Source organism: Podarcis pityusensis, assembly GCF_964106645.2.
Source record: "Podarcis pityusensis genome assembly, chromosome: 2".
NCBI classification, from domain to species: Eukaryota; Metazoa; Chordata; class Lepidosauria; order Squamata; family Lacertidae; genus Podarcis; species Podarcis pityusensis.
In genome coordinates, this window is record NC_138029.1 from 87996686 (window position 1) to 88066976 (window position 70291).

A 70291-nucleotide genomic window follows, 5' to 3' on the forward strand; every position below is an offset into this window, starting at 1 on the left:
TGAAGATTCTTCTGACTCAAAAATAGTTTGGAACGTCAGCTGTCACACTACTCAAGTCTACCTAATTGGGTTTCCTTCCCTCTGGAATCCTGATTTTGAGGGAGTATTAAGGACCACTGGGTTCTGATCTTAAGACACCTTAATATATGCTAATTGAAGTGGTACAAAGATGGTATAGCTTGCAAGTTTCAGAAAGACCACCGAACTCATATAGTTAATCCAAAGATTAGCTATTGAAGCTACTATATCTAAAAACTGAGGCAGGAGTAAAAGTATAGGTAGCAGTAACAGGACTTAGAAACTAAGGTTTGTCCTAAGCAAGCTTCTTTGCTATTTCCACCAGAGAAAGTCAGTATAATTTTGCTAAATAAAAAAATGGGATGCATGTTTAAAAAGCTTTGATCAGTATTTGTCTTTTCTGTGTGCAGTATTTGTCTTTGATCAGTATTTGTCTTTTCTGTGTGCAAGATCATGTTGTACGCTAAGCATTTGGCCAGTCTTTGAGCTCTCTTCCAGATACAGTTCAATATGTCTGGTTGCTATATATCCTAGATACTAAAACACACACACACACAGAGAGAGAGAGAGAGAGAGAGAGAGAGAGAGAGAAACATTAGGGCTGACTTTACCCTAAAGTAGCATAAAGTGATTACTTCAGGCCACAGGGTCCAGAAGGGGCACCACTTTTCTGCCCCTATGTATCCTCAATAAAATGAACTTTGTGTTGTTTTTATCTCTCGCTTCAAGTGTGCACTGAAAAGCATTTTCCTTGGTTTCTCTTCAGCAACAAACACTCTTCTTATTTCTTCCTAAGCTGGAACATCTTCCAGAAGCCTGGAATCTCTAAGCAGGATTCAGCAGTATGTTTTCAATTATTCTGTGCATATATGTATATATAGTTTTAATATATTTTTCCCTCCTAACATTTAGTTTTTATGGGATCATCACTTACTCTAAAGGCCAAACTAGACATGGCTGAAAATGTACCGTTGTACTTAACATGTGGCAACGTAAGATGCCCTCCCACTGCAAAAAGTAACCTCAAATGAGCACTTTTCATGAGGTCCATTGCAGTCCCTCCCTTTCTGATGTGATCCCCTCCCATCTGCTGTTTGCATTTTTTGAAAGTGAATGTTAAGTGCAACTTCCCAGCTGGCCTTAGGTTTAGGGGAGCTGCATATCTTAAATTTAAATAACTTTTAAAAATTGCTACCGATTTATATTTCTTGTGAATTTCCCTATCCGCTTGAACGTAATAACTTGGTTAAGGGGCCAATCTTTTCCCCAGCTGCTGAACCCTATTCTCCCTTTACTATTGGCATTTTTCCTATGCACTGAGAGCTCTCCGTGATCTATGGGGCACATAAAGGAGGTGCTGGATTCAGGGCCAGATTTAGGTTTGATGAGCTACTGAAGGTAACGGGGCCCTTTATATGTCCAGCAGTCCTTTGTCAACAACAAATTGTTGCTGTTTTTTGTGTTGAATATATGCTATATGATAATTTAATGACCTAATAGGTATCTAAAGCCATTTGCACATAACAAAATATGTATTTTATCAAAGTAATTGTTGAACTGAAATACAATTAAGAAGAAGTATATTAATAGTGAAATAGTTTAAAACTTTTTTGGGGGCCCCCAAGAGAGTGGGGCCCTAAGCTATAGTTTGTTTAGTTTATACGTAAATCCAGCACTGGCTGAATTAGACCTAACATTATATTCCCCTATTTTGCAGAGCTGCGTTTTCTTCTCGGGTCATTTTTCAAAACCTTGCATCAGTTCTCAAAACAGCAGCACATTCAGACTTTAAATGCTGTGCTATTTCAAGCACAACTTGAGGCACAGAGGTTATAATTTGCTTTACACACACACACACACACACACACACACACACACACACACCCCCTCTACTCTATCATGACACTGGTTGCATTTAGTTAAAGCTCTGAAGAAAGCACATATGCATTCCTTGTTTTTTAAAAAGCAGCTGGGTAGTGTCCAATATTGCTAGGGAGAACTTTGGCAGTGCTGAATCCGCCTGGACAGTATTGAATCCTCTTTTTTATTTCACTCTAAATGGCAAGACCTTTGCACAGCCAAAATGTCTTCATAGGTGAAGGCAAGTGCAAAGCAACCTGGAGCAAGAGACTACGATAGCCACCCCCAGCCTGGTACCTTCTAGATGTTCCTGAACTACAACTCCCATCATTCCTGACCATTGGCTGTGCTGGCTTTGGCTGGTGGGAGTTGTAAGGCATTCCAGGCAGGGGGATATTTGCAGAAGAGATGCTGGAAGGAAGCTGAGTGGTTCCTCAAGTCATGTACTGAGCCATTCCTTGCCTCAAAGCAGCTGTTTGACTACAACTTCCACCATCCCTGATCATTGGCCCGGCTGACTGGGGCTGATGGAAACTGGAGTCCAACAAGATCTGGAGGGCTGGAAGTTCCCCCTCCCCGCATTAAAGGAAATGGGAAAACAATATGCAGAGGGCAGGTTTACATCATGGAAAGCCTTGATTATTTGGGACAGAAAGTTACGCAGATGGTGTTGGAAATGAGCAATAAAAAGCCTTGCCTCCCCCTTTAAATGTTCTTAAATGTCTACATGCTGGGCGCTTTCCCTGCGTGACTAAAGCAGGAGAATGATATACCACTCCCAATGCATGGAATAACAGCAAGATTATTCTCTCCGCTTACCTCCAGTTTTGGAAGCCCTCCTAGGGGTTCTTTTCTTCATCTATAACCTATTTACTTTTCTTCTCCAGCCTGCGAGTGTTCTTAGAAATATTAGCGAACATGATTTCCTCACCTTCTCAGCGGGTCTCTCCCTCTCACTGCCGCCACACACATGCACCTGGTAGCAGCACTTGTGGTGGAGCTGAGCTCCCTGCTTAAAAACTGCCATCCTTTGCTGCATCCCTAGATGGGCCAGACTGCAACTTGGTCAGTTTCACTGGTGTAGCTGTGGGCCCTGGCCTTGCAGCAGCAGCTCCATCATCCCATCCAGGAAAGCAGCAGTACAGTTGGTATCGGGGAAGATGGCTCTGCCCCATGACACAGGCCTCTGCTGCACACACTTCTGCTGCATTGCTGTCACAACAAAGCCTAAAATACATTTGGCATGCTGGTCTTGTCAGTAAGTGCCGAAGTCATTGCTACAGATTTTTCCCCCTTTGTTTGCATGCAGAAATAGAGAAAAGGGCACTTGGAATTGCTATGTCTGCTCCTATCACTAATTCTGTGTGCCCCAAGTTACGTTGACCTAGCCTTGAAATTGCTGGTAATCACAGAGGACTGGGATGTAGTAGTTATGAATAAGAAGACTACTCTTCTGTGACTTGGTGTCTCATTTTGAGTCAAAACAGAAGTCATTTAAAACATTTTTAAAGAGCTACAGTTGGGCAGATTTCCCACAGAGGTTTATTTTTCTTCTTCTGTTAACAGTCTCCTAACCAAAACCTCTGGCTGGAGCCTAAAGGGGAGGGTTATTTGATCTAATACACTAACCTTCCAAAAATTATGCTACGTGTATCAAGTCTGGCAAAGCACCTGGATGGATGGGTGGGGATGAAATGGTCAGATATATTGAAAGAGAGTACCATTTCATTTTTCTGATATATACCATATATATCACTCCTTTCATCAGTAAAGTTCTTTTATTTATGAGATTTCTCTCCTACCCTTCATCACAAAAGTTTGAAGGGCTAGTCACAACAATGTAACATGCAGCCTAACAATAACTTACAATTAAAGACATCACCGTATACCTATCAGCTGTATAACCCCCAATACACTCTAAGGAAGGCCTATGTAAAGGAGTGTGAGTCTGACACACTCTGTCCCAAGAACCAGCTGGACCAAAGAGCCACATATTGGTATTTATGCTGCTCTTGGTCATTGGTAACCAAGAACAGCACACAAATGCTGATCAGATTGAAATTTGGAGAAAAGGGATGCAGAAAGAGTCTGGAGTCTAAAGGGAAGGGACGAACTGGGAAATGTGCCTCTTCAAATGCATGTCCTCCAAATGGCTTCTAAATAAAGTGTGTGTGAGGCTCGCTTCAGCAGATAAAGTTTCTAGCATGGGCACCCCCAGATCGACATTCTCAAAGCAGTGTTAGAAAAAGAGATATGAAAGCTAGGAGCTAAATGACACCTTAAACCTAGGTTATGGGCGCAACAATGGAATGTCTAGACGTGCTATTTTGATAACAAGAATACAAGGCTGAAAAAGAATGAACTGCAGCTAAAATATTATGTTCAGTTTTCACATGGTCTAGTTCTACCCCTGCCCACCCCTCTAATATTCTTAAGAGGGTCTCTTCTCCAGTCTTCAGAGAGTAGCTGGAAGTAAGGTAAAGGTAAAGGGACCTCTGACCGTTAGGTCCAGTCATGGCCGACTCTGGGGTTGCGGCACTCATCTCGCTTTATTGGCCAAGGGAGTCGGCATACAGCTTCCGGGTCACAGCGCCACCTGCATCCCTGTAGCTGGAAGTAGGGAGGCAGAAAAAGGTCCTCCTCTCCTTCCACTCTGCAGTTTTAATCTGAAATCTTAGGTGCAGTACTGCACCCGGAGCTCAGAAACTGCTCACGCTAATGAAATTCCCTTTCACAAAATGCGGCTAAAACAATGGGAATTTTGAACACTGTCTCAAAGGACAGCACTGCTCTTGCCCCTGGTCCACTGGATTATGAGCAGATAGCTTCATTATAAACCAAACTTCTCCTATGTATTATAAACTAAACTATCTCATGTATATATTTTCCCCCTAAGAATGATGCACACTCACACACTGGGTCCTTTGAATTGTGATGGGGCCTGTCCCTTCTCTATTCAAAGAGCTGAGAAGACAGAAATTTGCATTGGAGGGAACATTTCTTCTGAGATTCCTATCTCTCACACAATATAAACACCAATGATCCCCCCCCCCAATCGCCTGGTTTCACTTGCTAAATCTAGAATCCAAGGACTGATTTTTACCTCCCATAGACTGCAACTTCCTGGTGGCAGGGCAGTATTGCAGTTTGATTATTTTATCACTCCAGAAAGTTGCTGAGTACATACTGCTGCAAACTCAAGCTTTACCCATAAAAAAATGAAGTTGCAGATGGGCAACTTCCAATACAAGTCACTGGTTTTCTTGTTCAAAGACAGCTTAAAGTTGGGGGGTTTCAGCAAAACTGGCAGTGTTTAAATTGGAGGAAAGTACATCTGTTTTACTCAATTGCAAATCTGGGGGAAGCACAGCCAGCACTCATACCCTAACACTGTTTATTGGTATAATAAAAGACAGCTCAGTCTCAATTTCCATTACTCTAAAAACATATTCTTGCTATTAAGTCAAGATACTAATATGTTATAAGCACCATTGTAGAAATTTAAACATTTTGTCATGCTTTCATTTCATTTAGCTGAAGTTTGGGGTGATTTCCTACAAACTTTGAACTCTCTCAGGCTTCATAGAAATCGTAGGCATTTTTATATTGCTGTGAGGTTTTCTGTGGGGGTCTGGCAGCCTGTAGGCTGCTTGCCTGTGTTCCATGTAATTCCTGGATCCAAAAAGGATTCAATTGCTGGAATAGCCAGGCCATTTCCTGGTGAGGTAATGGCTGAAGTATGGGTCATTAAGGTAACAAAGGAAGTGGCTCTGTGCCAGAAGTAAAATGGATGGGGGCAGGGCTTCCCTCAACCATCCGTTAATGAAAAAGACAAAGACCAGAGGTGTGTGAGCTAGCAGAGCCATTGCTGATTTCTGCTGGGATCCAAGGCTATGGGAGAAGCAAGACCTTCTTGGGGTGTTAATGCTGTGAGCCCCTTTAATGCTGTGAGCACCATATGTCCTAGGTACACAGGTGGCGCTGTGGGTTAAACCACAGAGGCTAGGACTTGCCGATCAGAAGGTTGGTGGTTCGAATCCCCGCGACGGGGTGAGCTCCCATTGCTCGGTCCTTGCTCCTGCCAACCTAGCAGTTCGAAAGCACGTCAAAGTGCAAGTAGATAAATAGATACCTTCAGCGAGAAGGTAAATGGTGTTTCCGTGCGCTGCTCTGGTTCGCCAGAAGCGGCTTAGTCATGCTGGCCACGTGACCCGGAAGCTGTATCCTGGCTCCCTCGGCCAATAAAGCGAGATGAGCGCCGCAACCCTAGAGTCGGTCATGACTGGACCTAATGGTCAGGGGTCCCTTTACCTTTACCTTTACCTTTACCATATGTCCTAAAGTCACCACCTTCTCTGCTAACCCTAATTCTGATGAAGCCAAACCCTGAATAAGCGCCTGGAACCCTGATAATCTCACACTGCTTAGAGAATTGGGATGGCATGCAACAATATAATTGTCTGATGCTATCCAGAAACTAATAAAAAATTCTTGAGCAGGAGTGGCTTTTTAACATAATTAAAATCTCCATGATGTGGACATCTTGATTTTTAAAATCTGCAGTGTTACATTTTAAAATGTAAATGGCAAATAAAACCTTCACTTGCCAGCAGTTCTATTAAGATGGTTTCTGTGCTATAAAATAGAAGTATGTTTCAAGCAGATGTGAGCACCTCATGCAGGGAGGAATTCTACAGCCTGTAATTTGGCTTCATCCCACCCTAGCCTTGCTTTGAAAATAAAGCATCTGCTTTTTATTTTTAATTGCACTACCAAAAAAGCTAAAAGAGGTAGAAATGATTGATTTCCCGAAATCTATTTTGGAAATGACCAACCTGTCATTGAATAACCCTAAGCATCCAGCCTGTGTCAGACACTTTCCAGGGATATTTTCCGAAGCATGATTCAGAAGGCTTTTCGCTAAACAGCGTGTAGCTTTAAATTTCTATTCCTAAACAGATGTGTCAGCAGTTCTACAATATCGCTGGCCTTGAGTCAGCATGCTGAATCTAAACTTACTGTTCCTTCCCCCTTCAAAAAAAAAAAAAAAATAGTTTAAAGTTGGCAAGTGGTTGGTTGCCAGTTTCATCCTCCTCCTGGTCATTTACCAAAAGAGAAATATATACAACCAAAACAACTTTATAGGTATACATTATTTCTGTTATACTCCTAGAATAAGGTATGTTTTGTTAAGATAGTTTCCTCCCCATTCACAGGGCTTACCCACATTTACCTTTTGCCCAGATCTTTCCAGGCAGAGGTCTGTGCTTTAACGCTCTGTGTCAAAGTGGTGGTTTGGGGGGGGGGGGGAGGGTTGCTCTGCGATTTCCCCACAAAAACCTGCTCTTTACAGCTGAATCAGAGCAAACAACAATTCAGGTTTTCTGCAGATTGCCATTTGCTTCAACTGAGCTTTAAAGAACGGGTTTTCGGAGGGAGGGGAAAAAACCACTCTTGGACATGGAGCTTTCAAGCTTCGATTGTCCCTGGAAAGTGCAGAGGAAAGCTATGTGTAGATAAGCCCTCAGTGGCAATCTTTGCTTACATTACAAATATCAAGTGCACCTTACATGTACTCAGAAGCATTGTGACCTCAGACTCATTTCACACAGAACAGAATGTGCTTCATTTTGCAAGTGAAAGGCATTCTGCAGATGTTCAAAGATTGCTTGCCTTTAGGTTTCTCCCCTCCCTGCCCACTTTTAAAAATGTACAATCTCCATTATCCAAGCAGGAAAGGATACTTAAAAGGCACTAACATTGCCTTAAAAAAACGTGATTCAGCCAAGAGCAATGATTTCAGTAGTTCTCAACTGAACGTGTGTAGGATCTTTTTCTTAAAAAAGGAAAATCCATAACAGCAAATAGACCTATTTCTCTGTAATCATATGGTTCTGAAAAAATCTGAAACTGGCAGAACAAGAGGAAAGTTGGCAACACTGAACATACTGCAGAAAAAAATATTGCTTGCATTTATGGCAAATCCCACTGTATTCCTAAAGCTGCTGGGATTTATGCTCATGGCTACCTGGAATTGTTTTGATTCTGAATCTCTTTTATGGTAGATACTGTTGTCTCCATCTCATGACCCTTTATGGACTCAATAATGCACATGTGGAGTCCTGTTTTATAGGTTTCTAAGCTTTGAACACCCAAAAGGATTGTAAGGTGAAGCTCCTGTAAACACAAGACACATAGACTTGCTCTCCCCATTGAACTGGATGTGAAAGCACATGTATTTTCCACTTTAAAGTACTGCATAACAGACCCCTTCAAATGGGCAGGGGGGGGGGAATTATTCCCAGGCCTATTGTGATAGGGCTCAATCAATCCAGTTCAAATTACTGATTGAAATGCCAAGCATTGCTTTGAAAGATGAGGTGTCATTCCTTCATTCCCATAAGCACTTACCGGGCATTGCACAGATAATAAAACTTTTAACTGTATCAATACGATTCTCCCGGGGGTAACCGCAGACAACATTCCTGTAAACTGCATTGTTGCTTGGATTTCAGCAGATGGCACTCTTATAAAAATGCAAATTTTTTGAAAGGCAATTTGTTTAGTCAGGCGAAAAGGTCTGACATCTAGGTGTGAAATCAAAATACTGTCAGAAAAAAAGTTCTTTCTGGCAGCACTAAAAAGGGGGGAAATAATATGCATGCAGCCTGCTCACCTCTGAAACAGCTCTGGTATTCTACTGCATTCACACATCGGTAAGCCAGCCTCTGGGTTGCTGAGACATGAATGTGTGGGCTCTAAGAGAGGATCTTACTGGTCTCTCTCTCTCTCTCTCTCTCTCTCTCTCTCTCTCTCTCTCCCATGCTAAGCTAAGCTTGGGAGAAGCAAAGGAGCTGCAAGGTCCTCAGAGCAGTCCACACATTCATGTGGTCTGCATAAGCCATAGTTTGGCTGACTGTGATGTGTGAACCAGGCCACTGTGATCATGAGCAGGAAAAGCAAAATATTTTGTTTGAATGAATACTAGAGGAAGTTAAAAGGGATGCAGGTAGCGCTGTGGTCTAAACCACTAAGCCTCTTGGGCTTGCTGATCAGAAGGTCAGTGGTTCGAATCCCCGTAGCGGGGTGAGCTCCCATTGCTCGGTCCCAGCTCCTGCCAACCTAGCAGTTGGAAAGCACACCAAAATGTGCAAGTAGATAAATAGGTACCGCTCCGGTGGGAAGGTAAACGGCGTTTCTGTGCACTGCTCTGGTTTTGGTGTTCCGTTGCAGCAGAAGCAGCTTAGTCATGCTGGCCACATGGCCTGGAAAAACTATCTGCGGACAAACGCCGGCTCCCTCAGCCTGTAAAGCGAGATGAGCGCTGCAACCCCAGAGTCGTCTGTGACTGGACTTAACTGTTAGGGGTCCTTTACCTTTACCTTTTTAGAGGAAGCTACTGGTGGACCTTCTTAATTAGCAGTATGCCAGATGCCATGTAAGAACATGCTGAATTTCAAGCAAGTGCTGTCGCTGCTGTTGGGGTACAGCATAGCACAAAATGGCGGGGGGGGGGGGGGACAGGGCCACAACATGGTCTGGGCATGCCCTCCCCCCACCATGCAAATAAAGCACCTAAATCAGCCATGGCCACATCTGATCACAGCTAGACACTCTTTCCAGCTCTCCTCTGTTCATAATGGATGGAAGGGTAGGTTCCATCCCCGGCATCTAATGAAATGCGGGTATGTTTAAGAGGTGTGTGTTCAGTGTTGGAGAGGCTCAGCCACTGTAAACAGGATCTGAGCAGCGAGAGCAATCAGTCTCATATGCAATGTGGATCTTTAAGGAATGCTTACAGCACTTACACCTGCTCTTGATGGACCGAAAAGAGCTAGCTTCAGTTTCTAATACAGATATAAGGCTCATTTGAGAGTCTTCAGAAGTCATCATTTAGTCTACTTCACTGGATGGCAATGAGGATGAAAGGAAATTATATATTGGACAAATATATAACATTATGCTTTCTGTGACAGGAGTACTCCATGCTTTTAAGATCTTCAGAGAAGCAGTTCTGGGGAGTGAGGCAGTAGTGCTACGCAGGGCCGTTTTAACAGTGGGCACAAAACTTTGGAACTTCCTCCTGGGGGAAATGCAATTCTACCCACTCTGCTCATATTTTTAATGCTACAGGGAGGAATGAGGTTCTTTGAATAAGAAGGTAGCACCTTCCCTGTCTGTTGTACTGGTTTCTTTCTTTCTGCTGTTTTGTTGTCATGGGCGTAGCCCCCTTAAATCAAGTAAAAAATACTTAACTGAGATCTGCCTCCCCACCCCGCCAAAATAAATCCTGGCTACGCTCATGTTTGTTGGTGGTTCTTTTTACTGCAAGTAAAAAAAGTTTTTATCATCTGTTTGCTTGTTTTGACAGATTGTTTTTTTTTAAATTAATCCATATTTTTTTAAGTGCATTTGATTTTAATGACATCAGGCCATGTGTACATCCTTTCAGTGGGAAAGGTGGGGCATCAAGGTATGAATATTCAAATCCGCAAGTGAACACAAGTGATTAAACAACTGCTATACAACCTACTGAGGTCACTGAAAGAAAAGTGGGTGTAAATGTAATAAATACAATACCAATGAAGCCCTTGCACACAGACCCCACGAAAGCCACCTTTACCCAAAAATAGATCTGTGTTTGCAGCATTATGGAGAGGACATTTCATGGCTTTCACGTTCATTTCTTTTAGAAATGTTTTTTTTGGGGGGGGGGCTTTCCTGAGGCTACCAAGGTCATAGTACAAAGATTGAAGGCAAACAGTCTGGTTCTTCTGTCTGGTTTACATAACCTGCTTTGATTTTTCTCATCACAAACAGCCAGCTGAATCATTGTTTTTGCTCTTGCAGAATTCCTCTGTCCCCATACAATGCCATAGATGCTTTAGACCTGGCCAAGGATATCAGAAAGGATATTGCTTCACCCACTCTCTTCCACAAGCGGTGGAAAAATTGGTGCAGACTTTATTTCAGAGGAGAAAACACACTGGAGGCTTATGGCTCTGTTAAAATCTCTTTTCTCACTGTTATAAAGATACTGTGGGTAGGAACACAGAAGCGAGAGCACATAGGCAGGCAGTGCCATATTCACAGGAATGAAGTCATATTCATAGCAAGCACTTTGAAATCAGTGGGTTTGTTTGTTGCCATGATGAACAAACCCATTCTTTCAGTGAGTCTGCTTGGGAGTATGACTTAGAGCCACAAAGGAAGAGCAGCAACTCTAAGGCTTCAGTGCACACTTACATGTAAGAAAGTCCCATTAGATTCAGTGGGAGTTACATCTGGGTAAACAGCAAAGGACTGGAAAGTGCAAAGGAAAACATTTTCCTCCAAAAAACTCTTAAGCTCTTCATGCACCTAAGCAGCATGAATTTCCCCTTCTACCCTACAGGTGGAGGTAAGTTGGTCACCATGGTGAGCTGTCTGCCAATAAATAGCGTGCTGAAAAGTGGGATAGATTAATGAATGATCAATGTGTAAACACCACACAAGCAAAACAGGATGAGACCAGGATGAATTTAATTGTCGTATAACAAGCAAATCAGAGAAAATGCTCAGTAACAAGTTTATTCTTCTTATTTATTAAATTTCTATACTGCCCTTCATCTGAAGATCACAGGGTGGTTTACAATATAAAAACACAAAAATACACACCATACCCTCACAGTTTAAAATGCCATAGATCAGTGTTTCTCAAACTTAGATATCCAGCTGTTTGGGGCCTAAAATCCCCATCATCCCTGACCACTGGTCCTGCTAGCTAGGGATGGTGGGAGTTGTAGTCCAAAAACAGCTGGAGACCCAAGTTTGGGAACCCCTGCATAGATGGTTTAGTCAAAGGCCTGCCATATTGTCTGGAGGAGTTGCAATGCAACGTCTGAAAATAGGCCTATAGAATTAAGCAGGAATCCCCTCTCAGATGAAGCAACGGCAAAGGGTTAGAGACTAAGGGACAAAAGGTTTGATCAAGTATTTGACTAAGGGCCAAAGGGTTTAAGGGCAAAGGCTCTGAGACTTGTCGGATTCCACTTCCCAGCAAGTTGTTGCTCTGCAGACCATGTGTGGGGAACCTGTGGCCCTCCAGGGGTTCTTGAACTCGAACTCCCATCAGCCCCGGGCAACACAGACCAGGGTCATGGAGGGTGGGAGCTGTAGTCCAGCAATGTCTGGAGGGTCACAGGTTCCCCATCTTACTGGATAGTGAAAAGCAGTACAGTGGAACCTCCGCTTTTGACTTCCAAGGCGTTTTTGAAAACGGAAGCATTCACTTCTGGGTTTTCGGTGTTCGGCTTCCAAAACATTCGGCAGCTGAGACGTTCGAAAACCGAGGTTCGACTGCACACTCAAAAGCCACAGATTTGGAGGTAGAATTACAGAGTTGGAGGGGAGCCTGAGGTTCATCTAGTCCAGTGGTGCCCAAACGTTCTTCAAAGAGAGCCACATTTGATGAAGTGAAGGTCCATGAGGGATGACCAAAGGGCCGACCAAAGTTGTTAACCTTTTTTAGGGTTCAGGTTGATGAGGGTTTTTAAGGATTTTACCCCAGGAATTAAACTGACACCCAGTGGGCCAGAGTAGGCCCCCGAAATGGACTTTGGACATGCCTGATCTAGTCCAAATCCCTGCAATGCAGGAATCTCAGCTAAAGCATCCATGACAGGTGGCCATCCAAGCTCTGATTAAAAGCTCCAAGAAAGTCCACCACTTCCCGAGGAACTGTCTAGATCAATTCCCTGTGGGAAGTCCAGATAGAGCATCTCCACCAGACGTCCTCAAGCAGAATCTGAAGAGCCATCAACCAAGGAGCTACTTTATACCATGCTGGACCAAAGACCCATCTACCTCATCATTGTCTGTGGGTCTCCAGGGTTTCAGGCACGAATGTTTCCCAGCGAGACCAGGAGACACCAGGGATCCAACCTGGAACCTTTAACAGGGCGCACAGCTCTACCAAGCAAGCCAAATCCAAGTGCTGGGAACCTTTGGCTCACCAGGTGCTGCTTAACTACAACTTCCATCTTCCATGGCCAAAGTCTGCGCTGCCTGGGGCTGATGGGAGTCGTAGTTCAGCAACATCCAGGGGGCCGAAAGTTCCCCACACCCTCCCCTAATCCACGTCCTACTCTTCTGACCCTTGCCCTGAAGGCTAAATCTCGACGCGTAGGGACGAACGGCTGTGCCTGCTAAATCGCGCCAAGAAGAACTCTTCACATGCTCAGAGGCGGCCCCGCCTTTCTTCACCAGCATAAAAGAACCGCCCCCAACTCAGGCGGGACCTGACACAGGTACGCGGCTTGGGAAAGGAAAGCCGCAGCTCGGCGCGCGCCTGGCGACTCCCCTTTCAGCCGGACGCATCCACGGGGCAGGGAAGGGGAGGGGAGCCGCCTTCCGCACGTCCCGAACGAGCCGCGCAACGAGCTTCCGCTCGCTTTACTCCGCCTGATCCCCTCGGCGAGAAGCGTCAGTAGCCGGGCGGGGAGGGAAAGGAAAGGTGTGGGAGGGCGGCGCGCCTCCCTTCGACGCCCTCGCCCGCTCTCTCTCTCTCTCTCTCTCCTCTCCCCCCCCCGCGCCACCGCGCCGCCTTAGTCCGGCCCTGCCCCTCGCCGAGGTTTCCCTTTGCCCTGAGGGACTGCGCTGTGCTGCTCTCGCTTCGCGCCGGAGAGGCAGAGCCGGCGGCCGGAGGAGCTGGGCGTCGGGAGGCGCCCGCAGCGACGCCGCCAGCGGCAGCGGCAGCACGAAGCCCGGGCCATGAGGAGCCGCCGTGACTCTCTGGCGACTCCGCGCGACTCCCTCGCCGCCGCGGCCCCGGGGGATGCCCTCTAGGCGCGAGGATGAGGCAGAGCAGGGGGCAGCGGATGGTCCTGGCCACTTGCCTGGGCTCTCTGCTCCTCGTCGTCTTCTACTTCCAGAGCAGCTCCAACCCAGGTGAGTTAAACATTCACCCCGCAGGCAAAGGTCCTCGACCCGGCCCCGCTCGCCCGCCCTCCGCCGACGCACCTCGGCGCTTCCCTTCTCAAGGCGTCTTTTCTGCTCCCCTCGCGCTCTCTCAAGTTGGGGCTTTGCTGGGTGTTTGGTCTTCCCAGCAAACTTCGGTAGCTGCTGCTCTTTTAAGGTGACTCTTTCTAAAAGTCATCTTGGCAGCAGCAAACCCAAGAGTGCAAACCTGGCAGCGCCGCTGTAACGGGGTCTACTCGGAAGTAAGTCTCAGTGAAGGCAATGGGACTTATTCCCGAGCATATGTGGAAGTAGGATAGTAGCCGTGTTTATTTTGTTTAACTTTTGAGACCACTTTCTCGACCGCTTCTCCAAGCGGTTGACAGAAGGAAACCTAACTCCGGAATGAAATCATTAACATTTAAAATCCATTTCCATCCAAGGTGCTCACACCAGGATGCCATGAAATAAAAGAAAATTAGCCCAGCTAGCTTGAAAACAAGATTCAAGTTGTAATTTAATATTAATTAGCCTCCAAAGGCCATGATAAACAATTAACATTTTAAGGGCTTTATTTAGGTTAAATGTGTAGGGTTGCCTGCTAACACAGCTTCCTTTCTGGAAATTGTTGTCCTATAGTTGTCTGAGAGAAGCAAGCTGCCCATTAAAAAGAGAGGAGATGACTGAATGTAATGTCAGGGTTTTTTTTTTTAATTAATGAGTCTGTCAGTCAGCTGCTGGTTTGTTTTTAAAATGGTACTCTTAAAGGTGGGTTTAAAACAGCAGCAGGTCAATAAAAAATGGTGCAATTCAGTCTTTATTTCTGTGCATGCCTAGTTGTGTGTTAAGTACCATTGAACTCAATGAGAAAACATAGGATTGGATTTACACAGTAGCTTTGAAAAATAGAGTAGCTGAGCAATGCCCCAAACATTTTCAGTAACTTCAATACATTTAAGCCCACTGATTTCAGTGGAAAATACTTAAGTGTGGGATTCACTTTCATCCTGAGTCAATGAAGAACAGGAGGTCAATACCCGGAGAAGGCCTTTTTATGGTGTGAAGATAGAAAAGAAGCTTCCTTACACTGAGTCAGCCAATTGGTCTATCTAGTTCAGTATTGTCTACACTGACTGGCAGAAGCTCTCAAGGGTTTCAGACAGGAATTTCTCTGAGCCCTACCTGGAGATGCTGAGGAATGAATCTGTGACCTTCTGCTTACAAGGCAAATGTTCTACCACTGAGCCACAGCCTTTCCTCAAGTGGTTTCTAGGTAGGCCTCCCTGGGCAGTGAGTTTGAGAGTGTAGAGGTTGCTGTGGGGTAAGTCTTCATTCCAGGTCCTACTTAACTTCCCTGGATAAACAGAGGATCACAGAGGAATGAAAATGTGCTGACTCCCCTTAACTTAAGTGGGCCTTCAGTGTTTTTTGTTGGAACATACTTCCAAGTAAATTTATGAGCATCACAGCCTTGGAGGATCGGAGTCCTAAGTCCAGATTTCACTGAAAAAAAGATGAATATGAAGCAACTCTAGATCTGTGACATTAGCCGTGCCTTCTTTTTGTGGAAACATTCAGTCAGGTATGTGCTGAATTTTCTGAACCACAGCATGGGTGCATCTTAACGCCCGGTACGTAAAAAAAACTTTAGTAAGCAAATACCAACTTGCTGGAAAATCCTTCTTAAGTGGAATCAAAGAAACAGCCCAGGGCAACTCACTCTGAGATATTACATATTTTCTAGCTAAGATCATGTTCTTCATCAATGCACATTTTTGCAGTGGGTTGTGACACACAGACTATGCTTACTGCAAACAAAACTGTGTTTTAAAGCTGGTCTTGGCATGGGTGCCGGTGTGATGCAGTGCATCTGTAGCAGAGATGGAACTGACCGTGTGTTTCCTCAGGTATCCCACAGAATTCAGTGGTGCTTACTCACAGGTAGCAGGTAAAGGATATCAGAGTGGCTTTGTGCCTGCTGCTTTTGAGCTTCTATCCTAGCAGGGTGTTGCTCCTCCTCACAAAGAGTGGTATCTACTTCATAGCTATTTTCACCAACTTGCTTCCCTTTAGTGCTGAACTACTTCTGGTGGTGGAGAGCAGCACACAGTAACAAAATGGTGCAAGTGAGAAAGCACACATATGTATTCAAGTTGAATGGTTCTAAAATAGAGGTAGTTTCTGAACTCTCTGTGCATATATACATCAGTGGGCTAAAACATGTTTTTATAGAAAGGTTACCAGATGTCCCCATTTCCCGGGGACAGTCCTCGGATTTACAAATCAGTCCCCTGACAAAATCCATCCATTTAGTAGGGAGTTGAAAAGTGTCGCTGGATTCATTGAAAAAAATCTGGTAACCTTATTTTATAGTGACCTGATAATGCTATATCTAGCAGATTATTAGCCATAGCATCAGCCACCTCTTTGGCCAGTGTGGGTAGATTGAATCCTGAAGCTTCCAGCAGGGCTATAGGGAGAGAAAATGCATGGGAAGTCCTTTCAATGTGGAGAGCGGTCCCCATTCCATTCCCCACTGAGAATGAATCTTCTCCATCCCACAATAGCTCATTGGCCATACTGCAATTCATCCCATTGGATGAGGTTTTACCCCTTCAGGAACATGCACACAGCACACTTCTGGAGCTGGGAGTCTGCACACAGAAATGTATTTCACACATGTTTGACCTTGGCTGCATCTGACTTCAGCAGAACAATTTGGAACCAGTGTAAATTCACACCCTGTATTTATGTTCTGAGGCCTGGGACAGAAGTCATCCTTGAGATGGGTGCAGTCCAGGTCACTTTTAGCACATGTTCAGAAGCACTAACCTACTCTACTCTGTCTGTTACATTGCTTTCAATAAGGCTTAAGCACAGCGCATCTTCTGTGTGTGCACTCAGGGCTAAGTCCCATTGAGTTTAATGGAGCTTGTTCCCAGATAAGTGTGTATAAAATTGCAGCCCTATTTTTTTATTTTTTTTAAGGAGGGCTAAAGGCTATATGACTAGAAGCAGGCGTTTCAGTGAATTAGGGTTTAACTTCTTTGACTCCTGCTATATTTAATGAGCTATTTCAAGATGTTCTCTGGCTGTTTTATGAAGGCAGCAATTTCTCTTGTGTAATGAAAGCATAGATCTTTTCTTTTCTGGAAAGTCACGGCCCAAGAATTCAGATGATGGATGATGAGGCTGTCAGCAGCGAATAAACTCTCACAGAGGGCCCACTTGAATTAAAAACTGAGTCAAATTCTGTGGCCAGTGAATTGATAGATTAATCTCCAAATTAATGTTTTCAGTTGAACAGCCAAACAATGCGAAGCCAAGAAGAGTTATAATTTTCTTGCATGTTTCCTGCACCTTTACTAGAAAGTATGTTGCTTATTATTTTCAGAGAAACATGCATGCATAATGCTTATGATTCAACAATATGCCAGGGTCCTGCATGGCACTCACAACCACCGTTAATTTGACCTAAATGTTCACAGATTTGTTTTTTACCATGATGGATGAAAGGTGGCATTTCCATTTATTTTAAATTTATTTGTTTGCATTTATCTTTAACAGTTACTTAAGAAGTTTGTGGAAGGTGATAAATAATGTTGTTGAAGTAAAGAGAGCTCCAATTCATGACATGACTTTGTTTTTTAATGAAAAGATAAAGAATTCTGGAAGCCACTTCCCAGAAGGTTTAAAGATAAACAGAAGTACCCATTTGAGGGAAGGGAAAGCTACTGTGATGAAATAAAATGGTGCAGTTGATGTGGTGCAACTGTGATGAAATAAAATGATGCAGTTGATGAGAGCCAGTGTGGTGTAGTGGTTAAGAGTGGTGGATTTATAATCTTGTGAACCGGGTTCGATTCCTTGCTCCTCCACATGCAGCTGCTGGGTGACCTTGGGCTAGTCACACTTCTCTGAAGTCTCTCAGCCTCACTCACCTCACAGAGTGTTTGTTGTTGGGGAGGAAGGGAAAAGGAGATTGTTAGCTGCTTTGAGACTCCTTAGGGTAGTGATAAAGCGGGATATCAAATCCAAACTTCTTCTTCTTCAGAGTGTATGGAGGAAGTTGAATGAATAGTAAGGGTGTGCAATATATCAATATTTCATCCCAAACTGGTTTGAAGTCCATATTGTGATATTGGTTTTATAATTTTTGACCCAGCAATATATCGTGAATCATGATGTGTGTCTGTGTATGCTATGCAAAAATCACAATGTGGGGGGAAACTATGAAGCCAGCCAATGCTTCTCTTGATTGCTGCAGCCTCTATTAATTCTGCCAGCTCAGCTGTCCCCTGTCTCATGCAGGAGGCAGCGAATCACAAGAGCAGGTGCCAGCAAAATTCATGATGCAGGGAAAACCGTGAAGCCTCTACATAGCTCCATCCTTATTTGAGACATCATGATATATTGGTATATTGTGATGTTTTGCTGATGATATATCACAATGTTGAAAACCAGATATCACCCAGCCGTAATGGTTAGTGGTGAATAACTAAGTTGGTTCATGTTTGCTTCTGAGTCTTTTGGAGGACAGAAGACTTGTCCCGATCCCAGACACAGGTGTAGATCAGCTGTGTTATATTCGTGCCATCAAGGCCCTTGCTTGCTCCAAAACCAGGCTGCAGGGATGTGACAACACTGGGGGAACTACACTTTGGATCCTGACAGTCTGGGTGTGGCAGCGTAGGCCAACTGATCTGTATAAGAGCTTTCTGGGAGAGGCATCTTGCCAGCTAGGCTAACCTTCACCTGCTCCTGATTTTCATGTTCATGTCTTGCAGAACGTTCGTGTGCATTTCTAACCTGAAACTGAGCCTTGCAGCATTTTTGGAGAGGCAGACTTTGGAGTCCCTCTAAGTTTTCCTCCTATGTATGTTCTCTTGCCTCTGACCTTGCTTTCTCTGATCCATGCTGTTGTTGTTGTACCTAACTAGTTATCTGAAATGTCCACACATTTTGAAAGTCGGTGGTTTGCCGCTTGACATATTTTCAGTTAAAATATCAGGAAGTCTTCACCTGGGGGAAAAAAAAGTTTGGTGCTTTTATTTCAGCTAGTTTTTAAAACGACACACTCTTTGTCATTTCAGATAGCAGAAGTTGCTACTTTAGAGCTGAGGAAATTCTTGTCTGCTTTTGGTTTCTTTAATACCACAAAGGGGGGGGGGGGATTAAAGAACAAAGTGAACCTGTCACACATTTCCTGTCAAGCTTCTTGCATTCACTTCCTTTTAAAGTTGTCTCATTTGTTTTTAAAAATATTGTTAAGTTTATTTGGGTAAACCTGATTTGGATAGAAAGGCTGAATGTAGAATTTCCCATTGAGTGTGAACATAATTTATGGGGCATTGCTATTGGGGGGTGGGCAGGCCAGCAAGGTTTTTAGTAGGCCAGTAACTATCATTTACAAGCTTTAAAAAAACTCACTCAGCCGTGTGCAGCATAGAATTGTCCACTAAGTAAGCCAAGTGTGTGTGTGTGTGTGTGTGTGTGTGTGTGTGTGTGTGTGACATTTACTATATATTACTGTATATTAAGAACCTAAGAAGAGCTTGCTGGATCAGACCAGTAGTCCATCCAGGCCAGCATCCTCTTATTATAGTTGCACACCAGATGCACTCTCCCTTCCTGCTGTTTCTAGTAGCTGGTATCCAAAAGCGCACTGCTTGTGGCAGTGAAGGTAGAACATAGCCATCATGGCTAGCAGCCATTGGTAGCCTCGACCTTCACGGATTTGTCTAAGCCCCTTTTAAGGCCATGCATGTTGGTGGCTGCCATTATCTCCTGTGGAAGCAACTTTCATAATTTAACAGTGTGAAGAAGTACTTTATTTTGTCTGTCCTGAATCTACCGATGCTCAGCTTCATTAGCTGTCCCCCACCAGTCCTAGTGTCATGAGAGAATGAGAAAAACTATTCTGTATCCATTTTCCCAATGCTACGCATACACTTACTGTGCTTCTATCATATCACATCTTACTCACCTCTCCTCTAAATTAAAATGCCCCAAATGCTGTAACTTTTCCTCATGGGGGAGTTGCCCCATTCCCTTGATCAGTTAATAAAAGGTAAAAAAAGGTAAAGGACCCCTGACAGTTAAGTCCAGTCGCAGACAACTCTGGGATTGCGGTGCTCATCTCGCTTTACAGGCCAAGGGTGTTTGTCTACAGACAGTTTTTCTGGGTCATGTGGCCAGCATGACTAAGCCGCTTCTGGTGCAACGGAACACTGAAACCAGAGCAGTGCACGGAAACACCGTTTACCTTCCCGCTGGAGCTGTACCTATTTATCTACTTGTACTTTTTTGGGCGTGCAGGAGCTGGGACTGAGCAGCGGGAGCTCACCCCGTCTCGGGGATTTTAACTGCAGACCTTCTGATCGGCAAGCCCAAGAGGCTCAGTGGTTTAGATCACAGTGCCACCCACATCCCTTTGATCAGTTAATAAACAATACACCAATTCCAAGTTGTAGACAAACCATTAGCCACCAGCCAGGGCTATTAACGTATAGAGAAGAAGCTAAGTAGCAATTTCTGTGCACTGGACAGACACAGCTTTTCTGGGAACGTTGCAGGAAACTGCTCCACCCACTAATCTGTTTAGGGCTCTGCCCTGCCTTGATGCAGATGGCTTTAAGCCCAGAATCTCCTGACTAGCAACCTGACTCTTTGATCTGAAGAGTGCCCAATCCTATGGAGTGAGTCTGCTAATGAAATTCTGCAGTCCTGGCTTTTGTTATTTTGCAGTGGGGCAACAACTGAGACATGTGAGGGTCATAACCAAGAGGTAGAGAAGCCCTTCTGGTGTGAGATGCTCTGAGGAAACAATGCGCTTGAGTCTCCTCTCTCTCTGAGCTCAATCCCAGCTGTGCCTGTTTGAAAATGCAAAACATGAAACTGAACTGAGAGGCAGGGCTCTCTCCCTCTCTTTATCAGTTAATTATGTCTACAGCAGTTTTTCCACAGAGTTTCACCCTTCTGATAATTTGTAGGAAGGATGTGGCTCTCTCCTGCGGTATCACTACAGAGGCTGACAGCATCAGTGAGGTGCCATTGAGTGATTGTGGGCAGTTTACACTGTTGCCTTTCAATTCTGATACAAAATGGATAAGATTAAAAAGTGGTTAAAATGTTTGCAAAGCTAGATAAATTCAATAGGCTGCAGAATGATATCCCACCAGCCCCAGAGGTTGGGCGCCATTTCTAAATGTGTTGTTTGTGCATCTGTTTCATGGTGTGCATGGCTGATAATGCTAGCAGATGTTGAGAGTGCAGATTCCTGTCAGTTGCAGCAAGTGTGACCACTCTAGTCCAGCAACCTCCAGAGGTCAGCCCCTGAACTTCTTCAAAATCAGGATATTTGTATATAGGATTCTGTTGCACATGGGCTATTTAGGTCGTGAGTGCATGGATTTCAAGCTTGCAAGATCTACTTTGTTTTTGTTTGCTAGTTTTGTTAGAGAGGCATACCTGCTGGAGCAGGTTCACAGTGGGAGAATAGTAGTTTGGGAAAGAAACCAGATACAAAATGGTGGCTCATGGGGTGGAGCCAGTTACCTAAAACAGCACATGAACCAGATATGGGGATAAACTGAATACTGTATGAAAATTCCAATCTCACAACTTGAGCCTTTTTTCTCTTGTTGTTCATAAACGATTGGACATCAGCAACACTTTCTGATCTACTGCAATTCATCCAGCATTCTGCCTGCAGCTGCCAATGTACCTTGTGCCCAAACCTGGCTTAAGGGTTTTGCCAGTCAAATGCATTCACCCTAGTCACTTGCTCTCTGCACCTAGAACAACTGTGTGGAGAAGGAGGGAGCAAGACCATGCCACATTGGGTCTGGCCCTGATTCTGCAGGTGTTTCTGTACCTCTGGACAACTCTATATCTGCTTAGCTGACCACTGTTTTCCTCAAGAATATGATTGGAAGTACAGCCCCATGGTGAAAGAATGACCTCTGTCCAAATTCATTGTTGTTTGCACTCAGCTGTGCATTTTTATTATCGTGCCCATCTTTTAAATATGTAATTTCCTGTTAAGATAAGGAGTAAGAGGCTAAACAAAGAGAGGTTATTTGGGATAATTACTTATCCACCAGTAGCAACTAACCCTTTGTTATAGTGTGAGGTTTTTTTACAAACACACACACACACACACACACACACACATGTTAAAGTTTCCATTGATCAAGGCCATTGCAAGAGTGTAGAAAATATTCTATGTAAATTAGCCATATTAGTTCTCTGCTTATGATATCCTCAACTTCTGATTGTTGAGAGTCAAATGAGCAATCTAACTTCTTATGACATGTGCATGTGCAAACACACACACACACACACACACACACACACACAGACAGACACACACACATGAGAAAGAGAGAGAGAGAGAGAGAGAGAGAGAGAGAGAGAGAGAGAAAGAGAGGGAGCTTCCCAGGAAGCCATTGCACTGACTGCCGCATACCTGATTCTGAGATGCAGTGGTGGGCAAAGGATTTCTTAACCCTTCTCCAGCGGCTGCACACATTCCAGTGCTTCTTGCTGGAAGGTAAGCCCACCACTAACTTTTCCTCCTGCAGATGTTCTATACAAATACTAACAAGATCCCCTTGCAGAAACGCAGCCCACATATTAATTTTGGTTACTATTCTGATCTTAGTTTCTGCATGGCAGGGAATTCTCAGTGGGTCACTCCCCACAAGTTATAAAACTGCCTCCCATATGAGTTTTGGTTGTTCTCATTTAGGTACCAGGTGAAAAGTTTTTTCTGTTTACTTAGGTCTTTGGAATGTAACCCACCATTTTGCCAGTGCTGCTGTTTTGTATACGGGCACTTCTGGACGACCTGTTTGTTGAGCATTTATCCTGACTTGTTTGCAGGGAGATTAGATGAAGTTGACTGTTTAATGAGTGTTAATTCCGATTTGCTTTGCATAGAGGTTAGATGACGATGAGTCAAAGCAAGTGTCATCCCATATGTTCCCCTGTCTTTTCCTTTCACTTACCCTATTGCAAGAAGTCTGGTCCTTGGGGGAAGTGGGTTTCTTGGGCAAGACCTCTTAATCAACTAGAATTGGGTGAGCCAAGTTTGCCATTAAGAGATTAAAGATTGTGATAGTCTTTAATGTTGTAGTCAATGTTTTGTTTTTTAAAAATATTGCTGTGTTACAGTTGCAAAGCTGCATGCTCTAACACCGGGGGCAGAAAGCAGGTGGGGGTGTGGCTGGCGTGCATCCTGGGGGTATGGCACGTCGCCCACAGAGGGGGTGTGTGTGCATCCCAGGGGTGTGACATGCTGCCTGCGGGGATGTGGCGTGGCTTGTGTCCTGGGGCGTGGCGCCCAGTGCGATGGGGGGGTGCAGTGCATGTCCGGGGTAGCAGCTGCAATGGTACCCCCTCCCCTATGGTGTCGGGGGCGGTGCGCTCCCCCCACCCTCTGTTCCTTCACCAGTGGTTATATAGCTTGCTGCTCTGTGCTCTCATTGGGAGGAAGGATGGGGTTGAAGCACAAGGAGAGAATGAATGAATGAATGAATGCAGGCAGCTGGGAGGACTTGGGTCTTTGGCAACTGGCGGATATATAAGCATATCTGGTTCAACAACAGTGATGGAACAGATTTCACTTTGCCTGTGACAAGTAGGCAGAAGTGCAAAACTCTGAGAGGCCCTCTTTTTCTTTACTTCTTCAAACTCAATTGTTTCAGCTGCAGACCTTTTGTCAGCTTAGCTTCCCATATGCGTGTAATGTGAGAGGCTGTTGCTAGAGAGAGGGGGAAGAGAGAAGGGCTGTGCTGAATGAAGGTCCTCGTGTCAGCAGAAACTGCAACGCTGGATAACACATGTTGGAATTTCATTTCTGCAGAGACCACAGCTTCCTTCAGCGTTGAACAATAGGGGTGCAGTAGAGGCTTAGCGATCGAGCCCATCCCTGTATGCATGTGGCCTGGACCACGACTACTTTGCACGCGGCATGAAGAAAGGGCCATAGCTTAGTGCATGGGTAGGCAAACTAAGGCCCGGGGGCCAGATCCGGCCCAATCACCTTCTAAATCTGGCCCGCAGATGGTCAGGGAGTCAGCGTGTTTTTACATGAGTAGAATGTGTCCTTTTATTTAAAATGCATCTCTGGGTTATTTGTGGGGCATAGGAATTTGTTTATTTTTTTCCAAAATATAGTCCAGCCCCCCACAAGCTCTGATGGACAGTGGACCGGCCCCTTGCTGAAAAAGTGGCAGAGCACATCCGTTGCATGTGCAAGATACCAGATTCAGTCATTCTCCTGCCCACCCCACAAATTACCTTCCATGTTTGTAGAAGGGGTTATGAATAAGAAATGCAGGTAGGGATCCAAAACTTTTTAAAAAATTAAAAATCCCATCTTGCTTTTTTTATCATTAGTTTTTGCTTGATTCTGAGTTTTCGGTTCTGGCAGATTAGAACGGCTTGATGCTGGTGCTTCCTGTCCAGTCTACTGCACCTCCCTTTCCCACCTCCAAGTTCCAAACATTCCCATACATATCCTGCAATCCAAAGGACTTCTCTCTTCCATTTTTTGCTTCCAGTGTTTCCTTAGGTACAACTTGAGCAACGGTTTCTTTAGATGTCCTTCTCTCCCAGCAGTAACAGAGCTTTTCTCCCTTTATGCATCTCAGCTGGCTGCTTCGTTGGTTCTTCTCTTGGCTTCTGTAAGAGAGTGAGTAGCTGAGGGGAAACGTTCTGCAAAAGCCTCTGCTCACGTTGGGGAGGAGAGGGTTACAGATTTCTTAGTGTCTTGGCTTAACTGGGGTGAAGCTGGTCAGTGGACAGAGCTAAAAGTGCTGGCTTTCCAACTTTTTGCTCAGTCCCAAATATGGCCCCTTGTATTTTATTACATTTTTTATTTTTATTTTTAAATTGTTGCTGATCAGCAGCCTTTATTGGAAATGACTTTCTATTTGGAGCTGTTATAGCTGGAGGATTGCTTGGCATGGACGTCCTAGCTGTCTGTCGGCCTTTCTATTTTAGCATTGCAAATATTGAAGCAAGCAAGCGGGTTTGTTTTTCCGTGTGCATTTCTCTCTCCACATGTTCCGTTTGCAGTGGCAGCTAGAACTGTGCTGTCTTGTTGCAGTGTTTGGGGTGGGATTGAAGCTTCTCTAAACCTCACATCCTTCCCTCTTGCAAGACTTCTTTGCACCTCGCAAAGCCTGGAAAGCTGCTCAGCCAGCCGGACTTCGGAAAACACTTGGAGAGGTCCATGAATTAGCTTTGCACATTCACTAGACCCTTGTTTTGACTCTCTGGCCCATGCTATTTGACTCTGAAAAAAGGAGCAGTTGTAAGGAATCTACATTTTACCGCGATTGCACTTATACTCAGGGACTCCCTGACAGGAGCCAGTTTTAGGCACCTGCTAAAAACTCTCTCTCTCTGTCTGTGTGTGTGTGTGTGTGTGTGTGTGTGTGTGTTTGTGTGTGTGTGTTTAGGCAAGCCCTCAAAGACATGTAAAGCTGTAGTTTCATTTTATAATGTGTATTTTAAATTGCTGTTTTTACTTATATTTTGATTTTTTTAAAAAAAATTAAACTTGTTTCGACTTCTGCTAATAATTTGAACGTATATTTTAAATTTTAGGTATACAGATTAAGGGTTTTTAATAACAAAGTAAAAGAATAAGATGCTCCTTAACTCCTGCAACAGCTGACCTACCCTAGCTAGATAAACAGGGCTGGCCCTTAGAATGGCCACTGGCTGACTACAAGATGGTGTGAGGTTGTAGCATCTCTTCCCTCCCCTCCCTCCAAGATGCCACTGGATTCTTCTGTTTTGAGATTGCAGGGATCAGGTGATAAGCATCCTCTTGCAGTTGATTGTTCTAAGTCAGGGTAGCTAATGTGCCACCCTGCAGATGTTGTTGGCTTTCAACTCCCATCATCCTTGACCATTAACCCTTCTGGTAAGGGCTGATGGGAGCTGTAGTTCAATGGCATCTGGAGGGTGTCACAGTGGCCACCCCTGCTCTAAGGCAAAGATGGAGACCCTGTGGCTCTCCAGGTGTTGTTGGGCAACTTCAAGGCCCCTCCTGCTCTCTCTTCTTAGGGTTATTTAACTCAGTTTGGACTGAACAGCCATTTAAGATAGAGCATATCTCCAAACAAAGGACTCTCCTCTGCATAGTAGGGCACATGGCCACCCTGTCTGCATCCTGAAGCTCAAGGAGAATATTCTACATTTCCCCAGCTGAGTACCCCCCTCCTGTTATTTTCCCTTATTTAATTTTTAATTATTGGTATTATTCACAGAAACCTACAAAGAGCATAAATAAAATTCCGTTCTAGAGACTAGCAAGCACAGCAAACAGCAATGCAGTTTGTTAGCAATCCCTCTCATACTTCTTCTCCAAACAATTCAAATTCCCGGGATTCCCTGTGTGGAAGAAGGAACCATGACACTACTTAGTCATTTTAACAAGCAGTCTCATCTCCGCTTCAAATGCAGCGAAGTCTTTGTGATTCACTCAACCCAAAGGGAATGAAGATACGCTGGGAAGATGTGGAAAAGATAGGCCTCTATCTTCATTCTCCCATAATCTGGTTGCTGTACCGTGGGCTGGAATTTATCAGTTCCAGATGTGGAACTGGCAGCCTCTCTAGAAACAAGCCAACCAGGCTTGCTCAGCCCTCTGAGGAACACCAGGCTGTGAGCAATACATTATCAGGGGAAATGTGTTTCTCCCACTTGTGCGTGTGACCTTGGGAGTTCCTTGAATTAATTTGGTGATGTATGAAAGCAGTAACATGAATGAATTGTGCAGTTGTTAGAGGAGAGGCAGGTGGGTCACATTTTACTCTGGAGGACTCAAAGGATTGAATGCCTGAACACAACCTGCATTTGAGGCTGGGATAAGAGAGTAAACGAACATGGAACAGAATTTGAATTATTGTGGAAAGCTCTCAGATCCAAGATAGTCCAAGACTAGATCCTCTGGACAGAGGCCAGCTTTTTGTGCTGAGTCTGTGGAAAAACAGCTTGCTGTACAATTGCATGTGGGTCTCTGGCATTGCCTTTGTGGAAAACCTTCTGCTCTGTTGTATCCAGACCAAAGTTTGTTGCTTTCTCTCCATACCTCCACCTTGCCTCCACTGGCAGCCTTGGTATTTTTGGCACCAACACATCCAAAAGCCATGTCACAAAGGAAGCATACTTACTTAAGCATTTGTGGGTTGAGCATGCTGTGCCGCTCTTTTCCATATGCTGCTGATTCCATCCATGGCCAAGCAGCTCTTCGGGGATTTAATGCAGAAGGCCAGTTTTTGGAGATCACCCTGTAGCTTGGTAAGCAGGAGGGACTCTTTCAATATCACAGATGTTGATACAACCATTAAAAAAACCCCAGAGATGCAAAATAGCTTCTTATTGTGGGCTGGTTCAATGCACCAAGTCCTCTGTCAAGTGCTGGATGAGGAAAGCAAAACATAAACAATAATGAAGTCCTTCTGCATCCACACCTGGTGATAGGGCACCTTGCTGCTCTGGGGACAAAGATGGACTTTGTCTTGATTTGGTTGAGTGGATTCCAGGTGGTTTGCTCTTGCATCTTCTGTTCTGGAATTCTGGCAGGCTTTTGTGACAGGTCTCTGGATTTTTCAGTTCAAGATTTATAGCAGGTTTAAACCTTCAACTCTGATATATCTCCCCTCACTTTCAGGCCATTTGGCTAGAACGATATGTTTGTATCCCATAATGAGAAACAGTGAAAGTGGTTTGCAGGCGCACTGGCAAAAGTGCTGACTTGGCTCTGTACACGTCTTTGGGACTTCCTTTTGGAGGCCAGGTGTGCATGCATCCAGGTAACTAGTACTGATGGCTTGGAAACTGGAGTCTCCTTTAACCAACAGCAACATGTGCTTCTTTCTCAGTGAGGTAGTAAACCTGTTTTCAGGCTAAATCACTTCATACTGCAGGTGGGGACTTGTACGCATTTGAGTGCTCTCCATAAAGTAATAATAATAATATCCTGCATGTACTATTATTCAGTGATCTATGATTAGACTTAAGGCTATCTCATGTTGGTTCAAGCTCTACAGAGCCAGGAAATGGGAAGCTAAGGTCAATGCTTTAACAGACATGATCAATGATGTTGTGCAATGTCATAGGTTGTGCTTGCTTACAACTTGGCTCTCCATAAGCCAACACTTTCCCTTTGTCTTTTAAGTCCAAATCCAGGCATGGAGGGAGAAAACACCTTGCGATGTCTTGTATTGCCTTATGAAATGTTTGAGTGTTGCTTGAGGGATCCTCCCGCGAGTTTGACCCATGCGGCTTCGTTGCTTATGTTAGTAGCCATCAGAATGGGTTAAAGAGTGGGAGATGGAGGACTCCCTGAATGCAGCAGGGGCAAGACTCTGGCTCAAACAGAAGTTGAATCAGCTAGTTAGACAAAATGGATGGGAAAACACCATAATTTGAGGGGCAACCCTGCATATTCCCGATCTTGGCACTTTTGCCATCACTACTTCTGACTGACCTCAATGCCCATGAAGTCTAGAACCTTTTCTTTTGAATGTGGGGATGCATTCCATAGTTTACTATCTAACTCAGCCTTAGCTGCACTTAAGCTCATTAAGGGAGCCTGATTCTGTTGGGTCGTCACCAGTTTATATGGAGCCAGCCACAGCAAGCCTTTATTCAAAGCCAGCAGAATTGGTGAAAAGGCATTTCACAGCTGCAGTTCTCCTCCTTCTCCTCCCTTTCCCCCCTCTATATTAAAATAGGGAAAGCTCCCCTACTGAGATGTCTACCTCCACTGAATTTCCAAGCCATTAGAAAATGCATTCTGGCAGCTGGGTTTCCTCAGGTCACAGACACTTTTTGTAGTGAATAATACCAGCTGATTTTAATGTCATTGTTCCTTAACCCAATTGAATCGGATTAAGGTAAGGAAACTGTCTGGCTTAATTAGGATTTACCAGAGGTCAAGTTCAGCGCAAGTGATCAAAGCCCAACTAATCCTGATATATACACATTTTTTTCACTCTTCACAGTGACAATCATTGCCAGTCATTTTATGCTTCCAACCCTTAATTCCATCTTTCAGGTATCCTTTTCCAGCAAAACCACACTAGAGGAGTGCAAATGGAAGCCAAGTTTTCCTTAGTATTGATAATAGGATGTTCCAGAATCCATATTTGGACAATGTCAGTATTAGGCCAACCAAGGGTCTTTGCATGTTGCTGGTGCCATTTAAGGGTCAAATCATAGAGCTAGATGGAAGAGGGTCTTGTAGACTATCTAGTCCAACACCCAACTTCAAACAGAATATCCCCAGAGCTAGAGCAGTCCCAGCAGGTGGCTGCCTAACCTCTACTGAACTACTACCCCAATCAGCACTGACCATTAGCCAAGATTGTGTGGGGCTGATGGGAGTTGGAGTCCAATGGCATCTGGACAGCCACAGGTTCCCCAGCTGTGCTCTACTAGTAGGTCTCTGGTAAGGATTAGCCCATCAACCACCAGCCAGCAATAGCTCAATTAAGCTTTTGGTTTTGCATTCTGCCTAGAACTGCAAAATAAAATAGGTCCAGTCCAGAGCAGGTCACAATATATGGCATATGTTGGCCTGCCATGGTTGGAACAGGATGCAAAACAGTGACAACAGTATTCAGTGGAAAAGCCAGGCTTCCCACCCCCAAACAAATTCTCTTAACTGAAAAGAGACTGTCTGATCTGAGGCATGCAAACCAATCACAGTGAACTCTTATTTTTGCCCTTTTCCTGTGTGTTTGTTTTCCTGAACTCTGAAATAGTTCTGAAATTAGATATTGCAAAAGTTCAAAACTTCAAAGAATCTCTCGGGTGTGCTGTGATCAAGCTGGTGTATAAATGAATAGCTGTGAACACTGCATAATTTCTGGGCAGAAAGCTCACCCATTTTGTGTGCTTGCACACCAAAACTTTTAAAATACAGGATGGATTTATCATTTAATTACTGCAAAGCTTTTTGTGATATGGTTTACATTTTCAAGTCCGGGCTCAAATTTTCTGTTTTCCATGGTTGCTCCAGCTTCTTTCTATAAAAGATAAGATGATGTGTTCTGTCAGACCAGCCTTCCTGAGACAAGCAATGGCAGTTCACCTGCTCAGGGTCCCACTCAGTCTCTGAGGGGTCTTTTATTCTCCCAGCCAACATTAAGCACCCCATATTCGTGATCAGTTTTGATACAGCTGGGAGAACATTTAAGTGACTCCCACTTAGGAGTGTGGCATAATTGTGTGGATCCCACGAACAGGACTCCTAAAAGGGGCAAGGTGGCGATTTCATGGGAAAGAGATGCACACACCAGGTTTTGCTCACCTAGCTGGGCATTGAACTCTTTTCTCAGTTGCACAGAAACCACTCATGGATAATCAGCTGCCTGAAGTTGAGGGAATATCAGAAGATCATAGTAGAAGGGCTGGAGCAAAGAGAAGTGACACCACCACCATCGTCGTCGTCAGTAAATAAATGCATGCTGTAACAAATCTAAATGCCATCAGTGAATCCAGATGTACAACAGGTTACTTTTATTCATTGGGTTTTCTAAGGTAAGGAGAAATCCGAATAAATTTTTTTACAAAAAAGGATGGGCTATCAGGTTGATGACAACATTGTGTGGATGCTGCAAAAAGAAGAAGAAGAAGAAGAAGAAGAAGAAGAAGAAGAAGAAGAAGAAGAAGTGTGTGTATAAGCAGCTCAAATTGCACAATAAATGTCTGTCTGCGAACAGCCTGAATTTCTAACACAAATCCCCAAACAAATGCATTTATGATTCTCAAAATGTGGAGGATTTCCTTACTGGCATCTGGACACTGGGAAAAAAAGAAAAAGCTGGATGTTTTCTTGCTGTTTCAGCTGTAGTCAAGCTCAGGTGCAAAGTTGCTAATGGCCACAGGGTCTCACACTTTGCCCCCCCCCCCAAAAAAAATTCGATTTGAACCTTTGCACAGGTGCAGATACCACAAAGAGCAAAAAGTGGGCAGTGTTGAGTCTTTTGCCAGGCACAAGCTAAGCTGGCACTCCAGGTATTTAGAATTTTTTTCGGGCAAAATTTTCATTTACCTTTTGTTTAGCAGGAAACGGACTCTCTATTTGAGGAAAAGGTGAAATGGCATATGCATTGATTACTGTCAGAAGTATAAAAGAAAAGCACTAAGTTCATTGCACATAATGGGAGTTTTATCTGATGACATGTGCTATTGCATCTTGCCCAAAGCAAACAAATTTGGAAATGGCAGACTTGAAGTTTTTATTTCCTTCTAAATGTTACTTTTAACACATCTGGAATTGGTTTAATTGCTTTTCTTCAATCACAAATATTTGCATATAGCTGTATGTTATTTTAAAATAGAATAAAATGTGAGTTTCAGAAAGTGGCCAAGACTGAAATTCAGAGGCAAGGAAATTAAAAGCTAAGGACAGTTATTTGATGCTCTAATGAGCTTCATCCAGACTGTTTCCTGTCCCTGAGAGCAGTGGAAAAGAAGAGTTTTCAACTTAGCAGTCACATTAAAAAAATAAAAAAATTGGAACCCAGCTCTTTGAGATGACTTAGCTGTGGTTGTTGGCATTTATTTTTCTTCTGTCTCGATGCCTGTTAAATTTGTTAACAGTGAATGCGTCTCCTGGTAGGAGCACATCATATAGCTGACTACAGTCTCCAAAAATTATGCTGCCAGGAATAACTAACAGTACGTCAGAATTGGCCCTGGGACAGAAAACGTTTTTTGCTTTATGAAAGGAGTTCTCTGGAGGGATCCATATGAAAAAAAAATTGAAATAGGAGTGCAGAATTCATTTTCAGGAACCCAGTCTCCTGCTTCTGGATCTTGCATACAAAAACCATATGGATTTTGAATTCTGACAGTGTTCTCCACCCCCGCTTTAAATGGCTTTTTCTTAAATACATATATTATTCTTTGGAGTAGGGAGGGTGCCTATATTGACCATAGGCATTGCTCCACAGAGTAAAAGAAAAGAGAGAGAGATGTATGATTATTGTGCCCTACATCTCCATGAGACGCGGGTGGCGCTGTGGGTAAAACCTCAGTGCCTAGGACTTGCTGATCATATGGTCGGCGGTTTGAATCCCCACGACGGGGTGAGCTCCCGTCGTTCGGTCCCAGCTCCTGCCCACCTAGCAGTTCAAAAGCACCCCTAAGTGCAAGTAGATAAATAGGTACCGCTTTATAGTGGGAAGGTAAATGGCGTTTCCGTGTGCGGCACTGGTGCTGGCTCGCCAGTTTCAGCTTCGTCACGCTGGCCACGTGACCCGGAAGTGTCTTCGGATGGCGCCGGCTCCCGGCCTCTTGAGCGAGATGAGCGCGCAACCCTAGAGTCGGTCACGACTGGCCCGTACGGGCAGGGGTACCTTTTTACATCTCCATAGTTCACAAGAAGTTAGTTTCACAAAACTATGGAATTTACTTCCACCAGAGGTAGTAGTGATGGCCACCAATTTGGGTGGTTTAAAAGTGAATTTAGAAGGGGGGAAAAGGAAGATAAGGCTATTTATCAATGGTTACTAGCCACAATGGCTTTGTTCCACCTCCATCAGAGGCTGCACTACATTGGCACCCACTGTGGTTATAATAATTTCCTTTAGGTGCTACTTCCCCACCCCTCTTTCTGCTCTCTTTCAACTGGACTTGCTGCTTTCTTTTTGCCCCCCCCCCCAAAGAAATAATTTTAAATGAATTGAGGGAAGAGAGTTCTAACTTTTTACTGCTGTTTGCTGGATGGCTGCATATGAACCAGTGACTCATCAAACCTTTCCAAGTATGTGTGTGTGTTGGCCACAAACTTGCTTTCCTTATCGGCAGGGGATGAGGTGGGTGAGCAAGCAGCTCTCATTACTTTCTAGCAGTCCACATGCTCTCTCATGGAGGAGCCGCAGCCTGTTTTATTTTGGGGTGTGGGGTGAAGAGAGGGAAAGGAAGGACCCATGCAAACTCTGTCTTTAATGGAGTGTGTATGGAACTGTTTCCCGCTGACAACAGTAAGTTGGAAATGTCTGTACAGGGAAAGGGGAATTTGCTATTCCATGCAAACTATATAGCCCATTGCCCCATGTGCCATGGTCACCTCCAGACTGTGCCACCATTTTCCAAGAGAGATTCAGTTGCGTACTGGCAGTCAGTTAGAGTATGTTAAAGTGTTCTTCAATACAAATCTGCTTTGAGAAAAATGAAAACTTCTGAACTTCTTTTGTGGTAAGGAAAGTGACGAGGGGATGTGCTAAAAAATGTGGGACGGCAGTCAGTTGATGTGAAATCTTATAACCTCTGTGCAATCAAATTGGGACAAATGCTTGATAAAGAGCAAGCACAGTATAGCCTCCACACAAGCTTTGGGCTAGCAAATCAGGATTGAATGCTCAGCGGATGGGATGTCTGGAGGAACTCCCAGTTGCCCCCAAATGCAGTTTTGCTGTTTCTTCAGTTGAGGGAGTGCATGTGTGAAAGAGGGAGGAGGGAGAGGGAAAAAAAACTGTTTACATGGATTTTGAGAAAGACCTTATATACACTAAATTTTATTGCAGTTCAAAATTCCATGTTGTTTGTTCAGAAGACTTCCACAGCCCCTTTATCAGTCTGTCTACGCTTTCAGTAGTGAATCCTGAATTGGAAGTGAATTTTGTATTTACACAACAGAGGGTTTATCACATGCCAACAAAAACAACGAAACAAAAAATCCTCTGTCTACAGGCACAAAGGAATATTTAATTATATTTTGTTATCTTTTGTCTCCCTACAGTTCATTGTGTGTGTGTGTAGAGGGAGGGGTTGTGCTCTGTTTTGTCTTCCAAAAAACAGGCAGTTCTGTCTTCCTGCTGTACAGTGGTACCTCGGTTTAAGTACTTAATTCGTTCCGGAGGTCCATTCTTAACCAGAAACTGTTCTTAAACTGAAGCACCAGTTTAGCTAATGGGGCCTCCAGCCGCCACACCGCCAGAGCACGATTTCTGTTCTCATCCTGAAGCAAAGTTGTTAACCTGAGGTATTATTTCTGGGTTAGCGGAGTCTGTAACCTGAAGCGTCTGTAACCCAAGGTGCCACTGTACTGAGTCTGTAGAGTTGGCACAAACCAATATGGACGGCTTGTGCCATGGACAGCCAAACTACAGAACTGTTTGGAACCTAGTATCCAGTGGGCTTGAGATTAATCTTTACAGTGGACAAAGGCATGATTGGGGGAGGCTGTTCGAATTAGGTGTAGGTGACCCTGCTTTGCAGTGGTCTGGTCTGACATGGATAGTTATTTACAGAGGGACCTCCTTCATGTGCCTCCTCTATGAGAAGTCTTTAGGGTGTCCTTTTCTGACGTGGCTCCCTGCTTGTGGAATGCTCTCTCCAGGGAAGCTTGCCTGGCGCCTTCATTTCATATTTTTAGGCGCCAGGTGAATACATTCCTCTTTTCCTAGGCTTTTGGCTAATAAAACAATCAATGGCCTCTTAAACTGTAGGGGGTATTGTTTTTGTTTGTTGCTATAGCATGTGTTTTTATGTTGTAAATCACCCTGTGATCCTTTGATGAAGGGTGGTATAGAAATTAGATTTGTTTTAAAATAATGGTAGATAGGAAGTTATCTTAACACCAAGTTGGACCATTGGTCTGTTTAGCTCAACACAGTCTCTACACAGACTGGCAGCAGCTCTGCAGAATCTCTTTCCTGGAACTCTACTGCAAACCCTTTGCACCATTTCATCCCTCATTTCACATCTGGCACTGCCCTCGCTGAGAGCTGGAACCACCTAGAGTGTGCTGAAAGCTGAAAAATGTAAATGCCAGGCTGAAAGGGAAGGGTGTGGAATGGCATTACCCGTAAAGGATTCCATTCGCCTACCTTTTTTGTAGAGGGCTCAGCTGGAGCTGGGGAATTTTGCTCCTCTTCAAGCTAGCACCACACATAAAAGGATCCCCAGAGGTTTATTGTGCAGCTGTTGCAAGACAGGCATTAGTTACAGGTACCCCAAATAAGCAAGAGAAAGTGATGCCCCCAAACAGCAAACAATTTGCAGGGGGGGGGGAATTCGTCACTATTCTGGGTTTTTTGTTTTACAAAAAGCCATTTGTCTCAAAAGCGGGAGAAGTGTCAGTGTGATTTCCAAGCCAGGCCTGGCAGGAGTTTTGTCTGAAGCTGTGCTGGAGCTCACCTTGTCGTTTTTGCATGCTGCTTCTGGAAAGGCAGTTGTGCAAAGGTGGGAAGATCTTGGAAGGTTTCAGGTCAAGAAGCTCTTCTGGTGGAAGAAGACTCGAGAACAGTTTGAATGCTGGGAGTTTACTGGCACGGCCTAGTTTACAGTTGGCAGATGAAACCAGGATCTGATATAGTGGCATCTTTCACTTCAGAAACCCTGGATGGCATTTGAGTCTCTTCTCCCCAAATGATGGATTCCTGGTGTTTTTATATTTTATTAGTTGCTCCTTTTTGGAGGAGAAGACCTGGATATAAATGTTTAATATAAATAATAAGAAGAAACCTTGTTGATGGCAGCCCAGCTCTCTAGGTGACTTCATCCAGCAGTTTCCATGCAGATATGAAATAGAATGGGGACTAGATAGGATCCTGTGATGAGGGGTTGAACACCAGTTCCCCATAGCCATCTTCTGGAATTTGCCCTTAGAGTAGGTACAGAGTCATGGCAACTCAGTGTGCCATCAGTCCCAGCTGCCTGTCCAGAAGGATTTCATGCTCAGTGACGATGAATAGCATTGAGTGGTCCTTCACTTAGCTTTTGAGGCACTTGTCAAAATCAGGCCTTAGCTCAGATTGAAATTAACCCAGATATGAGACGATATGGTATAATATTGTCCTAGATCTCTGGTGGCCCATTCAGACGACCAGATTTTCACCTGACATTCTAGATAGTGGACAGTTTTATTTGTGAACTATTCACCCACAACTTACTGAATTGTTTCTGAGACAGGAAAACCAGCTGGCTGCTGCATAATTTCATTCAACCTGTCCTGGGCTTATTTGTGAAGTACCTGGTTGAAACAGCCACTCTGAGACGAGGACTGGGCAGTATTGTGTGGGTGAGCCTGGGGAGACAGGAATGAAAGGGTGCTTATAATTGATATTACATCATGGAAGTATCTATCCTTTGTTTTAAAAAAGTAATAAAAAGGGGAAGTTTGCAGCTGTTGGGAGCCCTAACAACTGAGGGGTATTAGGGAAAGCATGCAGGGAGATGCAGAAAGAGAACCACAGTTGTTTCACTTCATTATTTCCTGGAGATATCTGGTTTCTCTGGTAACTGAAACTTAACAGCAGCACATCCTCCTGCAACACTTTTCTTCTAAGTCAGGAAAGCAGTCCTTTAACATGCCTGTCCCTGTTCCGAACTGCAACACAGCCAGTCAGTGTTCTCCCCATTTTTACTCCTGAGCCAATATGCAGACTGCCACAATCTCCATAGTTCACTCAGCTGAAACCTGGCTGCTCTGCCCATTTCGGGCTCTTCTCTAGGGATGCTGGAGAGCTGTGAGGGGAGCATAAATTGCCAGTGTTCACTTACTCATTGTGTTTCAGTAACAGAAATCAACCCAGCACATAAAATTGGTGTTTGCTGCCACTGTTGTTTTCAGTCCACAAAACAACATGTACTGGATTACATTGTGTGCTCTCCCCCCCCCCCCCCCCAAAATTGCACGATGTTTTCCTTGCTCTGAAATGAACATGGTGGAATAATGTAAGGACAATATAATGACATCATTTATGAAATTTTGCCACATTGGACAGTGAGACACATGATGTAGTTTTGGGTGGAAGATGAACTGCAGTGGGGCAGCTCACAGCATATAAACTTTCAGTTTCATAACAATGGGACTCTGTGTGTGTGATATATATATAGAGAGAGGGGGGGGGGAGGGAGATACGCAGTACCGGATTTAGGGCAATGTGGACAATTCCCCTGCACAGGGTACTGAGCCGTGGGGGCACGATGAAGAAGCAGCAGCAGCAGCAGCAGCAGCGGCTGTACCAAAAGGAATTATTGTGGGAATAAGAAATTTTTAGGAGCGGGTGCCAAATTTAGTCATCGCTCAGGGCACCATATTAGCAAAGTCCGACCCTGATATATATATGCAAATTTAGAAATGATTTCTGTAAGTCAAGTAGAAATACAACACATCTCATTATGGTGGGGCAGTCACCAGGGAACCTGTGTGCTTGCTCAGTCTGCTGACCAGGTGCTGCTAACAGTTGACAGGCAGCTTCGGAGCTCCTGCTCTTACTTTTTATGGTTCTTTAGCTTTAACCAGACTTGGACTGGACAGCCAATCAAACACAGGACTGTCACATGTAGTGTAGGTCACATGACTGCCCTGATCACAAACATGTCACGGCCTAGAGATTTCCCTGCCACAGTTCTTCAGCCAGCTAGGGGACATTACTAGATCTTGGGTCTTTCCTTTCTTTTACCCCCTCATCGCCACTCCTACTTGCCCACTTTCATTTCTTCCCAAACTTCCCTGGCAGCAAGAAGGTCTGATTAGGCCCTATAACACTTCAGGAGCAGTATCCCAGGTTTCCAGTTCTGTGGGAAATGGTTTCCTGGGGGCTTAAGCCACACAGTGCTGCTTCCAGGCCCAATGAACATCAGCTTGGGGTGTGTGTGAGAGCTGGCTTCATGCCCATTCAGCCAGAAACCTGAAATCCCCAAATCTCTTGGGGATGTTTCAGATGGTTTTGTTTTCTTTACCCTAGTTTTAAGACTCTTCTTTCCCTCTCAGTGACACTAGAAAATGTCATTCTGGCCTATTACTCCACTGCCACCCTTTGCCAGCTCCCCTCAAGAAACCTCCTGAGGCAGCTGTGCCAGACACAGGACTTTGCCAGTCAACAGCCTCCTGTTACGTTGCACAGGCAACGTGTTATGTCTGTATGCGTGCTTGGTAGGTTGTCCAAGCCGCTCGGAACAGACTCCTGCCTGTTGTGTGCTGCTTTGTCAGACCACAAGCATGCAGGTCTCACTTGGCAAAGGAAACCACCTTAGTCAGGAGACGGAGATGCATCTAGAGGAAGGGAACCCTAGTGCTTAGGAATAAAGGTGCTATTCAAGGGCAATGTAGCTCAGGGCCTGGCTGGCACAGGAGTGGCTGGATTGCCTCCATTCAGAAAAAGATTTCTTGGAACAGCTTGGTTTGGGGAAGGGGGTCGAAGGGTGGAGCCAGGGTGGACCCAGTCATCAGTTTTACAGGGGTGCATCAATTGTAGATTTGGGAGTAAAAAGCTTGTCACATTGCATTCCACATCTGGGCAGTGTAGCACACAACCAAAGGCACGAAGAGCGTGTTGGCCAAAGTTGGTGGACAGACTTCGCCTGTACAGACCCAGCTGGTCTTTATGATCATTGGAGGAGGCCCTCCATGGTTAGTGGATTGCCACCTAGGGACAATACTGAAGTGGGCCTTTTCTGCATATATGTGACATCAGGCATGGGGGCCGTAGCTTGTGTAAAATCAGCCTTGTGGGCTAAATTCTAACCCTTGCTGGGTCTATTTAGGCCCTTGGTTGAAGTTCCCCACTACTGCTTTTAGGAAAGGGATAGGCAACTTGAGTGTGACAGTTTTACAGAATTGTTTCATGAATTTTGCATGCACCCACCTTCATTTTCTGTCTAACAGCACAATCTAACCATGTCTACTCAGAAGTAAGTCCTGTTGAATTCAGTAGTAAACAACATTAGGATTGTAGCCTAAATTGCTTCCTTCCACCAAACAATATTTATTTTTGGAGAAGTTTATCTTTAAATGAGAAAACCATGAAGTCAGTTTATGGCATAATATGTGGACTAAGGAATGGTGACAGTGAGAAAGTGTCGTGAAGGCTGGCTCCTCCTTCCTTGCATCTCCTGAGAGAGCCTTTAAGACAAAGAGAGATGTTCAAGCTAATACTCTTTTTTTTTAAGCTTTGTCTTTCTACTTCATTTCCCATACTCTCTGTGGCGTGCATCACATAAGGCATGTTGGTCTAGTATAGCTCCTACAGAGGCAACAGTTGGGTGAGGGGAGGGCAAGGAGATGGGTCTGTTGACCAGAATATTGGTTTTCTGAGCTTCCTTTTATTGTGAGAAAAAAGATGATGTTTGGGAGCACCATAGTTCGGGGAAGCAACTCTTCAACCAATGTGACAAGAAAATGCCCCATGTGGAAAAGAAGTCTAGACCTTAGGTCCTTCTCTGCTCTTTGTTAACAGTATTACATATGGCCCTATTACTGAGAGCAGGATAAAAGTTGTATGCATGTTAGCATTACAGATGAAAATACTCTTAATTTTGGACTGCCCCAGAGAGCAGTGGGCGATATATGTTTATTATGGCCTGGAAAAAGGACAACAACAACAACCAGTTTCAGTTTTGACAGATGTCTCTTAGATCTGCAGGAATCCAGTAGAGAAAGGCATGCTGCTCTTGTGCGTTTCCCATTTTCCCCATTTGTGGTCATTGTCGAACATTTAAAATGTTAGCTTTAACCAAGGAGGAAAGGTAAACAGGATCTAAATACAATTACCCCCTTCAAATCAATACTCTTCCATAAAGCAACAAGAACTAACTTTTTTTTTTTTAAAAAAAGAAGATCTTCTGGATCACTTTTTAGAATTTCTACTTCCAGGAAGGCCAGTGGCTGTAATTGTTGCCCAAAGCTATAATTTCTGGCTTTAAGACAGCTCTTTCATTTCCCCCTCTTTTTATATCTTGGGCAGATGCAACAGGAAGTGAAGGGGGTGGCTGAATTTAGTAACTGACGGGGCAGTAGCATACTCTACGGCCTACAGATGCAAGTACACTCCCCTTCTGTGTCTTTTCCAAGGACATGATCCAGTCGTGGCTAAGGACCTTTAAATCTCACAATTGATTTCAATGGGAGAGCAAACGTTCCTGCCGTCTTGTGTTGTGCCCTGGATTCCCAGTGTGTCATACAGCCCAGCCAGTGGTTTGCGTCCAAAGTTGTGAGCTTTGCATTTTGGGATCTGTTCTTAATCATTGCTGTACAGGGAAACCCTGTTGGCTGCAGCCTGCATGATGTCACCGTCGGCTGCCTAGAAATCTGGAGCGCTGTCCCTTCGGTTCCCAGCCAGTTGGATTCGTCATTTGGTGCGTGTCTGATCAGTACGCAGATCCAACGCTAAGAGGGAACTACAGCAAAGACATAACGTGTTTCTGAATCCTCTTCTAGAGGATATAATTCTAAATGTCTCCCAGTCAATTAATGGTACCCTTCAGGAGCGCAGCCTCATTCTGATTAATAGTAAGGTTGTAGGTAGTGAATATTTCTCTCATTACAGAGACTGTGTTCAAATAGGTCCACAGCAATGGACGGTTCTTGGGATTACTCAGCACTCATGATTAGATGCTTAAATGAGCATTTCCCTCTTTGAGTGTTTGTGGCTGCGTTCCAGACAGTAGTTCTTTATGGCATGTTCACGTCCTTTTGCCAAACCACAGGTTCAGGCATGTTAGAGCCACATTGTTCAGTGCCCTTGGCCCTTTTCCCTTTGTCTCCTCCTACATGCCTACTTTAGAAGGAAGATGAACGACAGCAGTTTCCACCTCACAAATTGGGGGTTAGTGGGCAGAAATGGGAGTCCAGCCAATGCCCTACTCTGAAGCTGTGAGGAAACCTGACACATTTGCGCATCAGGTTCCAGATGTGCAAGGCTGTGTGTGTGCTTTTCCAGTTCTTGACATGCTAAATTGGTTTTGGGGCAAAATGCAGCGTTCCGGGAAATGTGGTGTTTGTTGTTGTTGTTGTTTTAAGAAAATTAGGTTTTTGCTCTTGAAGCTGTGAATACAGATTTGGGTGATGCCTGGCAAAATCTCGGGAGTGTAGGAAGAGGTCAGGGGTTTGAATAGGAAATCCAGATGTTGGGAGCCTCAGTGTCGTACATAACTTGTCATCCTTTCTGACCACAAGTAGGAAAAGGTTAAGTAAAGCAATTTGCAATTAAATCAATGAATAGAGGCCTTGGTATACAGTCTCTTCCCCCCGCCCCTTGAATCTTGGGTTGCCTTAGTAAATTTTTTTGAATTGCTTGTTTTATCAAAGATCACAAGTAGCCCAATGGACAGGGGTACTTTTTTGTATAAAGAGCTGAGGCTCATCCAGCTGATAGCTTCTATCTGTTAGGTGCTTGTGTAGTAAACTGGAAGTAGGACAAAATGGAAGCCTTTGAATGGAAAAAGTACTCTACACACAACAGGTTAAAAATACAGCTCATGTCTCATACTTTTTCCTGTAATTGCTTCTTCCTTCTCTGTGAAGACACTGTTAGAAACTGACTCTTGCCTTTGTACAGTGGAAACTAGGTATGTTCCAGACAGACAGACACTCATCTCCCTTCAATTCAGTTTTAAATCCAGTAAATATTAAGTGGACTAGAGACACCTTTGTGGGACTCTATCACACACATGTGGCCTGCCCAGCTCAGTCAGTTCAAAGCTTCCAGAGAGGAACAGGAACACTTCAGTTCCTAGAAGGTTGTGAACCAGGGCTATGTGCAATTTCTATGTGCTAATTTTGTTGATGTCTTAGGGATTGTTAATGGTTTTTATTATGATTGTATTGGGGAGGGGTGTACACACATGTCATATATATATATATATATATATATGCATTGCCTCACTGCGGGTTGTGCATAAAACACACACACACACACACACACACACACACACACACACACACTGTACAGTCAATCCATGGTGAAGGAATATATTTATTAGGACCAACTAAAATGTCACAAAATGGGGGGTAGTCTTTTCAGTTCTCCATAGCTTGTTGTTAAAGTAGGGTGTGGGGTAGAAAACAACTGGCTGGCACTGAAGCTATGGTGCCTGCATATAGTCACAGTTTTATGATGGAATATGGGAGGGAGCAGTAAGCTTGCATAGATTGGGCTGTACTAGATTCTAGGAAGGTTTCAAGTCGCATCTTGGGCTGCCTCAAGAGTTGCTGACTCCAAGCAGCTTACAATGGTTCACACAGACCCCAGTTTTTGAAATAAAAAAAAATCCCCATCTGTCTCCATCCTTGGGTGAAGCACACAGGTTCCTTACTAAGTAGCATCCAAAATCAAGCTGGAACTGGGAAGTTTCAACAGAGCTGGAGACTAATTTTAAGAGATATACATGGAGGGAAAGTCAATACAAACTAAATTGGGTACTGTTGCCTACTAAATATTGCAGCCCTCAAAAAATGGTCCATTCTTTGATTTGTAGACAAAGGTCCATTCTTTGATTTGGCACCAAATTTCAGAAATGATTTTAGGTTTTAGGGGGTACAGATTGATCCAGGAAAAGCAAAGAGTTTGAAAGCCAACTTTTGAAACTGCAGGGATGCACTTGCCATAATTTCCAATGGAAATGCCAAAGGGCACCATTGGGATCGTTTCCAGGTCAGCATTGGATAAATATCTGATTTCTGATCGTCAAAAGCAGCAGGGCTGTTCTCTAAGCTGTATGTTCTCAAAAGGTTCCGAGGAACATTCACTCTTTATCCTCTGCCCACTCAATTAGTATAATAAACCAAACAGGGTTAGCTTCAGATTGATTTCCTTTCTGTTTCTGAAAAAGAGTGATGGGAACCAGCTGGCAAGTCATTACAGGGCCCTGGCTTTAAAGCTATTATTGCCATCAAACTGCTGGAGAATAATAGCATCACTGTTTAGTAGAATATTACTTCCAATTTGGAGTGGTATTTTCCCTTTCCTCAGCCCTACAGGCAAGATTGATGGCAGTGGTGGTGAACTCCACGAAGTCATTCTTCATACATGGAAAGGCCTTAATGCAGTTGGATCAATCAGCTTTATTAAGTATCAGTTAATTATGTTGCTGCACTTCCTAATGCATGTTGGGTATTTGGAACAGAGGAGATTCTGTCCAGGGCCAATTTGCAGATTGCAGAGATGATGGCATTTCACACATTAGATTCATTTTGTAATGCTCATGTTAGCACACTCCTAGAAATTTAAAGAATTAATCAGGGATGTTGTAGAGGTGGATTTCCTGCTCTGACAGAACTATAGATGACCTTTGTGGTTCCTTATAACCTGGGAATTAGGACCTGAACAACACCTGGAGGTCTATCTCTGCCCTAAGAGTTTGAATTTTGAACTGGTTTGGAGACTCTTCCAAAAATACACATCAGTATATTCTGTTACATAGAGCTCTTTATTAGATCAGAGTTTGACATCTGGAAGAAGATGACTTAAACAGAACAGGATTGAGGGGCTTTCAGGGGCTGGCTATATTTGGCTGTATCACACTCACTCCTGGAGCTACTCAGCTATGTCTCTGCTAAACCTTTCAAGGGCCTTTGCATACGAAGGATGTCACATACAGCACCTGATGCATCGTAAAGTCAGGTGGTTTCATTCCAAGACATTGCAATATCAGAAAGGCTTTTGTGATGGGGAATCCTGCTGTGCTGATGGCTGTAATCCCGACTTCTAGTGGTGACTAAGAATCAGATCTTGCCCTTCAGGAGCAACTATAGGTCAGTGGTAGATCACATGCTCTGCATGCAGAAGTTCCCACTTCAACCTTCTCACTTTAAGAGTGAAATGAAATTGTGCTGAATTTCCCAGCCTCGAAACTGTGTGTCATTTCTCCTATTTGTGTGTGTGTGGTGGTGTGCATCTGAATCAGCCACCATTTGGAGGGTGGTGGCTTATCTTTAGAAGCAGGGCTGTAGCGGATCTTCTCTTCCCCTCCTCCTTTTGCTGCTACTTGCAGTGGCATTGGCAAAGGGAGAATTCTTCCTTCACAGTTGGACTGCTGCCCTGATGTAGCTGAGCCATTTGTGGCTCCCTTGGGGCCATTTTTATAAGTGATTCTTAAATCATGTTTTTAGGTTTTTCCACATTCTGCAAATTGAAAATGCTACACTGAGCAGAGTGGACATTCACTTTTTACAACAGCTGCCTCCTGTTTTCTCTACCGCACTAACATTCAGAAAATAATATTTCTGACTGTAAGGTGTTCTCCAGTTCCAGCTAAAACTGTTCCCTGTTATGAATAGAAAATATGATTCAGTTCACATTTAAAGGTGAACCTACCTATTTGGCAGTTTCTGAAACAATGCACAAACTGAAGCAGCCATTCTTCAAATTTTGCGCTTCCTTGAATTTTGCATTGCACTTCTCCAGCCAAGTAACATGCACCAGAATGCAGGCTCTGGGATAAAGTGTGCATAAGATGCATATATTAGTGAAAATGCATTTTACTAGGGAAAAAACACTTTGCAGAAAGGTGTCTATTAAAAGAAATTAGCACTCAAATTCTGATGAATTTTCACGAGGGCTTTTTAAAATAATACTAATTGCAAGCTGATGTGTAAATGTGGGAAACTGAGCTTAAGGTTGGAAAACTGAGAAATCAAAATTAACAGGTCCCCCCATCCCTAGTTCTAACTGAGATAGGCTGCAGTAGTTTAATATTGGGAATAGCTGAGTATAAAGCAAACAGGAGTATTATGGATTAAGGCACTTACTGATGTACAAGTGTTTGTGAAATATGCCATCACTTCTGACCCAAGCCATGAAATTTGAAAAGCATACAGACAAAAGAGATGGCGTAATCTTTTATTTTAACACCACAACCGCCAGGTCTTGTGGAATGAAGAAGCTTGGCTGCTGCCCATTTCCAGGCGAGAGCTTCAACGTTCTTTCACCAATAAGTTAGCAGCTACTTTTTTTCTAAAAGAATAAAGATTACATAGCCTTCTCTTCCCCTTTTGCCAAGCAGACCAAGTGTTCTGCTGAGTATTGCAGACATACATGAATGGTTCCTGCATATATATGGTTGCTGTCTCCTGAAAGGCAATGTTTTGGTCCTTGGTTGAAGCCCAGCCTAGTGGTGCCAGGAGGGGTCTGGAACATCATGCAATCCTTTTTATTCTCCACCCACACAAGCAAAAGCCATGATCAGAGTTCAGGGGCATATTGCAGCCAGCCAAAAGCACTCTAGGTGGGTGCAAAGCAGGGGTGGTAAGGAGCATGGTTGGGTTATGTGGCCTGGGTAGGGTCCCAAGAGCCAGACAGAGAGGCTTGGAGAGCAGCATTTGACCTCAGACCTGAGGTGCTCTACCCCCGGAGCACAGCTATTCCATTACTCAGCAAATCCCCTCCCTTTTTTGACTTTCCAGATAAACTGACCTGATCCACACCTCCTGGACTGATGTGAAGATTAGGACGCAGTTATTCATTAGATTTCACACTTCTCAGAATTCTGCAGGAGAGCTCTTGGCATTAAAACCCACACCAAACAGCCTTTAAAATACATCTAGAGAAGCTTACATTGAGACAGAATAAGCATCTCAGTATAAACAAAATAAAAAAATTCCTTCCAGTAGCACCTTCGAGACCAACTAAGTTTGTTATTGGTATGAGCTTTCGTGTGCATTCACACTTCTTCAGATACACCTGAAGTGCATGCACACAAAAGCTCATACCAATAACCAACTTAGTTGGTCTCTAAGGTGCTACTGGAAGGAATTTTTTTTATTTTGTTTTGACTACAGCAGACCAACACAGCGACCTACCTGTAACTACATCTCAGTATAGATTTTGTGATAAGATAAGGTCAGGATTCACCTAGTGAGCCTGTCAGCCAAAGCCGTCCACAAGGACTTCTGCTTGTGTGAGGGAGCTCTCCACTCTCTCTCTCCCCCCTGTGTCCCTCCTTGAAATTAGCTTGGGAATCTGAGAAGCCCCAGAACAGTGTGCAGAGGGAGGAGAGCGGCATCATAGCTATTGGCTATTCCACTGGAGGTGGTGGTGAGGAACAGCAAATGAGCCTGTACTGCCCACCGTGCTGCTTCCATTTCTCTTATCTGCCATATACCGTATTTTTTTCTCTATAAGACTCACTTTTTCCCTCCTAAAAAGTAAGGGGAAATGTGTGTGTGTCTTATGGAGCGAATGCAGGCTGCGCAGCTATCCCAGAAGCCAGAACAGTGAGAGGGATTGCTGCTTTCACTGCGCGGTGATCCCTCTTGCTGTTCTGGCTTTTGGGTTCAGAATATTTTTTTTCTTGTTTTCCTCCTCCAAAAACTCTGTGCGTCTTATGGCCTGGTGCGTCTTATAGAGCGAAAAATATGGCATATGGGTGCATTCTGCACTTACGTGAAGATAGATAGATAGATAGATGATAGAGTGGCTTGATAACTGGGTCACAGAGCCAAGCAATTTCCTATTCAGGTCACTGTATTGTCCATAACTACAGTGCTTGAGTGGGGCCTGCCATGGCTACTAGCACAATCAGTAAATATCCTGCTCTGATGGTTCCCTTGACAGCTCATACGCACACTCTCCGAAACAAGATATCTCGAATCCCAACTTTTCCTGTACTTGGCGGGCTACGAACATTTATCCCATTCCCACTCTTCATGTTTAGTTTCCCCAAAACTGGCTGTTGAGATTCTCTTTATAGTGGAAGCCCTGCGCCACATACCACCCTGCTGCACTCTGCATGAAGAATTATGTAACTGCCCTCAGGCTACTTGCCCCTTTCTTTAAGTGTGCTCTTTAAGTGTGTTTTCATAAGGCAAGCTTTCATCTCTGCTTTATGATCAGCGCAGAGCAGGCAGAGCTAAATTGTGGCCCTATGGATGCTGCTGAGTGACAGTTTCCATGCCCTCAGCATTGCCTATGCTGGTTTTGGCTGATGGGAGCTGATCTCCCAACAACCTCTGCAGGGCCAAAGGTTAGCCACCTGGTGGAGAGATTTAGAGACTTCTGACAACTCGATAAATAACTGCGCCAAAGGGTCATTTATACATCCATGTGCAATGTGTATCTGACAACCGAGGATCGCACTCCTTGCATCTGACAAAATGACCCCAAGTCCACAAAAGCTTATGCCGTAATGAAAAACTGTTAGCGTTTAAGGCATCACAATACTCTCTATTGTTTTAGGAAGGAAAAAAGTCTTAACTGCGCCTAGTTGCCTTTTAGTTTTCAGGTGTTGCAAAGATGCTAAAATGAGGTTCCAATATGGTTTTTGTCTTCAATTAGGCCAGCCGAAATAGTGTGCAAACTCTTGAGTTCTCAAGAACTCTTCATCAAGCCACGTGGGGAACAAATTAAGCAGTAAGCCTCCTAGGCTGATTTTATAATACAGTTCCATGGATCTGTTGTGTATGCTCCAGTGCTCCCCGCCTCTCTTCCCAACACAAATGCTCTTGTACACATTGTAAATATCATCTTGGCTAGAGGAGATCAGCACTGCTAGCCTCCTGTTGCCTTCTATTGAGAAATCCCTTGATCAAGCCCACACAGCAGGAAGGGGGCATATTCCCTTGACCACACAGAGCAGATTGCTACCAGTACTTAGTGAAGGAAAGCCTAAAACACATAGTTGTCTTAACACCACGAGAGGTGTATAGGCAGTTTGAAAACTAGTTTTTGAGTTACACATATCTACAGTTCTCATTTGCCATGAGGTATCTGTATGAAAGCTGGTTAGTTAGCAAGTTTCTAACATGTTAGGTGTTGTCAAGCCAGGGCTGAGTCCAATTCAATGCCAGTTCTTCCTCCCCCCCCTTTTTTTTGTATGTGGTTTGGTGCACATTTTGTTGTGCATTGACTTGGAGCAAAGGCTGCACTTGCTGAGACCGACATTGGAAATTCCCTTTGTGCTTTGAGTTCTGTCTCTTCCCAAGCAAGAGAACTTGGTCTAACGGTACCAAAATCCAGTCAGTTTGGATTAGGTTTGAACATTTACAATCTAGGACAGGGCAGAGAGAAGACTGAAATGCAGATTAACACTTGGTTCCCCATATCTAGCAAAGCTCTCGTGACAAGCTCTTCCTATCACCCCCGTAACGGTACCTTTGTGGGCATGGGTTGTGGTTACTTGCAACATTGCACTTCTTCAGTAACCTGCAGCTTTCTCCCGACTTTTTGCATCAGCTCACAGATCACTTGCCCTTTAGCAACTGCCAACCTTGCATATCGGCACTGCATTTGCCCAAACTGAGTAACTTCCCCTTCTGTCACGTGACAAGCATGTGGTAGGGCTGGTGATATTTCTCTGGATGATTAAATTCTCCCCCTCCCCTGCTGATTTCCACAACCACTGCAAGCTATCAGGTTATTCACCGTGTAAGAATGTGACCAGCCTTACCTTCTCTCCCCTCCCCCCACTTCCCTTAGTATGCTGAGCTGATTTCCCAAGTACTGTACAAAGCAGTATAAGAACATGCATTTATACTTGTTTTCTCAAGCCAGGGACAATGGCATTTAGATTAGTGGTCTGTTACTTATGATTTACAGCCTGGAGTTCAAAAGCTTGCTCCCCTTCCCCTAGCATGCTCATCCTGATTCTTCATATTCATGCTTCTACCACAAAAGATCTAGATTTGCTATTTTGAACATGGCGCCTTGAAACCCACCTACTGTGGCACCTACAGCAGGAGCAGCAGCGCTACAAAGAGATGTTTGGGCCAGTCAGTTCTGTTCTGTGCTGATTTGTTGTTATCCCAGCAGTAATGAGAATACAGAGCATAGGCCTGGGGTTGGGCATCGTCCTATAAGCCGTGGATGGCTTTGGGGCAAATTCATGAAGGATAAGGCTATCATTGGCAGCTACCAATAATGAAGGGCATGCTTTGATTCCACAGACAGAGGCAGTAATGCTTCTGAGTAGCAGCTGCTGAAAATCACAAGTGGGGAGACTGCTATTGCACTCAGGTGCTTCTTGCAAACTTCCGGCAGGTTGACCCTGTGAGAACAGGACGCTGGATTAGATGGGCCACTGGGCTGATCTGGCAAGTTCTTCCTGTGTTCTTACATTGAGCCTACTACAATAACAAATATTTTCAAGTTCTTATTATGGGGAGCAAAACTAATGAGCACGCCCTTCTTACTTTTTCCCAGAATCCTGGCCCCCTGCCTCAATAGGGTTCTTAGTCATTGCCATGAATGAATGTTTAAAATCTGCCTTGACAGGTTTCTCCTTTTTAATTGGTAAGCCACTGGCAGTGGCGCAGGCTCAGAACCTCACACATGAGCAGCTCAGCCGAGTGTGGCAGCTTGGCATGCGTTTGATCAGGCCTCATCCCAGCGCCACAATGGCTTCCCCTTGCTGCAGGCCGAGGGTTCACTGGGTTGAGCAAGCCAGTGACTGTTACTGACAGCCACCGCTTCTTGGGTAATTGCCTGGAGAGTCAAGCCCAGCGGGAAGTGGTTTATCTTTGTGCCCACAGGGGTCTAATTATTTTGCAAGTGACGAGTGAAGGGTTTAGTTACTGTAAATGGGAAGTACTAAATAAGGCAAGCCACAGAATTTTGGTTTCCCTGTCTTACGCCCTGTCTGGACAATGAAAAGCAAAAAGCAAAAAGAAATGCAGTAGAATTAAACAACAAACCAGGATAAAAAGCGCAGCACAGAAAGATAGGGTCGTATGTGGTATGTGGTGTGCTCTGGTCATAGCTGTCAACTTACAGATTTGAAAATAAGGGACCAGCAGCCTTGAAAATAAGGAACCAGCAGCCAAAATAAGGGACCTGCAGCCTCACCTGTTCCAGGCACTCCAATCTTCCTGTCCTCCTGCAGTCTGGTCAAACTCATGCTGGATAGCTTCGAGAACACTGTCCAACCAACTTTGTAACCAGAGGTTCAACTGAATAGAATCTGAATCACATGCACCACAAGGTCTATGCAGCCTAAACTTAAGATGGCTCCCCCGCCTGGCTTTGAACTGCAAAGTTTGCAGCAGCACGTGCAACAAAATGGCGTCCAGCATTCAAGCCCCCCCCCCTCAGCTTGCATTAACTAGCCACACACAAGGCATGCAAGCTCCACCCCCCAGTCGTTCTTAGACTTCTTATTGGGTGAGCAACACAGCCAAGCAACACAGTTGGAACCTCCCTCCTCTCTGGCCGGCAGGGAGGGAGGGAGAGGAGCTGCTTCCTTTGAAATTTAAGGGACATCATTTAAGGGACATCCATCAATAAGGGACAGCAGCGGGACATGGCGCTGGAATAAGGGACACTTGACAGCTGGTCCATGGGGTCACGAAGAGTCGGATATGACTAAACAACAACAACAAATGTGGAATAGCTCTGTGTGAACATTCAGTCATCAGTGCAAGGATTTCTGCTTGTAAAATGGAACATTCTCTTTCCCCCTCCCCTGGACTGTTCTAGGGGTTCTCCCAACCCTTTGGATCAGGTTTTTGGAGGGGGCAAGGGAGGTGGGGAGGGGACAGAGGGGGCAAAGTCCTGTTGCACAAGTGGATATCTTTGTGCTGATGGGATATCACCCAGAACGTAAAATGCAAATCATAAAAGCGGAATTAAGACATAAAAGCCAACAAGAATTAAAAACAGCAAAGATAAAAATAGGCTAATTTGGGAAGGACTGGAAGAAAAGAAAAGTTTGTAATAAAGGCTGAGAACATCACAATGTTGGGGCTTCCTTCGCTTCTAAGGGAAGAGAATTTCAGAGAACTGGTGCCACAGCACAAACAGCATGTGCCCATTTGTCATGTTTTATTTTGCTTTCTACTGCTAGTATTTTTGCTACTACTGCTTTCTTGTTTTATTTACCATTTAATGTTTCATTGTGTTGATAGCTTCAATCCTTGTTAACAACAACAACAACAACAACAACAACAATTTTATTGTTTATATCCTGCCCATCTGACTGGGTTTCCCCAGCCACTCTGGGCGGCTCCCAGCAAAATATAAAAAATAATAAAATGTCGGACATTAAAAACTTCCCTGAACAGGGCTGCCTTCAGATGTGTTCTAAAAGTTGTGTAATTCTTTATCTCCCTGACATCTGATGGGAGGGCGTTCCACAGGGATACTTTGAAGGTGCTCTAACAGAAGAGTGGGATTAAACTAGTAAGTGAGAGCCTAATCTTATTTTCTCTAATAATTTTTAGTGGGAGGAAAAAGTGAGAAGTGGAGCAAGTGAGACAACCTGTTTATCAGACCTGTTGTGCTTTCCAACTCCATTGGGAAGGTTTTTTTTGTCAGGCTTAGGTGTTCATCTTGACCCAGGCATAACAGAGCACATGTGAAAACCATTTCCCAGGCAGAATCTTCTCTTAGATGCCTACCACCCAAGCATCTCAGTCATATACTACAACCAATCGGGTGCCTTCCAACTGTTGGGACTACAGCCCCTGCCAGCACATGCCGGAGGTCACCAGGTTGGCAAAGGCTGACACTGTGTGTGTATGTGTGTTTATATTCATTCATTCATGAAACAAAGCTGCTAGTGGCACTTTTTAAAACTTCCCCCTTTCCTTTCCAGCTGCAGAGGACAGGATTCTGAAGTCCAGTTGGCATGGAAAGTCCGGTCGAAGTCCACTTCAGGCTCTTTACCACGGTGATCAGGTGAGTGAACGCGAAAAGGGAAGGTGGAAGGGCGTGGAGGGAACCAGCAAGAGTTGGGGAGTGCTCATTGTGTGTCAAAGTCCAGGCAACACACAACGCTTGCTATGATGCAACTTCGGTGTTACTATCTGCAGAGGAAGATGTGCATTTCTTCTTCTTTTTTTGTTAGGACAACTTTGCACCCAGACCACAATTTTTTTGACCCATTTTATTCTGCCTCGTTGATAATTACAGAAAGGTGGTGGGCAGAGGAGGTAAATTGCCAGTTTGGTGGTTTTGTGTATCTGGAAAGGGGATTGAGTTCCTCTCATGCCCTGGCCACCCTGCTTTCAAAGCATCCAGCAAGCGAATCAGGAGCAAGTCCTCCCAAAGGCTAGCTCCACTGTGAGCATGTTGGCTTTTCCCCCTCTCCAAATAGTTTGCAGAAGTTAGAATCAGTGGCATCAGATGCTTCTGCTGCATAGCTCAGGCTCTTGGGCTGCAAGTATTCTGGGAGGCTTCTGGCAAATATATCTAGATCTAGAAAATTGGGTGGAGTTATTTCTCTCTTAGAGGTTAGACTCAATTGTCACTCCTGGGGAATCTAACCTGCCATCTTTTGCATGTTAAAAGCATGTGCTCTACTGCTGCACAATGACTTTCCCCAAAGGTCCGCAGCTGCCCCTGCTGTTGCTCAGAGATTTGGTCTAGCAAGAGATTTATCCTCATAGGTTTATACCCTACAAACAGTGGATGACTTAAGCAATCCTATGTCTGGATTGTACCACTTTAGGTTGCAGGGGGAGGCATGCATGATTTAACAATCCCCTACACTTTTTTTTTTTTAAAGACCTAATTGCTGGTAACCTTTCCCACTGATGAGGCAGTTACCTATTTGTGGTGGTTTTTTTTGGTATGTTTGGAGGATCATTAATGGACATCGACCCCCACCAGCAGTTTGACATGGTGCAGTCCAGGTAAAGGTTTTGCCACCTTATCCGATGCCCCTGACTGCTTGGCCACAGACTCCATTTAGCAGTGTGATTTATTCTAGGGGACTGATGCCTGGCAAGGGCGACCTAGGAACAAGGAAGGTAGGAAACTCTCCGCAGTTCAGATACCACAGGATACTCCCTGTGTGTGGCTGTTGGAGCTTGCCAGAATACATTTTATTTTCTCCTCGTAACCACCTACTCTTGCCTTCCTTTTGACAATTAATTTAATGGAAACAGGAGAAAATGAAAGCCAGATAACTGCTCCCACGGCAGCGACGATGACTCCCCAGTGAACCCATATAGGAAACGGAACGGCTGCTTTTCAGTGTTATAACGTTTCTGCCTTAATGTCTCAACTGTGTTTTTAAAGAGGAGTCATTGCAAGCGCACAACATTCTATAACTTTTAATCCTTGTGTTACACAAAAGCTGCCTGGCCCTTGTGAAACGGGGTGAGTAAATGGCCCCTGACGTAGTCAATAACAATAGCTTCCTATCTAAGATGTGCCCCAGCTCTGGGAGATGTGAGTTCAAATCCTGGGTCAGCTTATGAACATAAGAGCCCTGCTGAACCAGGCCAAAGGCCTCTCTCTAGTTCAGCATCCTGATTCCTGCAGAGGCTGGCCAGAGAGGTCTCTTGGGAAGCCCTCTAGCAGGACCAGGAGCAGCACTAGAAATAGTCCTCTCCCAGAAACTGGTATTGGGAATAATGCTGCCTCTGGTCCTGGAGTAGCCACTGGTAGTCTTATTCCCCGTGAGTCTGCTGTCTTTCTTTTCAAGTCACTGTGTCTGAGCATTGGTCTTACTCCCCACCTTGGAAGTGACCACAATCAGATCCAATTTTGCTAGATGGCCAAAACAATAAGGTGTGATGTGCCTGCTCCACCCATCTCTCTGTCTGGCATTAAGAGAGTGGGTTGGGTTGTTTTTTTTAATGTTATCCCTCTTCCTTTTGAAGAGCGTGAACAAGTCTTATTTGGCCTGGCAGATGCCAACGGGTGAGTGAGAAATTGAGGCAGGCATGGTAGGTTGAGTAAGCAGGCTCCTGGGCTGTGATCTAACAGCGCCTGACAGCTGTCAGGAACCCTCAGAAGACAAAAGTGAAGGAAGCAAAAGGTCTACCTACGCGTTGCACAGCCCCTCCTAGGAAGAAAATGCTGTTGCTACGTAGTGGGAGCCTTACTTGAAAAGGTTTTGTGTTGTGTAGGCCAGATTGTGGTTTCAGAGCCGTATGCTTTTTAGTAGAAGCTCCTTGCTTAAAGCTAGGAATGCTTTTCTGGGCGCAAGACAAAGAATCTGCTTAATTGTGTAACAAAATGCAGAATGCACCCTGCGCAAATGTCCAAGATTTACCGCACAAACAGCTTTAAGCCCTCTGTGGGATGGCGTAGCTGATTCCCCCCTCCCCCAGAGAATATTTTGCGTATGGGGATCTTCAAAAGCAGGCCTTTGGCACGACATCAGAACTTGTGTGACGGTGGAAGGAGCAACTGAAGGAATAAATGCAACTGAACCCACAGCTGCAGTTCACGTGCTGAAACGAGAGCTTTCTGTCTTTAATGAAATAGGAGGGAGAGAATCAGGGCAGACTCCTTCAATAAATTGATGTTGCCTTGTGTTTCTTTAAAAAAAAGAGGGGGGGAGACAACGGTGGGCATAAGTGTAGAAGAAAGCAAGAGGAACACACATGCATACCTTCCAAGTCATGAATCCAGTTCTTGAACTTGTTCAGAGTAGCAAGCCCTGGGGCATCACCATGACCTTGGAGTGGCCTGACCTGACCCCTTCCTAACAGATGGCTTGCACAGGAAAGAACCGCAATAAGGAGCAGGGAGGCTGGGATGTTTGAATAGCCCAAGGCAGTCTCTGCTCACGTCATCCTGTCCCAGAGTTAACTTTGCCCTGCCAAGAGCACTTGGCCAGGCCTTTCATGAAGGAAGCTTTGATGCTCCATTTTCCTTTGCCTTCAGACAGTGATGACTTGACACACTTTAACAGCACCTTCCTCCTCCTTCTGCAACTCTCTTGTACACACAGCCAGGTTAGATCCCCCCTTTCCAAACGCGCCAGCTGGCATTTTAAACCTTGTGGCATTTAGTTATCACCCAAACAAATTAGCACCCCTTGTGATTCAGGTTGCTAAAAGCTCTGAAGGGGTCGTAAGGAGCCTCGTATCATGTGGGCACATCTACATTACAAAGCTATATCAGGGTTGTTGTTTTTTTAAAAAATGGATGTATCCCCCACCTGTTAAAAAGCATGTGTGTGTGTTTCTATAAACGTAATTAGACACACACACAGTAAAAATATCTACAACAATAAAAACATTACAGTGCATATAGATAAAACAGTACAACTGTGAGGATTTATAAAAATGAGTTAGAATATGCAGACTTTTAAAAATATAGGCTATACCAGTTGACCTCCCAAATAATTCTGGGAATTGCAGTTAGGTGAGGGTGCTGCACATTCTTGGTGGCTACAGACTTCTCTAGGGTATAAATATTCTTTATGTGAATGCCTTTTTTCATTGCAGCAACATAGTTGAGGTAAAGGTAAAGGACCCCCGGATGGTTAACTCCAGTCAAAGGTGACTATGGGGTTGCGGTGCTCATCTCGCTTTCAGGCCGAAGGAGCCGGCATTTGTCCACAGACAGCTTTCCAGGTCATGTGGCCAGCATGACTAAACTGCTTCTGGTGCAGCGGAACACTGTGACAGAAGCCAGAGCACATGGAAATGCCGTTTACCTTCCCACCGCAGCTTCACCTATTTATCTACTTGCACTGGTGTGCTTTCAAACTGCTAGGTGGGTAGAAGCTGGGACAGAGCAACGGGAGCTCACCTGTCACAAGGATTTGAACCACTGACCTTCCAATCAGCAAGCCCAAGAGGCTCAGTGGTATAGACTACAGCGCCACCATAGTTGAACCCCACCCCTAGAATTGTAGAGTTGGCAGAAACCCTGAGGATCATCTAGTCCAATGCCCTGCAATGCAGGAATAAACTGTCCCTCCTTCCTCCTCTTACTCTTTTGCCAACTCTGTTGCCAGCCAGAGAAGAGGTAGGTGCAGGGGTTTTTTGAAGGGAAGTTGTCCCAGTAGCAGGTGATCTCCTGACAGCTGCCTTAGAAAGGCCTCCAGATTCTATATCTTCTTGACACGTAGGTGTTTGTGGCCCTGAGCAGAGAAAAGGTTGGGATCTGACCAAATGCACTGTATAGTGACTCTTTCCACCTCCCCCCTTCTGTCTCCTCAGTTTGAGCAGTCCTCCCTGCAGGCGACGCACCAGCGCAGGCGGGACCTGCTGAAGAAGGTGTGCAACCGTTACACGCGCAAGCGGCGCCTCCTCACTCCTGACGACTTGCGCCACCTGGTGGTTGACGATGTTCACGGGCTGCTGTACTGCTACGTCCCCAAGGTGGCTTGCACTAACTGGAAACGGGTCATGATGGTCTTGACCGGGCAGGGCAAGTACCAGGACCCGTTGGAAATCCCAGCCAATGAGGCGCACGTGGCTTCCAACCTGCACACTCTCTCTGAGTACAGCATCCCCGAAATCAACTACCGCCTGCGCAACTACCTCAAGTTCATCTTTGTGCGGGAGCCTCTGGAGCGGCTGGTCTCTGCCTACCGCAACAAGTTCACCCGCAGCTACAACACAGCTTTCCACAAGCGCTACGGGACCAAGATAATCCGGCGGCATCGCCAGGACCCCAGCGATGAGGCCCTGGAGCACGGCCATGACGTGCGCTTCGAGGAGTTTGTGTACTACTTGCTGGATCCGCAGACTCAGCGCGAAGAGCCTTTCAATGAGCACTGGGAGCGAGTGCACTCCCTCTGCCACCCCTGTATCATCCACTACGACGTGGTAGGCAAGTACGAGACATTGGCCAAGGACTCCAATTACATCCTGCGACTGGTTGGGGCTGACGCAGGCGTCAAGTTCCCCTCCTCCTCCAAGACCACCAGGACCAACGACGACATGACGGCTAAGTTCTTCCAGAACATCAGCCCCTTTTACCAAAGGAGGTTATTTAATTTATACAAAATGGATTACTTGCTCTTCAACTACTCCATCCCGACTTACTTGCGCACCCGATGAGGTGGTGACCAAGCAGCCGGGCCTCCCTTTGCCTTTCCTGGTTTCTGCTGTCAGCCAGTGAACATAAGATAGGAGATAACCTTTCCCCTCTTGTTGCGATGGTCAATCCATTGGGATTCCAGTTTGTCAAAACTGCAGCCACTGTTCCTGTCTCTTCCTTTCCCTTATTTCAGTTAAAGAAATCTACTGTTGTTTGATTATCCTTCCTCAGCCAAAGAGAATTTTTCCAGGAGAACACAGGAATTGTGGCCTTTTTTGTTTTTTGTTTTTTGGTAAGGAGATTGGAGAATCAACCTGGAGCAATCAGAGAAGCAATAAAACATGATATGCATTTTATGTGTTGTTTAATATTCCCCCAAAGCCTCTCTCTCTCTCCTTGTAGATTGAAGAAGCAGGGGGTGTGAGCCAAAAGTGTCTTATTGTGAACAATGTCTTAGTGTGAACTAGAATTTTTCTGTGAGACAAAGCCTTATTTCATGTCCCCTCCTCGCTCTTTCTCTCTCAACCAGTGTTGGATATGACTGAGCACTTACTGCACACAAAGCCCACCAAGTTATACTCCCAAGCAAATTCCATTTATATGAATAGACATTGCACTGGGGCAGTGCTGCTTAATAGATTGTCCATTGGAGTAGGGCGGGGTGTGCACACATATTTACATATATGAATGGCCTGAACCAAAGCAAAAATGAATGCCTTTCTTCAATCCTTAAAAAAACAACAAAACAATGTCAACATGCAGTCATTGCATGAAGGAATTGCTGTGGCTTTCTCTCTTTATGTGCATAACTCAGGAGTAGCCAACGTGATACCTTCTATATATTGTGGACGACAACTCCCATCAGCCCCAACCAGCATGGCCAACAGCCAAGGATGATGGGAATTGCAGTCCAAAACATCTGACAGGCACCAGATGGGCTACCCTTGGTCTAGCTCACCATGGGCCTAACCAATTTAAGCTCCAGAAACAGGTTCTTTAATCTGTGAAAAATGGGTGGAGAGGGAGACAGAGTTGGGAACACCCTTGGGATTAGAAGGCTAGCAATGTTTCGTTTTACCAGTCTGAGGGAAAATGTACCTTGAATTAGAATTGAGCTTTTTGATCTGGTTCACACAACCCAGTAAGCCAAACTATGGCTTATGGGGGACCACATAGGGATCTGGGTTCCCAGAGAGGAGCTTGCCACTGCTTTGTTCTCCCACCTTCGGTCATTTTTGCTCCTGCATTGTGCTAAGCCAAGGTGCCGTCTGGACCAGAGCTTGTACCTAAGTGATGTCTCACTCACTATGAGTTGTAACCGAGAACAAGCCTTTGATTTCGCATGTTGTGTGAACCAGGCCTTTGTGCCCCACACAATTTACTGTCCCACCAGGTCTGGCTCCATAGGAGGGATCCTGCCCACCCCACGGACCTCTCTTGGCAAGTGGAGCATGTAGAACATACCTTGTAGGACTAGTCAGTTTCCTGCCCTTGCAGGTATCCATCTTTCTCTCATGCGATTTCCAGAGGAGGGAGATAATGTCCCTGGGAAGATGGTTGCCATCTTCTCTCTAGGAAAGCCTGCATCCTCTTTACCAAGCATTATTCTTAGGAGGGAAAGAAGTGTATATTTTTAGGAGTGGCCTTCACCTCAGAGCTAGCCACTCTCTAAGCCTGAAACAAAGGAGAGGATGTAGGGCTGTAACTCTGAGGTGGGGTGGGCAGCATTCTGTATTTAGCTGCTGAGCTGTGGGCCGCTAATTGCAGCTCCAGAATAAATACAATCCCTGTGCCCTGTAAATTAGAGGTGTCTGGAATGTTCAGAGCAAAAGCTGGACTGGAAGTGGGAAATAAAAATCCCCCTTCCCTTCCAAACCCCCAACCATGCTTTTAAAAATGTTGCTTATAGTTCTTCACAACCCTATTGTTCCACCCTCTCTTGCGCCTTCAGTGCCATTGTTATCCTGCTTTCCCAGCCCCAATATGGGGATCACATTATTGACCCCTATGAGGTCACAATGCCGTATAGCCAAGTGACATCATGACACATACTTGGGGTGGGAGCTGTGCTTCTTTTGCTGACCCTGAGAGAGGGCAACTGCTTTCTCCTTTGTTTCCAGTCCTCCCAGGAAATTCAAACAGAAGAGGAGTACTTTCCCTAAGGGAAACACTTTTACAAAAGGCGCTTACCCTTCATGCCAACCTCACTACATATATTTATTTATTGCCTTATTAGGGTAATGTCTTGACTGTTTTCCCCCATAGAATAGGCACGGGCAACCTGTGTCCCTCCAGATGATGTTGGGACTCCCATCAGCCCAAACCAGCATAGCCAATGGTCAGGAATAATGGGAACTGTAGTCCAATGATATCTGGAGGATCACAGGTTTTCATGCATGGCCTAGGACAAGAGTGTAACAAAGTGTGTGTGTGTGTGTGTGTCCCCATGTTTGTGTCCTTTAATTGGAAGAGGGGATTTCTCCTCCCAAGTGGTCCATCTCTGCTTGGCACTTCCCTCAGCTCCTTTCTTTATTCTCATACCTCTGATTCATACTCCACACATTCGAAAGCATTTTTAAACCTCCCAACTCTTGTACAGAGAAAATGAAAGGGCTGAATGCTGAAACTTGGAGCCTCCCCTGCCTTTGGGGGATATGAGGCTCCCTCATTTGTGTTTTTGCAAGTTGTGCCTCAGCTGGGCGAAGGTGCCATTCTGAGTGAAGGGATGGTGGATTTGGAAAGAGTTGGCGCCCTTAAAATTCTCCTTATCAGCTGGATTTGGTTCAGGAAGAGTTTGGACAGAGAGCAGTGTTCATTGATTAGGGGTGCCCTGCTCTGTACAAATCCTACACCCAGGAAGACTTGCCTTACATTAAGATTGGATTATATTAAGACTGAATGCACCATTTGCCATAGACTGGTTTGCATATTGATCATTGCTTCCCCCCCCCCCAAAAAAAAGCTGCCTTCGTTTCATGGGCCAAGTCAATCCTCCAGCATATCCATTTTTATTTTGCTGCAAAGCACTTTGAAATCCCAAAGAACTTGAACGCACTCTAGAAGTGGGAAGGTGGAAAACCTTATTCAGTGATGACATGGGTTTTGGAGGGGAAGAACATGTTTGGAGTGGTAGACATATTGCCTAGATATGGACGAGAGAGAGAGAGAGAGAGAGAGAGAGAGAGAGAGAGAGAGAAATTTCACTTGTAAGCCATGGTCAGTCTGCCTAGCTTTGGAGCATTTGTACTTGAAGAGACAATCATTTCAGTCCAAATGGACAGTTTTGCTTCAATAAAGCAGCATTTTTGTCTCTACCATGTTACCCTTGTCTTTGTCTTTGTACATAATGCATCATCTCTGTTAACTAACTGTGCTGATAAAGAGGATGACTGTGCTGCAGGCCTGGATCTGGTGACTTGGGCAAAGAGATGGTCCATCTGGGCCTCTCGAGATGACATGGACAGCTTCAGCCTGCCACAGCCAGCATGGCCAAATGGTCAGGAGAGCTGGGAGCTGCCATTTGCCAACATCTGGGCTATCCTTACTGTTCTGAGCGGAGTAAAGAAACTTGACTAGCCATTTGGAATTGCTCCCCACAAACGGAAACGGGTTATGCAATAGCCTAAAAATGTGTTTCATATTACTAAAACCTGGTCATATATGCCCCTGTGACTTCTCTGTTTGTATGCAAACCTTCCATACAAGAGTGCAAGCCTCTTGAGACTGGTTGCACCTAGAATCAACATAGAGCTGTGGGGACACCTGGAGGCCGATTGGGTGAACTACAACAATTTAAACTGTGATACTCTTCTTGCACCTTGACATGCATGCCGTTGTTTCTGTGGAGCAATTGCAGGTCTCTTATCTTCCACATTCTCCTGCTTTTTTAAGTGGGTAATTCTGATGCCATTTCAAGTTAAGAAGCCCCAAAACAGCAGGAGGGGAGAGTGCTGTTGTGCTCACGTCCTGCTTGCATGATTCTGTAGGAACTTGGTTGGCCACTGTGAGAATTGGATGCTAGACTAGATTGGCCTCTGACCTCCTCTAGCAGGCCCTTCTTGTGTTCTTTCTGCTTAGGAAACTGACTCAGAGGTGGTTGCATAGTAACCAACTTCGGGAAGGGAACTTTATAGGGTGCTTGCTATATTTTCTTTTAAAAAAGAAGAATTTAGAAAGATACTGGGTCAGCACCATTGGGCCTTATGGCATAGACAATGGGTAGGGAATCTGTTATTGGACTTCCAACTCTCACAAGCTCCTAGCAGGCTGGCTGATGGCCAGGCGATGGGATGGTTGTACAGTGGTACCTTGGGTTACATACACTTCAGGTTACATACGCTTCAGGTTACAGACTCCGCTAACCCATAAATAGTGCTTCAGGTTAAGAACTTTGCTTCAGGATGAGAACAGAAATTGTGCTCTGGCGGCGCAGTAGCAGCAGGAGGCCCCATTAGCTAAAGTGGTGCTTCAGGTTAAGAACAGTTTCAGGTTAAGTATGGACCTCCGGAACAAATTAAGTACTTAACCCGAGGTACCACTGTACTCAAAACAACATCTTGGGGGAGGAGGTACCGGTTTCCCCTCCATGACATAGTTTTACTTTCAAAACAGCAGATCTAGGCACTATTATATAACAGGGCAAGCCAATTAGAGTTCACGCCCTAAAACCTTCATTGTTCTGCTACCCCCTGAATTCAGGGATAGCAGGCAGAAATTGCATTTCCTTTTAGGAGCTTTTGTGTTCACAGAGCAAAACAAATTTTCAATCGAAGCAATTTACTGTAGGATGTCTCTCCCCACTTAAATATTCCACAGTATGTTTTTTGGTAACAGAATGGGCAGGAGAGAACTGGCTAGCAAATATTTCAGTATGAACTTTGGACCAATGTTTCAGTATGAACAATGAATTGACTCTGCCTGTCACTGGCTCTTCCTACCATTGATCTCCCATTGCATCCCTGATCCAATGGGCACCAGCCACCACTGCTGGAAGTATCTGTGTGCCTTTAACAGGCGAGCAGTAGGCATCAATCCAACAGATGCAGCTTTCCTTCCCAGCATGAAAATGTGGTGACAGGAGCTGATGGATGATCCTTGCAGCTGTGGTTCTAAAGAGAAGCATGTGTGGATCTGTTGGATGAAAAAAAAAAATGATTTGTTTCAGGTGGGGGGCGGGGGAGTCAGCTGGCTGTCCTACGAAAGCCTGCAATCTACCAAGAAGAAAAACTTGGTTTTGTCAGAAGTTCCACAGCTGCTGTGACCTGAAGCCTCATGTGGGTCTTTGAAGTTAATTAAGGGATCTGCTTCTACATGTTGGCTCTTCCTGGGCATGGCTGCCCTCCTGGTGCATCAGAGCAGATTGCAGAATTCTTCGCCCACCCGCCTTGCTGTGCATCATGGGCTGAATGATGGCACTCATCCTCTTTGTCTCTCGCATTTGGTGCAGAACCAGCGAGGCCATTTATCACCCCTCTTCTGCTGAAAAGTCTGAATAATCTTATGTGGATTCAATCTTTGTCAATTAGATTAGAGAACATTGCATAAAACGGATTTAAATCTTCTCTCTTCTCCGGCTGCATTAATCAATAAGCTGCCACCAAACGGCCACACTTTCTTCTCGCTTGTTCTGCGGCAGGATGTGTGCCTGCCCTCCAAAGAGCTCGTGGAAAGGGGCTTTAATCATTTCTTTGCAACATAACGCCAAAGGTTTTGACTTAGAAATAAATCTTCATTATCCCCCACAAAGAATTTTATTTAAAAAACAACAACAACCCAACCCTGACCCAATTGCTGCAAGAAGGAGAAAAGTCTGTAGGTCCAAGCTAACCCCCTTTTTGGAATAGTCTGTGTAGAAAGAAAATGTCTGGCTGTCATTTCCAAGGAGAGCAGGCCAGCTCCGGTTAACACTACTTCCCATGCAAACCACAACTCTTCCCTGCAAAGGCCCATAGCTCAGTGATAGAGCATTTGCTTCACGTGCAGAAGGTCCCAGGTTCAATTCCCAGGTGGGGCTAGGAGGGTTCCTTGCCTCGGCCCCTAGAAAACTGCTGCCAGTCAGTGTAGACAGTACTGAGGTAGATGGACCAATGATCTGACTCAGTCTTAGGCAGCTCCCTACGTTCACACTTTGGCAAGAATTGCAGAAGGCAGCATTGGCCAGTGTCTGCGCAGCAGCCCTTAATAATAATAATAATAATATATTATTTATACCCCACCCATCTGGCTGGGCCTCCCCAGCCACTCTGGGCGGCTTCCATAGAAACCAAAAATACACTAAAATATCACACGTTAAAAACTTCCCTGAACAGGGCTGCCTTAAGATGTCTTCTGAATGTCAGGTAGTTGTTTATCGCTTTGACATCTGCTGGAAGGGCGTTCCACAGGGCGGGCGCCACTACCGAGAAGGCCCTCTGCCTGGTTCCCTGTAGCTTTGCTTCTCGCAATGAGGGAACCGCCAGAAGGCCCTTGGCGCTGGACCTCAGCATTCGGGCAGAACGATGGGGGTGGAGACGCTCCTTCAGGTATACTGGACCGAGGCCGTTTAGGGCTTTAAAGGTCAGCACCAACACTTTGAATTGTGCTCAGAAACCTACTGGGAGCCAATGTAGGTCTTTCAAGACCGGTGTTATATGGTCTCGGCGGCCGCCCCCAGTCACCAGTCTAGCTGCCTCATTCTGGATTAGTTGTAGTGAAATTGCTGCTTCCTCATCAGAATCCACACTGCAGTGAATAATAATAATAATAATAATAATAATAAATAATTTACAGTGGTACCTCGGGTTACAGACACTTCGGGTTACAAACTCCGCTAACCCAGAAGTAGTACCTCAGGTTAAGAACTTTGTCCCAGGATGAGAACAGAAATCGCACGCTGAAGGCTAAAGTGGTACCTCAGGTTAAGAACAGTTTCAGGTTAAGAACGGACCTCTGGAATGAATTAAGTTCATAACCTGACGTACCACTGTATTACTTATACCCCACCCATCTGGCCAGACCTCCCCAGCCACTCTGGGCGGCTCCCAACAGAATATTAAAAACACAATAAAACATCAAACTTTAAAAACTTCCCTAAACAGGGCTACCTTCAGATGTCTTCTAAAATTCAGATAGTTCTTTTATTTCCTTGACATCTGATGGGAGGGTGTTCCACCAGGCGGGTGCCACCACCCAGAAGGCCCTCTGCCTAGTTCCTTGTAACTTGGCTTCTCTCAGTGAGGGAACTGCCAGAAGGCCCTCAGAGCTGGACCTCAGTGTCCAGGCTGAATGGTGCAAGGCCACATTCCTTGGGTCACCTACAAGACTGTCGCCTATGACGAGTCACTGGATGTTGCCCTTTAAATCTTAAATCTTCCCCATTGCCTCCCTGGTTCTGTTGTCTTCTTCCTTCTCTCACCTGCTGTGGGATGCAGCTGGAGTTCCACTTGCTGCCGCCACAGGTGAGTGTGGGCTGGGTGATAGGAATGCAGCAGGAACAGATTAAAGGAGCCTCTGCTGCCCTTTCTCTGCCTGCATTTGGAAAGGAAAGGCTGGTGTTCAGGATACAAGATGGCAGCCCTAGTGGCAAAAGGTAGTGCAATTATTTCCCATCCTAGCAGCAGAGACCCTGACTGAGTCAAGGTACCACACGGCTGGGGTTTCCCATCACACTTTCGAGTGGTAGAAGCCACTTGGGAATTTGTGGGTAGGCATAAACTGTTGACAGAACCGTTTACTGGATTTAGCTTGGTGCTTCTGAGCTGTGTGGAAAGAAGACCTATAGCAGGGTATCCAGGGAATAGCCACTGTTGTGAGTTTGTTGGGCATAATTTGCTAAAAAGGTGCATCTACTGTACGTGTGTGTGTGTGTGTTGACCCTGGACAGGTTTCAATGTGCCACTGTGATCCATGGGCTGAAATAGGTTACCTAATGCTGGATTCGTGCATATGAGGTAATTTTTTTTAAAAAATGCACCCTCATCAACAAGAATGCAACTCTGTTGGCTCTATCTGATTGGCTCCTAGTGTTACATAGGGGGGAAATGGAGCTTCCTCCCATGCAAAATAAGCAACAGCTGAATTCTTTCTCTTGACTGTTGAATGCATTTCTTAAATCACTTAGAATTTTCATAAACAGCACCCCTGCCTGCTTGCTTAAAAAACATTGTGTTTTGTGCCAGACCAGGAGTATGTTTGTTTGTTTGAGTGTGTGTGTGTGTGTGTGTGTGTGTGTGAAATGCCCAAATACCGAAGTCTCCTTTCAGAGTTTGGTGTTAAATAACACAGCTTTGACTGTTTACCAGGTAGAGGGATGAGGCAAATACTGTGCTGGGGCACCCGGGGGATTTTTAAAGGAGGTTATTCAAATCTGACAGTGTTGACCTGTTGGCATTTTGCTTGCTCCGCGTTAGAGAACGTTTGCATCTCTGTCAAATTGTTGCTGCTGGGAAACTACTGGCTGATGCCTGCAAAGTGGCTCTCTGTGGTGGGGAATAAGAAGTGCATCTTTTGTCATTTGGGTAGCCCAGATTTTTGCACCACTCCAAGCTTTATCAGGAGAAACATTTCTGGCTACTTCCAGTTGTGGCTCCTATTAATGGTTCCATCCAGTGCTTTTTTATGGGGGGATGCAGGGGTACACATACCCCTGAACATTTTGTGAATCTAACAGGAGAAGAAACTAATTTTTTTAATAAGAAAAAATAGTTTCTTCTCTAGCATGGTGAATCGTCAGTTCTGCTGATACCCCTGATGGCAGCCTCCTTTCCTATCATGGTGTTTCCTGAGTCTCAGACAGAAGCGAGCGTTTAATGTGTGTTGGGTTTGGAACTTAACAGGTTAAGTTGTTCCCATGATGCCTCAACATTCTGACGTCAGCTTTCGAAGCTGGGAGAAGCTGGGAGGAGTTTACTCTGTTCCCCTCTGGTCTCTGAGGGAAGAGGTCGCAGGTCTGTCATGGCTGCGGTGAGCCCAGGAGATTCCTGGGGAATGTCGGAATAAAGAACTGTAAATAGACAAACCGGGCTCTGTGTGTGTTTGTCTGAAGCTAAGTGAAGCTACGTGACAGTTTTCACCGCTGTGTTCAACTCTGCTGAGGCGTGACTGGAGAGCTACTGGAGACGGAGCTGAGTGGCGCAGCTCGGAGGAAGCGCGCCGGGCATAAAGAGCTAATTGTGGATCGTAAATCAATTAGCGGGGGTCACGCCAAACCAATAAATCAATTCCACAGGTTATGGACCCTTAATCACCGATCGTAAAACTGTCACAGGAACGCTTTGAAGTGCCGGAATGCGTTTGAAGTTGCGGCAGGAGGTGGTGAGATTTTTGCCTGTTGCTAGGAGGCAAAGGAGTAGCTGCGGAGCTAAGAGAGCAGCTGGAAAATCGTTTCTCCACGGAGAAGAGAGAGCCGGAGAAGCTGAAACTGATTGTAAGTAAGCTTGGGCCCCTTGGGAGAACAGAAGACAATGGCAGGCAGCCAGGTCTTGGAGGACATTGCGTTTGAACAGCTCACTCTAAGAAGTTGAGCAAGGGCTGTCTGGGAATGTGCTGCTGCGTTTGCTGTGAAGTTTCAGCAGGAGGCCAGAGCCCTGGAGAAAGTATTGAGAAAAGCCTAAAGATGGCTGGTGCCCCTGTTCCTGATGATTTAGCCTCAAGGAGTGCTAGTGAGCAGATCGGGGGGGGCGAAGGATTCCAAAGGCAAGTGTAAAGGCTTGTCCACTGTGCGTGCTGGAGTGGAATGTCAACAAAGCAGGTTCCCAGAAAGCCGCAGTGGGAGCCAGGCCAGAGGGGGCGGAGCTGGCAAGGAGTGCTTTTCCGGAAGAAGGAGAAGGAGGGCCAAGCCAGCTGGGAGGAGCCCCGGGCAGTGTTTTTCCACTGGAGTTCGTCGTTGCTGCCCATGGAGAGCGGAGACAGCTGGGCAGGAAGGTCCCAAGGTCAACCAGCTGAGTTCTCATGGGAACCAGTCTCGGAGAGGAGGCCAGCGTGGGAACGCAAGGGAAAGACGTGGCTCAGACACTGGGGAGGGTTGTTTTCTTATCACTGCTTCTATGGCAACTGTGAAGAACAACTCCAGCCAGGACATGGTGACACGCTGGGTTTTGAATACTGCTGTTGGTCGTCACCTGCTAAACGAGCCTGCTGGCGAAATGCGGAACTGCAGGGCTGTTTCATCTGGATTGACTGTTATGTTCGCTGACGGAAAACGAAAAGCAGTTTCTGGTGTGGCTAACATGTTTTTTTCTCCTTTACAGGAGGAGCTAGAGGTCTACGTTGTGCCGGGTCTGAATTGTTGTTTGTTATCTGTATCAGCTCTAATGAAGCAGGGATACAAAATTTGCTTTGAAAATGACACCTGTTCCATTTTCAGAGGGGGGAAACAAGTGGCCAACGTGAAAAGGGGGCAGAACGATCTCTTTGTTCTGGAGTCACCTCTGGAGGGTGGTGGGAATGCTGGAAAAGCACAGGCGCAGTGTGCTAAGGTTCCCAGTCATGTGCAAAAGCTGCACAGGTGCACAAAAGGGTATAAACTCCGGAAATGTGGGAGGTCCCTAGGGTGCAGGGCATGCAAGGGTGCACAGGTACATGGTTTTCCCGGGTTTGGGAGGGTAGCCAAAGAGCCCTTTGAGCTCTTTGAGGCAGGTGGTCCAAAGGTTCAGGAAATGATCTTCTGTGGGTGGAAGTTTGCATACCCAGAGGGTGATCAAACCAAGCTGCTGGTCAGTAAGCAGGCTGAGTTCTGTGAACAGGATGGGTGTTCAAGACTCAGGGATGGTCCTGATTTTCTCTCAGAATGTCTGTCTGATTCTGAGGAGGAAAGGGAGCCAGAGGCTGATCCCGGTGATAGGGACCAGGTCCAGGATCAGGGTTCAGAACCCGGTGATGGGGACCAGGTCCAGGATCAGGGTTCAGGGCAGGTCTGGGCATCTCCAAAGGTTGTGAAAGGAGTGTCCAGGTGTGAGGCTTCATCTCCGGTTAGCGTAATGGAGAAAGCTCACAAACAGGGTGTCAAGTCAGAGGGGGAAGGATCTGACGGAGAAGACACAACTGCTGGCCCAAATGGGTCAGTAGGGTATCAGGTCACAAGTGCGTGGAAAAGTGTCGCACAGTGTGATTCTGGGAGTGTTGAAGGGGTTCAACAGGTGCCTGGGAAAGATGCCGGGAAGGGGCACAAGGCAAAGGGAAAGGTGTTGAACTCAAAAAGGTCTTGTCAGAATGGTTCGGCAAGAGGGGGTGTTGGGTTTGGAACTTAACAGGTTAAGTTGTTCCCATGATGCCTCAACATTCTGACGTCAGCTTTCGAAGCTGGGAGAAGCTGGGAGGAGTTTACTCTGTTCCCCTCTGGTCTCTGAGGGAAGAGGTCGCAGGTCTGTCATGGCTGCGGTGAGCCCAGGAGATTCCTGGGGAATGTCGGAATAAAGAACTGTAAATAGACAAACCGGGCTCTGTGTGTGTTTGTCTGAAGCTAAGTGAAGCTACGTGACAGTTTTCACCGCTGTGTTCAACTCTGCTGAGGCGTGACTGGAGAGCTACTGGAGACGGAGCTGAGTGGCGCAGCTCGGAGGAAGCGCGCCGGGCATAAAGAGCTAATTGTGGATCGTAAATCAATTAGCGGGGGTCACGCCAAACCAATAAATCAATTCCACAAGTAGGAGTTGGAATCTAGCATGGTGAATGGTCAGTTTTGTTGTTACCACCTCTGATGGCAGCTTCATTTCCTTTCCTGGTGTAATGCATGTTCTTTGTACTTTTGTCCATTTACTGTATTTATTTTTCCTCATTTGAACTATAAAATGGTGATTTTCTGGAGTCAAAATGAAAGTACTCCTAAACATTTTATATATATGTAGAAAAAAAAGCACTGGTTCCATCAGGCATATTGGTGAGAATCCAGGGAGAGGGAGAAAGAGTTCCCTGGCTGAACTATGCGCTGGTACCTTCTTTTGTCCACCCTGACTCCTCCAACATTCAGCTTCATTAGAGCTCCACAAGTTCTAGCATTAATGTGAGAGGAAACAGTCTAGCCACCTGTGACCCCTGTGCCATGAATAATAAGAATACTTTGGTGAACTTCTATCAAGTCAACTTCACTTGCTTTTTCTCTAGAAACTAATAAGCTCCGAATGCTGCAACTGTTCCTCATCAGGGGTGGCAGAATTAGAAGAGCAGGAAAATTGGAAAGCGGATAGGCGATGATGGTGGAAGAGCCAGCAGCCGCCAGTCCCAGTGATCTTTGGTGTACAGAAAGGCTACCGCCATTTTAACTTGAGGATAAAAACCTCCTGAGTGGGTCTTGGGGAGTGGGCAAGGGCACCAGTGGCTGCTTCAGAGCTCCCTCAGAGCTGTGGTCATAATGAGGAGGATGTGGCTGGCCCAGCAGGGTTTGGAATAGAGGCTATATCCCTCATGCTGGCTCTCTGTCTCCCTTGTGCTGGGGTGGGAGCAGAGTCAGCCCCCCGTCTCTGTGCCCAATATGGATTCGGTACAAAATACAGTGTCACCACCTACCTACCACCTTGTACTGACTCCACTCCAAATTCCAGGAAGCGAGGCAGAACACAGTCTGAGTTAGCAGTTTGGGGGGGTGGACTTTCAATTCTATTCTCCCCCCCCCCCCACTTTAAAAAAGTGATAGTCTTTGTTAATGGTTTCAGAACTCACAGAGTTAAAGAGTTCTGGTGACGTCTCTCTCCTGAGGCGTGGTTAGAAACACTTAAGGGAGTGGTTTGACGCTAAGTGTTTCAGTCTGCCTCTGGGACGCTATGCGAGAGGGAGAATGTGTCAGTTCTCGCCAGGTCTGAATTTATGGTGTTATTCTACATGATTAAAGGCAAGAGAAGATAAGGACTGCCTTGTGTCTGTTCTGAATTATTACACACGTGCTGCAATTTGCTTCTCACCGCTGTGTTCGCTCTGCTACCGGCAAGAGAGAGAGGCAGGAAGGATTTCTTGGATCGGCACGGACAACAGCAAAGCTGCGCAAGAAGGAGGCGTGCCAGGCTCCATGTTTAGCCTCTGTTTACACTCTTGTCCGGCATAATCCAAGAGTCTTTACTCACTCCACTTCATTTCCATGTTTGAAGGGTAGTTAATGGGAGGCGGAGCCTACTTGTTCTGGGATGGACAGAAAGATTGTTCATGGGTGATACAAGGCACAGTTAACACATTTTTTAAGTGCTGCATGTTGTTATTTATGCTGTATGATTTTGGTGTTCCAGCTATTGATTTCCCTGTTATTTTTCTTTACATCCTACTGTCACTGAGGAAAGAATTGCTTTCTTAAATAAACTGGGTGTTTGATACTTACAGGCAAAGAGCCTGTTGTGTTGCTTGGTTGAGAGGGAAATCGTTCCTTTCTTGCCAGAGGTAGTGAGAGGTTTTGTGCTGTTCTTTGTGTATAAGACATTGCAAATGAAGAATAATGGGACTCCTGCCGTCCTTTGTTTCTCAAGATGGATGTGAGACAACAGTGATAATATCATGGACTGAAGACAGATAGGGCATAGAGGGGAGTCCTTTCTTAAAAATCACTATCATGCTTTGATCACAGTCCTGCTAGCCGTATGCTGCCATGCAGCTTATCAGTGAAGCATGAATATGTGAGATCATCTGAGATCCGCAGGAACGTGAAAGCTAGTAAAATCCTGGAAATATGTTACAAGTGGGCCAGGTGGATTTTATCTGCAGAAACCTGCCGTGTACAGAAAAGGCACTGAGATTTGGCCCTGAAATTCTCTGTGGGACTTTTGTCTATCTGCCTTGTGATGAGATGGTTCCCATCTCTCTACTAGAGAACACAAAGATTGGGATGTGTGGGCCTCCTGGCAATATTTTTTTTAAAAAAAAGGTTTACTAGACAAACAACCTTAAATATGTGCCTTTGAAATCCCCTTTTATTGAAACTTATTTCCTCCTGTTGCATCATATCTCTTGAGGATGGGATGAAGGGTGGGCATTAGTGTATGCCCTAGATGTTTGTCCTTGTTGCACAGAAGTGAAGATGGCGTACAGCTTAGCACTATAGCAGGTGTTTCAGACTTGTGTTTTACAGAGAATGCCACCTAAGGCTAGCACCA

General features: G+C 45.1%; 1 protein-coding gene across 1 annotated transcript; it reads left to right on the forward strand.

Annotated features, from left to right (window-relative positions):
* Window positions 1–13468: 13468 nt before the first annotated feature.
* Window positions 13469–59557, forward strand: CHST13 (carbohydrate sulfotransferase 13). Its single transcript, XM_080996956.1, has 3 exons — window positions 13469–13806; window positions 51106–51188; window positions 55418–59557. Exons 1-3 carry the CDS (start codon window positions 13713–13715, stop codon window positions 56261–56263), a joined length of 1023 nt encoding a protein of 340 aa, XP_080853082.1. The 5' UTR covers window positions 13469–13712; the 3' UTR covers window positions 56264–59557.
* Window positions 59558–70291: the final 10734 nt, after the last annotated feature.

Excerpts from the sequence above, each read along its gene's own strand:
- CHST13 (XM_080996956.1), top strand. The coding sequence starts at position 13,713 with ATGAGGCAGAGCAGGGGGCAGCGGATGGTCCTGGCCACTTGCCTGGGC. Across the intron at positions 13,807-51,105 it reads CCAGAGCAGCTCCAACCCAG|CTGCAGAGGACAGGATTCTG; the intron begins GTGAGTTAAACA and ends TTTCCTTTCCAG. Across the intron at positions 51,189-55,417 it reads CTCTTTACCACGGTGATCAG|TTTGAGCAGTCCTCCCTGCA; the intron begins GTGAGTGAACGC and ends CTGTCTCCTCAG.